General features: G+C 49.8%; 2 protein-coding genes and 1 pseudogene across 2 annotated transcripts; all 3 read left to right on the top strand.

Moving 5' to 3' along the window:
- Positions 1-11,100: 11,100 nt before the first annotated feature.
- Positions 11,101-14,045, top strand: LOC130842279 (paraneoplastic antigen Ma6F-like; annotated as a pseudogene).
- A 7,774-nt stretch (positions 14,046-21,819) lies between these two features.
- LOC130842652 (paraneoplastic antigen Ma6F-like) lies at positions 21,820-24,615 on the top strand. The gene is made up of 3 exons (XM_057719335.1): positions 21,820-22,369; positions 22,730-22,986; positions 23,113-24,615. The coding sequence occupies exons 1-3, from the start codon at positions 21,820-21,822 to the stop codon at positions 24,613-24,615; spliced, it is 2,310 nt and encodes a 769-aa protein (XP_057575318.1).
- A 7,623-nt stretch (positions 24,616-32,238) lies between these two features.
- Positions 32,239-35,034, top strand: LOC130842650 (paraneoplastic antigen Ma6E-like). Its single transcript, XM_057719333.1, has 2 exons — positions 32,239-32,716; positions 32,843-35,034. The coding sequence occupies exons 1-2, from the start codon at positions 32,239-32,241 to the stop codon at positions 35,032-35,034; spliced, it is 2,670 nt and encodes an 889-aa protein (XP_057575316.1).
- The last annotated feature ends 35,823 nt before the right edge of the window (positions 35,035-70,857 follow it).

Raw genomic sequence — 70,857 nt, 5'->3', positions numbered from 1 at the left:
ATTCCAGGAATGTGAGGTTGGTTCAACACATAAGAATCAATCAATGTAATGTACCCTGTTAATAGAATAAAAGGGGGAAAAAAACCTCACATGATCATCATTTTACAAAATCCAATACCATGTCATGATAAAAACAGTAAAATAAATTAATTAATTAACTAATTAATTAATAAAATAAGCTAGAAGTAGACAGGAACTTCCTCAACCTGATATGGAACATCTAGGAAAAACCCATAGCTTACTTCATACTCAATGATGAAAAACTAAAAGTTTTTTCCCTAATATCAGGAACAAGACAAGGACGTTTGCTCTCATCACTTCTAGTCAACATTGCTCTGGGACGGTCTAACCAGGGAAATTTGCAACAAAAATGAAATAAAAGTCACCAAGCATGGAAAGGAAGAAATAAAACTATCTCTACTTGCAGATGACATAATCTTACATATAGAAAACCTTAAAGAATGCACAAAAAAACCTGTTAGAACTGATAAATGAGTTCGGCAAATTTGTAGGCTATGAGATCAATATATAAAAATCAATTGAGAAAAATGGCAGTGAAGTAGAAGGATGTGGAATGCATTCCTCTCCACAGATGCATCAGGAATACACCAAAATACGCAATAATTCCCACAGAGAACCAGCTGAACACAAGCAAATGACCTCAGACACCAGAAAGGACTGCAAAGATCCCAACATAACTGGGTAGGACAGAGGGGAAAAAAAGAAAAAAGGAGAAAGAGGAGGAGAAGAAAGGAAAGGGACGGGTCCCACACCTTGGGGCGGGGGTATCTGAAACAGAGGAAAGATTGCCAAATTTGGGGAAATGTCCCTTATCTGATGGGGAAAGCCCTTCTCCAACAGGGAATTTCCCTGGGTCAGAAGGGAGGCGTTTGGGACTGTTCAAAGAGGATGAAGCGGCTGAGCTGTGGCAGATGGGAAAGAGTGAGAAACACATGGAGGGTCCGCATCACGGCTCAGCATGTCTGGTCTGAGACATTGGTTCACAGCTGAACAGGGTGTCTGGGAGCTGGAACATGGGAACTGGAGAACTGGTTCAGGGTGAGAAACATTGTTAGCAGTGGGGAGACGGACTGAGAGGACAGGAGGGAAGAAATCCGCAGCAGAGAATGCCTACCGCAGAAAGCTGAGCCGCCATGGCGGTGGCTTGATACTGCTGACTCACAAGCGGTGGGGGGGGGGGAGGAGCTGTGGGTGTAGCTTCTCTCTTAGTGCCTGCAACAGACAAAGGAGGGACCCCTCTGGGCCTGGCTAACACACTCAGGGATAACAAAAGCTCCTGGGTGGGGCTGGCCTAGAGTGCCTGCAGCCAAGAGCCAAAAGTCTGCAGAGTGCCCCAGCTCTGGAGACATTCTGTTTACACCTGAGCCACTGGCGCCCCTTTGCAACAGGCACCACCATGGCTGACTGAGCTGCCGTGACCCAGGCAGGGCGCCACTACTCACTCACTCCTGGGGGAAGGAGAGACTATTGTACCCTCTCTCTCCCCACACACCAACACTTACAGATGAACAATAAAGGAAGCTCTGTTGGTCACAGAGTAACAGAAAAAGCCCAAGGTGGATAGAAGGGCACTTACAGCTGAGACCCCAAGGAAACAGAACTATTACTATTAATTCCATTGATCTGGTCCATTCTGGGATCAGTTTCAGTTTTTTTTTTTTTAATAATTAAGATCTTAGTCCTAAGGGATCTACACATTCTATAACATATTTTTTAATTCTATTTTTCATTCTATTTTTATTTTTAGCCTTTTTTTATATTTCTATTTCTAGCTGCTTTTTGTAGTGCTGACTGTATCTCTCCTACCTTCTTTTCTTCTCTATCTTTTATACATTTCTATTTCTTTCTTTTTCTTTTCATATTTCCAGTCACACTACACTCTTCTGTTGCCCTGTCTTCTATCCCTTTTTAGCTTATTTTATCTTAATATACTTATAAGCAATATTATCGGTCTGCTCTGTTTCCTTGCTTTATTCTCCAGATGACACACTGCTTTGTTCTTATTATTAGGTTTTGTCTTTATCTTAGTTCTAAGTACAATTGTCTGATTTTGTCCTGAGAATCTTCAGTCTGTCTGGTGGTACTCTTGCTCTTTATCATATATGATCCTAGCTTTCAAAATCTCCCTGGATTTGTGTTTCTGTGTGTGTGGTTTTGTTGTTGTTGTTGTTGCTCTGTTTTGTTTTGTTTTTTTGGTTTTGAATTTCTGTTGGTTTTCTCTTCGATTGTCTGATGGCATACTGGGGTTCTTCTGTCAGGTCTTTCTAGTGCCTCATGTTCTATTGGATTCAGTATTTGTGTGTCATATACATGTATGTGTTGCCTTGACTTAGTATATTTTTGACTCAACACTGCCATTAGTCTGGGGCTTGGACAGTCTTCTTTAAACCCCTTTATTGCCGGGACAAGCAACCTCTGAAGTCTGGACTACTCCATCAGAAGTCAAGTAGGAGGCTCTGGGGAGGGAGCACTGAATCCAGGATGCTAGACTACTAGGGAGTCCTCAGACACAGGGAAGATTAACTGCAGAGAACTCTCATGGAGCCCTGTATCAGAGTCTAAGACCCGGCTTCATCCAACTGTCTGCAACTGCCAGTGCTGGACCCCTCACACCAAACTACAAACAAGACAGGAACACAAACCCACCCATCAGCACACAGACTACCTAAAGCCATATTAACCTCACAGATACCCTAAAACACACCACCTGACACAGCCCTGCTCATCAGAGAGAAAAGAAACAGAGCCACACACCAGAAAGCAGACACCAGACCCCCCACCAGGAAGCCTACTCAAGACACTGGACAAACTCCACCACAGGGGGCAGAGGGCAGAAACAAGAGGAATTACTATTAGGCAGCATAAGGAAAGGAGACAGCAAAACCTATAAATTAGACAAACTGAGAAAACAAAGAAACACCATGCAGGCAAAGGAGCAGGAAAAAAACCCACAAGACCAAATAAATGAAGAGGAAATAGGAAAATTGCCTGAAAAAGAATTCAGAGTAATGATAGTAAAGATGATCCAAAATCTCGATAACAAAATACAGAAAATACAAGAAACAGTTAATAAGGACTCAGAAGAACTAAAGAGCAAACAAACAGTAGTGGACAACAAAATAACTGAAATTAAAAATACTCTAGATGGTATAAACGGCAGAATAACTGAGGCAGAAGAATGAATAAGTGAGTTGGAAGATAGAATGGGGGAAATAACTTCCAGAGAGCAGGAAAGAGAAAAAAGAATAAAAAGAATGGAAGACAGTCTCAGAGACTTTGGTGACAACATTAAGTGCACCAACATTCGAATCACAGACATCCCAGAAGAAGAAGAAAAAAAGAAAGAGTCTGAGAAAATATTTGAAGAGGTTATAGTGGAAAACTTCTCCAACATGGGAAAGGAAATAATTATCAAGTCCAAGAAGCACAGAGAGTCCCATACAGAATAAACCCAAGGAGAAATACAGCAAGGCACATATTAATCAAACTAACGACAATTAAACACAAAGAAAAAATATTAAAGGCAGCAAGAGAAAAGCAACAAATAACATATAAGGGAAAACCCATAAGGATAACAGCTGACCTTTCTGCAGAAACTGCAGGCCAGAAGGGAATGGCAGGATATACTGAAAGTCCTGAAAAAGAAAAACCTACATGCAAGAATACTCTACCCAGAAAGAGAAATCAAAAGCTTTACAGACAAGCAAAAGTTAAGAGAATTCAGCACCACCAAACCAGGCTTACAACAATTGCTAAAGGAACTTTTCTAAGCAGGAAACACAAGAGAAGGAAAAGACCTACAGAAGCAAACCCAAAACAATTAAGAAAATGGTAATAGGAACACATGTCAATAATCACCTTAAACATAAATGGAGTAAATGCTCCAACCAAAAGACACAGACTGGCTGAATGGATACAAAAACAAGACCCTTCTATATGCTGCCTACAAGAAACCCACTTCACACCAAGGGGCACATATAGACTGAAAATAAAGGGATGGAAAAAGATATTCTGTGGAAATGGAAGTCAAAAGAAAGCTGGAGTAGCAATACTCACATCAGACAAATTAGACTTTAAAGTAAAGACTATTACAAGAGATAAGGAAGGTCACTACATAATGATCAAGGGATCCATCGAAGAAGAACATATAACAATTGTAAATATCTATGCACCCAACATAGGAGCATCTCAATATCTAAGACAAATGTTAACAGCCATAAAAGGGGACATCGACAGTAACACAATAATAGTAGGAGACTTGAACACCCCACTTACATCAATGGACAGATCATCCAAACAGAAAATAAATAAGGACACACAAGCTTTAAATGACACATTAGAGCATCTTGACTTAATTGATATTTATAGGACATTCCATCCAAAAATGACAGAATACACTTCCTTCTCAAGTGCACAGGGAACATTTTCCAGGATAGATCACATCTTGGGTCACAAATCAAGCCTTGGTAAATTCAAGAAAATTGAAATCATATCAAGCATCTTCTCTGACCACAATGCCATGAGACTACATATCAATTATAGGAAAAAAACTGTAAAAAATACAAACACATGGAGGCTAAACAATACAATATTAAACAACCAAGAAATCACTAAAGAAATCAGAGGAAATCAAAAAATATGTAGAAACAAATGACAAGGAAAACACAACAACCCAAAACCTATAGGACACAGCAAAAGCAGTTCTAAGAGGGAAGTTTACAGCAATACAGTCCTACCTCAAGAAACAAGAAAAATCTCGAATAAACAACCTAACCTTACACCTAAAACAATTAGAAAAAGAAGAACAAAGAAACCCCAAAGTGAGCAGGAGGAAAGAAATCATAAAGATCAGATCAGAAATAAACGAAAAAGAAAGGAAGGAAACAATAGCAAAGATCAATGAAACTAAAAGCTGGTTCTTTGAAAAGATAAAATTGATAAACCATTAGCCAGACTCATCAGGAGAAAAAGGGAGAAGACACAAATCAACAGAATTAGAAATGAAAAAGGAGAAGTAACAAAGGACACCACAGAAATACAAAGGATCATGAGAGACTATGACAAACAAATATATGCCAATAAATTGGATAACCCAGAAGATATGGATAAATTCTTAGAAAAGTACAATCTTCCAAGACTGAACCAGGAAGAAATAGAAAATATGAACAGACCAATCACAAGTACAGTTATTGAGACTGTGATTAAAAATCTCCCAACAAACAAAAGCCCACGGACAGATGGATTCACAGGCGAATTCTATCCAACATTTAGAGAAGAGCTAACACCTATCCTTCTCAAACTCTTCCAAAATATAGCAGAAGGCGGAACACTCCCAAACTCATTCTATGAGGCCACCATCACCCTGATACCAAAACCAGGCAAAGATGTCACAAAAAAAGGACATTACAGGCCAATATCACTGATGAATATAGATGCAAAAATCCTCAACAAAATACTAGCTAACAGAATCCAGCAGCACATTAAAAAGATCATACACCATGATCAAGTGAGGTTTATCCCTAGAATGCAAGGATTCTTCAATATACGCAAATCAATGTGATACATCATAACAACAAATTGAAGGATAAAAACCATATGATCATCTCAATAGACGCAGAAAAAGCTTTTGACAAAATTCAACATCTATTTATGATAAGAGCTCTCCAGAAAATGGGCATAGAAGGAAATTACCTCAACATAATAAAAGCCATATATGAGAAACCAAAAGCCAACATCGTTCTCAATGGGGAAAAACTGAAAGAATTCCCTCTAAGAAAAGGAACAAGACAAGGGTGCCCACTCTCACCATTATTATTCAATATAGTTTTGGAAGGTTTAGCCACAGCAATCAGAGAAGAAAAACAAATAAAAGCAATCCAAATTGGAAAGAAAGTAAAATTGTCACTCTTTGCAGATGACATGATATTATACATAGAAAACCCTAAAGACTCTACCAGAAAACTGCTTGCACTAATCGATGAATTTAGTAAAGTAGCAGAATACAAAATTAATGTGCAGAAATCTCTTGCATTCCTATACACTAACAACAGAAGAGCAGAAAGAGAAATTAAGGAAACTCTCCCATTTACCATTGCAACAAAAAGAATAAAATACCTAGGAATAAACCTGCCTAAGGAGGCAAAAGACCTGTATGCAGAAAACTATAAGACACTGATGAAAGAAATCAAAGACGATACAAACAGATGGAGGGACATACCATGTTCTTGGATTGGAAGAATCAACATTGTGAAAATGATTGTACTACCCAAAGCAATTTACAGATTCAGCGCAATCCCGATCAAATTACCAATGGCATTTTTCACAGAACTAGAGCAAGAAATCTTACGATTTGTATGGAAACACAAAAGACCCCGAATAGCCAAAGCAATCTTGAGGAGGAAAGATGGAGTTGGTGGAATCAGGCTTCCTGACTTCAAACTATACTACAAGGCTACAGTGATCAAGACAGTATGGTACTGGCACAAAAATAGAAAGGAAGATCAATGGAACAGAATAGAGAACTCAGAGGTAAACCCAAACACATATGGGCACCTTATCTTTGACAAAGGAGGCACGAGTATACAATGGAAAAAAGACAGCCTCTTCAATAAGTGGTGCTGGGAAAATTGGACAGCTACATGTAAAAGAATGAAATTAGAACACTTCCTAACACCATACACAAAATTAAATTCAAAATGGATTAAAGACCTAAATGTAAGGCCAGACACTATAAAACTCCTAGAAGAAAACATAGGCAGAACACTCTATGACATACATCAAAGCAAGATCCTTTTGGACCCACCTCCTAGAATAATGGAAATAACATCAAGAATAAACAAATGGGACCTAATGAAACTTAAAAGCTTTGGCACAGCAAAAGAAACCAGAAACAAGACAAGAAGGCAACCCTCAGAATGGGAGAAAATACTTGCCAATGATTCAACGGACAAAGGATTAATCTCCAAAATATAGAAGCAGCTCATGCAGCTTCATACCAAAAAAGCAAATAACCCAATCCACAAATGGGCGGAAGACCTAAATAGACATTTCTCCAAAGAAGACATACAGATGGCCAACAAACACATGAAAAGATGCTCAACATCACTCATCATCAGAGAAATGCAAGTCAAAGCCACAGTGAGGGATCACCTCACACTGATCAGAATGGCCATCATCAAAAAAATCTAGAAACAACAAATGTTGGAGAAAAGGGAACCCTCCTGCACTGTTGGTGGGAATGTAAGTTGGTACAGCCACTATGGAAAACAATTTGGAGGTTCCTTAAAAAACTACAAATAGAACTACCATATGATCCACTAATCCCACTACTGGCCATATACCCAGAGAAAACCATAACCCAAAAAGAAACATGTACCGTAATGTTCATTGCAGCACTATTTACAATAACCAGGACATGGAAGCAACCTAAATTCTCATCAACAAATGAATGGATAAAGAAGATGTGGCATATATATACACAATGGAATATTAGCCATAAAAAGGAATGAAATGGAGCTATATGTAATGAGGTGAATAGACCTAGAGTCTGTCATACAGAGTGAAGTAAGCCAGAAAGAAAAAAACAAATACTGTATGCTAACTCATATATATGGAATCTAAAAAAAAAAATGGTACTGATGAACCCAGTGACAGGGCAAGAATAAGGATGCAGATGCAGAGAATGGACTGGAGGACACAGGGTTGGGGGGGTGCAGGGATGAAGGGGAAGCTGGGACAAAGTGAGAGAGTAGCATAGACACATTTTCACTACCAACTGTAAAATAGATAGCTAGTGGGAAGTTGCTGTACAACAAAGGGAGATCAACTCAATGATGGGTGATGCCTTAGAGGGCCAGGACAGGGAGGGTGGGAGGGAGTTGCAGGAGGGAGGGGATATGGGGATACATGTCTAAATAGAGCTGATTTGGGGCTTCCTAGGTGGCGCAGTGGTTAAGAATCCGCCTGCCAATGCAGAGGTCATGGGTTCGATCCCAGCTCCAGGAAGATCCCACATGCCGCGGAGCAACTAAGCCCGTGTGCCAAAAAAAAAAAAAAAAAAAAAATAAATAAATAAATAAATAAATAAATAGAGCTGATTCACTTTGGTGTACCTCAAAAGCTGGTACAAGAGTGTAAAGCAATTATATTCCGATGAAGAGCTTGAAAAAAAAAGATGATTTTAAATTAAAAAAAAAAGCAAAAAATAAATCAATTGTATTTCTGTACACTAGGAATGAATAATATGATAATGAATTTAAGAAAACAATTTCATTACAATAGCATCAAAATGAATAAAGTACTTAGGAATAAATTTAATCAAAGAAGTGCAAGACTGGAACCATGAATGAAATATTTGAAATAATTTCAAATGAAATTATTGAAATAAATTATATGAAGTATTTTGAAATAAAGACCTATATAGATTGAAATACATCTGTGCTCATTGATTAGAAGGCAATATTGCTGAGATGACAATATTTCCCAAGTTGATCTACAGATTCAAAACAGTCTCTTTAAAAATTCCATTGGCCTTTTTTTCTTCCCCAGAACTGGAGAGGCCAAACATAAAGTTTACATGGAATTGCAGTGGGCCTCTAATAGCTCAAATGATCTTGAAAAATAAGAAAAAAGTTAGAGGACTCGACACTTCCTGATTTCTAAACTTAGTACAAATGTACAGTAAGACTGTGTAATCGTGGCATAAAAGTAGACATATATAGATCAATGGAATAGAAGTCCATAAATAAGTCCATACATCTACGGTCAATTGGTTTTTGACAAGAGTGCCAAGATCTTCCATGAGGAAAGAATAATTTTTCAACCAGTGGTGCAGAGACAATTGTATATCCACATGTAAAACAATGAATTTGGAGCCCTATTGCACACCTTATACAAAGATTAACTCAAAATATATCAAACACCTAAATGTAAGAGCTAAAACTATAAAACAGAAGAAAACATAGATATAAATCTTTGTGACCTTGGATTAGGCAATGGTTTCTTAGATATGACACCAAAAGCACAAGCAACCAAGGGAAAAATAAATAAATTGGACTTAAGCATTAAAACTTTCGTGCATCAAATGACACTATCAAGAGAGGAGGAAAGACAAATTCCTCTGTCCTCCAGGCAGGGCACTGGATGTGCTGATGGCAATAGCCAGTGCGGGGCAGTGGAAGATACCTTCTGGGCAGCCTGGGATCTGGAGGAACAGTTCTGCCTTGCTCAGCATGGGGGGGACACACTTTCAAAGCAAGTCACTAGACCAGCCTGGATTCCAGTGGTGGGGAAATAAACTCTACCTGGTGATGGGAGGAGTTCTGAAGTCATGGCAAATAGTGTTGATAAAGGGAGTGCTGGAGAATTGGAGACATTTAAAAACCCAAACTTCTACAAGAGTTCACGACCAATTTCCTTACCTACATTTCACAGTGAACATGAGACGTGTTCTTCCTCTGCTGTTCCTGCCCCCACTGTTCATGTTTGTACCTAGGGAGCCAGGTGAGGGTAGCTCTTCACCCCTGCCATTGTCAGTGGTGCCTGTGCAGCAGTGCTCAAGGGTGCACTAAGGATCCACTCTTGGGAAACCTTTTCCAAAGCTGCTGGCCTGGTGGACAGCCAGTCCTAAACATGGTAGAGATTGGCTGAGCTCCTCAGAGGCCTCTCCTGACTAAAGCCTCCAGAAGCAGGGAGTCACACTCTGCCACATCAGTCAATCCTTGTGTCCCTCGGAAAAAACAATTCCAATATTGCCCTTTATGTCCTTCCTTTCCTCAGGGCTCAGACTTGGTACCACTGAGCTGGCTGCAACAACCAGCCTCCAATACCCCCACCATTGCTGGCTTCACCACATCTTTTTATTCCTTTGCCCTTGTGGCCATTACCAAAGGCTTACAGTGCGCCCAGCAGAAGGTAAAGCTCCATGACTACCCAGCAAGAAGAATGTTCTTATTGCCAATTTATAGATGAGGGATAGTGAGATGTTCAATGATTTGTGCAAGGCCACCCAGCTGCTAGGTGAAACCAGCTCTCCCTGATTTCAATGCAATCTTTCTGATGCGATGAATTCCTAAGTGGGGAGGTCTGGCTTTGCAGAATAAGGAGCTATGATGAAGCTCTTGAGTTGGCAACAGCCAGCCTGTGCATGTTGTCGAGGTTCCTGACATGATGAGGCTGCCCTGTAAGTGCAGAATCACACTAGGTACCCATGTGTCCCATTTGTCCACTGCCCCCCCATCTTCCAGCCTCCACTACCAACTATGAGTTTTCTCTCTGCTTGCATCCTGTCCTTAACTTCCCAAATCACCATTAGGCCATTTTGTTGCTGGAGGGCCAATGAGTGTGCCTGTTGCTTCTGGAGGCTCCGAGCCCTGCCACATCCAGCCCTTACCAAGCAGGCCTGGTTGCGGCAACACGGACACCTCAAATGCTCTCTAGACCAGCCATTTGCCCTGCACAGAGACGCGGAGACCTTTCTACCTCATCCACCTGGGCTTTCCGGGAGCACTGGGAAGCCCACGGTGGCCTCAGCACAAAGGGCCCGGGACACCCCTGGACTGCGCAGCCCTGAGGTGCCTTCTTCTGACTCTCGGGCTCCGTCCAGGGCTTTGACGTGGCCTCTGGAGTTGGCTCCACAGCCCGCAGGCAGCGCCCGCAGAGTCGGAGAAAGTGAGCAGGCGACCAGGGGCTTCGCTCGGGCCGGACCTCAGAACCACCGCGGGCGCCCTGGGCAGGGGTCTGATCGCTGCCCCGACAGACAGTGTGGGCGGGAGGGGCGTTGGGGGTCCTGGAGGGATGCTGGCGAGGAGGGGGTGGGGCTCCTGCCTGTGGGCGGCGGGGGTCTGGGGAGGGGCGGTCGCTCCAGCTGAAAAGGAGCAGGTGCTGGTGGGAGGGGGGTGGGCTCCCGACTCGGGTGGGGGGAAGGGCGCGGGCGGGGGGCATCTCCAGCTTGCCAGGGGTCGGCGTAGGGGGCAGGGGCGCTGGCAAAAAGAGGCTGGGAGGGCCCCTGGCTGGGGGGGTCCCGGAGGGGAGGGCTCCCGGCTCCGGGTTGCAGACGATGGTGAGAGGGGCTCCGGGGCTATGGCCGGATCAGGGGCGTCGGCCAAGGCGAAAGGGGGTCTCCTCGCTGCGGAGGTGCGGGGTGCAGCGGAGGGGGGCTCTGAGCCGCTGCAGTGCTGGGTAAGGTGTGGGAACTGGAGAAAGAGGAGCCCTAGGCCGGCCTTCTCTTTCGGGGGCGGTGGGGTGGGCTATTTGGTGCCAACGTCCCTCTGTCCCCTCTGCATTCACAGGCCGCAGTGCGGAGACTGCGACAGTCTGAGCTCCTCTGCCGGATCGCGCGCCCTCCCCCCAGAGCCAGGCGACGGCTCTGGCGGTGCTGCGGGACTGGTGCGGCTGGATGGGCGGGAAAGCTCAGCGCTGTCTGCTCATCCTGGGCATCCCAGACGACTGCGAGGACCAGGAATTCCGGGAGGCCATGCAGGCGGCCCTGTGGCCCCTGGGCAGGTACCGAGTGCTGGGCAAGGTCTTCACGAAGGAGCTGGGGTCGAGGGTTGCTCTGGTCCAGTGTGCTGACAATTAAACCGAGGTTTGATCCCCCGACAAATACCAGGAAAGGGGGAGGGACCTGGACAGTGACCTTCCTGCCCCAGGCACCTGATGATGAGTCACAGGATAGACCCAATTTCCCTGCACAGCCCCAGACACAAGCAGTGGTTGATGGTGCAGCTGAGGCAGAAACCCCAGGTGAGGAAGAAAGTGCACATGAAGTGCAAGCTGAGGATGAGGAAGGGGCTGCAGGGGAGGAGGGAGCCGCAGGTGAGGCAGGAGCTGCAGATGAGGAAGGGGCTGCAGGTGAGGAAGGGGCTGCAGGGGAGGCAGGAGCCGCAGATGAGGAAGGGGCTGCAGGGGAGGAGGGAGCCTTAGGTGAGGCAGGAGCTGCAGATGAGGAAGGGGCTGCAGGTGAGGCAGGAGCCGCAGATGAGGAAGGGGCTGCAGGTGAGGCAGGAACTGCAGATGAGGAAGGGGCTGCAGGTGAGGAAGGAGCCGCAGGAGAGGCAGGAGCTGCAGATGAGGAAGGGGCTGCAGGTGAGGCAGGAGCTGCAGATGAGGAAGGGGCTGCAGGGGAGGAGGGAGCCGCAGATGAGGCAGGAGCTGAAGATGAGGAATTGGCTGCAGGTGAGGAGGGAGCCTCAGGTGAGGAGGGAGCCGCAGGGGAGGCAGGAGCCGCAGATGAGGAAGGGGCTGCAGGGGAGGGAGGAGCCGCAGATGAGGAAGGGGCTGCAGGTGAGGCAGGAGCTGCAGATGCGGAAGGGGCTGCAGGGGAGGAGGGAGCCGCAGGGGAGGCAGGAGCTGCAGATGAGGAAGGGGCTGCAGGTGAGCCAGGAGCCTCAGGTGAGGCCGGAGCTGCAGATGGGGAAGGGGCTGCAGGGGAGGAGGGAGCCACAGGTGAGGAGGGAGCCGCAGGGGAGGCAGGAGCTGCAGATGAGGAAGAGGCTGCAGGGGAGGCAGGAGCCGCAGATGAGGAAGGGGCTGCAGGGGAGGCAGGAGCCGCAGATGAGGAAGGGGCTGCAGGGGAGCCAGGAGCCTCAGGTGAGGCGGGAGCCGCAGGTATGGAGGGAGCTGCAGGTGAGGTGGGAGCCGCAGGCGAGGCAGGGGCTGCAGATGGAATGTCAGACGAGGAGGGAGCTACAGGTGACACGGGAGTTGCAGGGGTGACAGGATCTCTGAGTCGGGCAGGGGCTGCAGGCGAGGCGGGGGCTCCAGGTGAGGAAGCCGCTGCGGGCGTGGCAGGCGTCCTGGATGAGGCAGGGGCCTGGACCCAGCCGTGGAGGCTGGCCTTGCAGTCCGTGCTAGAGAACATGGGCTACCAGGAGCTGAGAACCTTCTCCGGGATGGAAGAGCCGGGCCACGGGGAAGAGTCCTTCGAGAGCTGGCTGGACAACGCCAATGACATGCTGTACCTGTGGCGCCACGTGTCCGAGAGGGAGAGGAGGCGGAGGCTGCTGGAGAGCTTGGGCGGCCCCGCGCTGGACCTCCTGTGCGGCCTCCTGGAGGAAGATCCCGACCTGGCTGCCCAGGACTGCCTGGCCGCGCTGGTGCATGCGTTTGGGAACCAGGGCACCCCGGGGTCCGCTCGGCTGAAGTTCGAGACGTGTGCCCAGCGGCCCCAGGAGACCCTCTCTGCGTACGTGATGCGCCTGGAGGGCCTGCTGCAGGCAGCCCTGGAGAAGGGGGCCATCCACCCGGCCATGGCGGACCGGGCGCGCACCCGGCAGGTGCTGATGCGGGCCCGGCTGAACCGCACGCTCCAGCACAAGCTGAGGAGGCTGCGGCTGGAGAGGAGGCCTCCTGGCTTCGTGGGGATGCTGTGGCTCATCCGGGAGACCGAGGCCTGGGAGGCCGGCCCAGCTGCGGGTGAGCAGTTCCCGGGGGAAGGAGAGGCCCGGGCAGAGGTTGGAGACCTGGCAGCCGTCCCAGCCGCCCCGGCCCATGAATGGGGTGCCCCGGCCGCCCTGGCCCACGAGGTCATCACCGAGGGCACCACTGCAGATGGAACCGAGGCCTCCCCGGCCGGTGCAGAGACCGCGGCCCAGGCTGCCCTTTCCGAGGAAGGTAGCCCCGAGGCCCCCGCAGCCCGTGAAGAGACCAGTGAGGAAGCTGATGGCAGCGCCGGGGCTGGTGAGGCTGCCCCTGAAGATCGTGGTGCCACCAGGGCAGCCCCTGCCCCTGGGGAGACCAGCAAGGTCTCTGCTGCCAGTCAGGAAGATGGATGTGCCCCCAGCCCTGCGGGCCTAGGTCAGGCAGGACCCTCAGATGACCCCGGGGCCCCCATGCCTGCCCAGATGGGCAGGGCTTCCCCAGTGCCCTCAGGAGGTCCTGGCTGGGAGCCAGAGGGCCTCACCCAGGCAGGAGACCGGGAGGCTGAGGAGCCCCCCGGGGAGGGCTTCAAGCCCACCCCAGAGGAGCTAGGAAGCGAGGACGGGGCTGCAGAGAGGAGCACCCCTGAGTCCTCCTCGGGCCAGTAAGCTCAGCAGGCCCAGGGGTCGCCATGCCCAGAGGCAGGGTAGATCAGGCCAGGCGACCTCCTGGTCCCATGTCAGGGGCCATCTCCAGGTGCCTGGTCCTCCCTCCGGAGAGGGCACCCCTCTTCAGCCTCCCCTGGGGCAGGCTGCTTCCTGTACTGGGAAGCCCAAATGTGATGTGTCCATGTAGGTCTTGTAGTGACCCAGGTGTCAAGGAGCCTCCCACCCCGGCCCCTGTTCCCCTGCCCCCCAACACACACACCCTAGCCATCGTGCCCCTGCAGAGCCCTGAGGTGCGCGTGGACCCGGGCCGGGGGTCCCCGCCTACCCGGGCGGCCACCCCTGGGCCCAGCCACCTGCCGTGGGCTTCAGCACCAGCCAAGGCTCTGCCCACTGTGGGCCAGTGTCGTGAGCACGACGCGTGCTTTCTGGGTGTAGATGCAGGCCCAGCGCTGCTTGTTCTTGTGGAGATGTGCGTGTGTTCTTCTCCGAGCAGTTCCCCCCACCCCGGTCCCAGCGCAGAGACCCGAGCCCAGTCCCAGGAGCGGGTGGGAAGGATGGCAAGGACGAGGCCACGGCTGGCGCCCAGCCTGGGACCTCGGGAAGGAAGACCTCGACCAGGGCCTGTGGTCTGCTGGGTCACCCAGCCCGTTGTTCCTCGAGACTCAGCGGCGTCCTCGGCTGGGTGGCGCGTGCCCTGCTGTGTGAGTGTCCAGTGCCCGCCACAGGGCAGGGCCAGGCCCCGGGCATGTGGGCCCCGGGGGGGAGCGGGCATGGCCGGAGCCCGTCGTCCTGGCGAGAGGCCGCCCGCGGGGCCCTCAGGAAGGGAGACTGTGGGGGGAGGGAGGGCCACCGGGTCGGGGGGGCAGCGGAAGCACCTCGTTGGGGACCCCGGGAGGAGGGGGCCGGGACCCGTGGGCTCCAGTGACCGTTACAAGTCTCTCTCTGTGTTGTCATGCCCTCTCTTCAATGGTTTCAGTCCATGTTTCTCTTCCATAAATTTTCCTGAAAGTTTCATCTGTGTCTGGCCTCTGCTGTGGGCAATCGAGGGGCAGGGCTGCTGGGGGTTGGGGGCAGGGGGGCCAGAGTAGGGTTCCTGCTCAGCACCCGTGGGAGACCTCTCCAGTGAGAGGGTAGGGTAGGCACTCTGCAGAGTGGGACATGCTGAGGGCTTTTCTTCTATTTTATAGGTTAAGTGTGAAGTGTTGGGGTTCAATTTGTTCTCATGCTGGGATGGTTGTGTGTCCTATGTGTTTTGAAAATGGGTGGGGTGATCCTGGCTTTCCCCTTCACTGGGGGCCGGTGCCACAGGCATCCGGTGCCTGGGATCCAGGACCGCTCGATGGGCATGATGCGCGGAGTGGAGCCTCGAAACAAGGAACTGTCCTGCCCGGGTGGTCTCCGGCCTCCTCCATGAGAAAGCCGGTATTAGACTGATAGAGTTGTGGAAAAGCCCAAGTGTATTTTTTTTTACATAATTGTTTTAAGGTTTTTGTTTTGTTTTGTTTTCTTTTGTTTTGTTTTTGTTTTTGTTTTTGTTTTTTTGGGAGTGGACCATGTTTAAAGTCTTTATTGAATTTGCTACAATATTGCTTCTGTGTTTTGTTCTGGATTTTTGGCCATGAGGCATATGAGATCTTAGCTCCCTGACCAGGGATGGAACCCTCACCCCCTGCATTGGGAAGGCGAAGGCTTCACCACTGGATTACCAGGGAAGGCCCCCCAAATATATTTTAACTTGAGAGATCCTAAACTGGAACAACAGCGAGCGCTTACCAAGCAGCTGAAAACCGAGCCTGGACACTTGTGGGGTTTCTGGGAGAGCGGGCACAGACATCCCCACACCAGCTCTACCTGCAAACAGATGTGCTCTCGAGGAGAAGAAAGGACCGGGCTGGTGACATGCACAGGGCGAAGGCCCAGTCGCGTGGGGGGTGGTGGGCAGGGGTGCCCTCTGAAGGGGTAACGTTCAGGGATGTGGGGAACTGGGTTTCATGCTAAGGGCAGTGGACACTTTTCATTCCTTCCGTCCTGGGAATTTGCCACTTTATGCGGCTGAGCTCACCTCCCACAAGAGGAGCAGAAGATACCAGGTGTGCAGTCTCCCAAGTTCCCTTGCAGCCAGATGTGGGCACAGGACCGGGACCCATCAATCAGATGTGCCTGCTGCCAGCTGAGCCTGGGGCCAGAGCTGGGAAGAGCGGGGGCCACACAGATCCCACTCAGGTGGGCAGGTGGCGGCAGGGGCAATCAGACCTGTTTCTCAAGAAGCGGTGGCGGCCATGGTTGTCATGGCAGCACCCGAGTCCCACGTGGGTGGTGCAGACCACAGTGTCTGTGCTCAGTGGTGGGAGGGAGGGAGCTGAAGGCGTGCCTTCGCCAGCCCAGCACCGTGGCGTGCTTCAGAGCCTCGTTCCTCTCTGCAGAGCCTCCGGGCCTGGCTCTGCAGCCCTGCCCGAATGCCGATGGGACACCCGCCGTCCTTCAGCTAATCCCCTTTGTGCTTCCACTGGCCAGTCTGCTTGTCTTGTGTGCTACTAAGCACCACGATGGAATAGGTTTCTGCAGAGGCCATCTGATCTCCCACTGCATTAAGTGCTCCCTAGCCCAGGCTTAGGGGCAGCACTTGCTCTTGGAACTTGACAGCTCTTTACAGGGCCCTTTATTGGTTCCTCCTACTCCATCCTTCTTTTAACGTTAGTGTTTGTTAATAGTTATGAATATTTAGAGGCTTCATGTTACTTGTTGGAAGATAGATCAATAGAGATGATCCATTCTGAGAAAGTGGGAGGGAAAAAGACTTTTCTAAACAAAGGCAAAGCGAACCAAGAAAACCTCAGCGAGCTCTGGAACAGTATATAGAGATCTAACACGTGTAGTTGGGATCCCAGAAAAGAAGAGGGAGAACAGGGAAGAAAAACTACCGGAAGGAATAATGACTGACCTCTCCAAAATTTGCAGATAGACATAATTTACAAATTCAAGAAGTTCAGTGAACCCCAAGTAGAGTAAGTACAAAGAGAAACCGCATATAGACACATCATGGTCAAACTACTGAAAACAAACAATAAAGAGAAAGTCTTGAAAGCAGTCTGAGTTAGATGAAGCACTATATATGGGAGAACATGAATAAGAAAACCTAGAGTTCTCATCAGAAGCAATGAAAACCAGGAGACAGTAGAACATTTTAGAATGCTGAACAACAACAAGAAATAACTTTCAACTCAGGACTCTATCTATATTCAGGGAAAAGATCCTTTAAGAATGAAGGTAGGGACTTCCCTGGTGGCGCAGTGGTTAGGAACCCGCCTGCCAATGCAGGGGAAACGGGTTTGAGCCCTGGTCCAGGAAGATCCCACGTTCTGCGGAGCAACTAAGCCCGTGTGCCGCCACTACGGAGCCTGTGCTCTAGAGTCCACGAGCCACAGCTGCTGAGCCCATGTGCCACAACCACTGAAGCCTGTGTGCCTAGAGCCCATGCTCTGCAACAAGAGAAGCCCGAGCACCCCAACAAGGGGTAGCCCCTGCTCTCCGCAACTAGGGAAAGTCCACTCGCAGCGACAAACACCCAACACAGCCAAGAGCTAAATAAATAAATATATAAAAAAATGAAGGTAAAAGAAGGACCTTTTGAAATAGAGGAAAACTAAGAGAATTCACCAACTGATCTGCACTAAAAGAAATGCTAAAGGAGGTCTTTCCACCTGAAGACACATGCTAGTAGAGGGAAAAGTTGATCTTAGGGTAGAGAGGAAGCACACCAGAAATGGTAAATGTGTGGGTAAACTTTTAAACATTAAACAACACTTAGTTGCTCTTAATTTCTTCATTAGACACGTGACTATTTAAAGTAAAAGTTATAACCGTATATTATAGGTTTTATAATCTATGTAGACATAATACACATGGCCACTACAGCATAAAAGATGGGGTAGAGGGGTGATGGATGAATCTATGTGGTAGAAAGGTTCTTACATGTATGTGAAGTGGTGCAATGTTAACCACAACCAGATGGTGAAAAGGATATACAGTAAGTCCCTTACATATGAACCTTCAAGCTGTGAACTTTCAAAGATGCAAACACACGTTCGCACGTCCAATCATGTAAGTTAGTGCACGTGTCTGGCGTACATTGTCATGTGCATGCATCCTCTACAAGTGGCTGTGCTTTTGTGTACTCTGCTGTACAGTACGGTATAAAGTGCAGTAGCACGGTGTCTTTCTTTCAAGCCCAGGATGTCTGGAAGCAAGCGTAAAAGCAGCGGTGATGTAGCTGGTACTGCTAACAAGTGCCAAGCGACAATGATGGAATTGGAGGCCCAGAGAAAGGATGAAGAGAGACAAGAGGAAGAAGAAGTAACCGAAGAACCGGAGAGATTCACGACACAGGAGATGGCAAGGGGATTTTCTGTATTTGAGGAGGCACTGTTAGTTTTTGAGGCACAAGACCCGAATGTAGGATGGTACATGAAGATTGCAGCCGCCATTCAGAAAGCAGTCCGGTGCTACTGTGTCATGACGAGAAAAAAAGAGCTACTGCCCAGACTTCACTGGGTCGTTTTTTCAAGAGAGTAGATGCAATTGAATCCAGCAAGGAGCCAGAACCTGTGCCATCAGTGTCAGGCATGAGTGGAATGGCAGCTTGTCTTCCGTCTCCTATTGCTGATGGTCCTCCAGCTCTACCATCTCCCACCTCCCCTCCCTCCTCCAGTCAGTAACTCTTCTTGCCTGTTCACGTGATGCCAACCCCTGGATGCCAGCTGTTGTACTGTACTACCGTACTTTTCAAGGTACCGTGCTGTAAGATTAAAAATGTTTATTTTTTGTGTTTGTTTTGTATGTATTATTTGTGTGAAAAGCATTATAAACCTATTACAATATAGTGCTATACAGCCGACTGTGTGAGTTGGGTACCTAGGCTGACTTTGTTGGACTTGTGAACAAATTGGACTTACCAACGCTCTCGGAACAGACAATTTTCATATGTAGGGGACTTGTATATTAGACTGTCTAGAGTAATGCAAAGTGAAAATTGCCTAAAGGGCAGTAGATAAGTTAAAATGTAATTTAGAAAATTATTTCAGGCAGGAAAAGGGGAACATAGGAACAAAAATAGATGGACAGACAATGCTATGGAGTGACTATTCGTACCCGCCCCCCCCCCCCAATTCACCTGTTAAATTCCAACCCCCAAAGTCATGGGATTTGGAGGTAGGGGTCTTTGGGAAGTGATTAGCCCATGAGGGTGGAGCCCTCCTAAACGAGATTAGTGCCCTGTTAAAGAGACCCCTGAGGGCTCGCTCATCGTCTTCTGCCATGTGAGAAGATGGCTAGTGGATACAACTAGACAAGAAATCAGTAAATGTAAAGAATAGCTTTGTGACATGATGAATCACAGTAGCAAACAAACTATAAAGACAAATTGACCAATTTGCCGCAAGGGGTTCTCCATCTCCAAGTTTACTCCTCCAACTCCGCCTCCTCGCAGGGAGGCCTTTTTATTGGTGGACGGCCAATGGGCGTGGCTTTTGCTTCAGGAGGCGCCAGACCTTGGGACATCAAGTCCTTAGTGCTCACCCCCTGTTGCCACAGTAGCAAAGTGCCTCCTCAAGTGCTCTTCTGGTCCAATCATTTTCCTTGTGAAGAGGCACCTAGACCTTTCCCCCCTCATCTTCCTGGGGCTTCTGGGAAACCCACGCGGCATTCGCACAGAGTGCTTGGGACCGTCCGCTGCACAGTTCCTGGCTGCCCTGCTGAGCCGAGCTCCTCACACCCTTTCGAGCGGGACTCCAGAGTCGTCCACAGAGTCGGAGGAAGTAAGCAGACAGGCCGGGGGCTTGGCTGGGGGCTGGAGTCCGCGCTTCCCGGGGCCTTGGGTAGGGATGCCTTCGCTGCCCCGGCGAGGAGTGGAGGCGGGGGGAGGCCTAACGTCTACTCTCTTGGGGGTGGGGGTGCAGCAGCAGAGGGCGGGGGGCTGAAGGGGGGCTGAGGGACGGGGCCCCCACTGGGAGGGTCTGAGGGGAGGATGGCTGGCTGCCGGGGTGGCTGGTGGGGGGCGTTCTGGTGTGGGGGTGCCTAGGGTGGGGCAAATGGCTGAGCGTGTGTGGGGCTCGGAGGGGAGGGCTTCCTGCCGAGAGAGCCGGCTTTGGGAACCTGAGGAGAGGACTGCTGGCTGCCGGGGTGGGGAGGGCGGGAGAGCGGGGCCCCCACGCCGAGACATGAGGGGAGGGCTAACGGCTGCCGCGTGTGGCGCGAGGCAGGGGGAGCTCCTGGCTGCGGGGGGTCGATGGGGAGGACTCCCTGGCGTGGGTGCGGGAGGCGTTAGGGGAGCTACGAGCTACGCGTGAGGGGGCTGGGGGGGGACGCTCGTGGCCGGAAGGGGGCTCCGGCCCCCGGGTGGCGTGAGGCAAGAGGGGTGGCCTGCATCTGGGGTGTGAGAGGCGAAAGCTCCTGGCGCTGAGGCGGCTCGTGGGAGGGCTCCCCCTTGCGCGGAGGTGAGAGGGCACGTCTGCTGTCTAAGCGTGCGGGGGCGCCCTGCTTCCAGGGCGTGGAGCAGAGTGCCAGCAGCTGGTTGGGGGGAGGGGGGAGTGGGGACGTGGAGTGGCGGGTGGGCGGGCGGGCGGGGGGCGGGGCGGCAAGGAGCCGCTTGGCCACGAGGCGTGCGAGTGATTCTGAGAAGGGGAGGCACTGAGGCTGCTGTGATCTGGTGGAGGTTGTTGGCCGTGGCAGGTGGATTTGTGGGGGTTCAGGTAGGGGCTCTGTCCCACAGCAGTAGGACGTGAGAGGCTCCAGGTCGCCTCCTTCCAGGTGGCACAGGAATTGCAGTAGTGGGAAGGTTACGGCCCTGGCCCCCACACAAAATATACAGATGCTTTGCAAGGGTGCTCTGTGCATTCACTTGGAGACACCATACCAGAGCTGTAAAAAAGTCTCCATGCATTTAAAAGTATTGCGATTTTACATAAGTTCTCTCATCACAGGGGAGCTTTCTTTGACGTTAATAATGATAATATATCTTTCAATATTGGGAAACCCACGGATCAAAGAAAAAAATCACAAAGGGACTTAGAAAATACCTCACACTGAATAATAAAAGAACACAGCTTCCTACAATTAGTGGGAGGCAGCGAAAGAAGTGATAGGAGGAACATGTATTGCTCTAAATGCTTGTGTTAGAAAAGAGTCAGGACATAAAATCAGTGACCTAACAGTCCATTTAGAGATGCTAGAAGAAGGAGAGCAAAGGAAACCTGAAATGAGTTGACTGAAGTAAGAGAGGAAATCAGTGCTAGAAAGCAGATTATGGACACAATGAACACAGCCATATGCTCGTTTTCAAAAAGAGCAACAAAACTGAGAATGCCCTAGAAAGACCAATCAGGGGAAAATAGGAAGAACGCTAATCACCGGTGTCAGGAGTGCAAGAGGGCTAACACTACTGATCACACGCACGTGCAAAAGAGACTATAGGGATATTATGGAAATGTGTATGCCAAAGAATCTGCAAACTTGAATAATTCCTTGGGAAAGAGGCAACTTCCTAAAACTCATGCCAGAAATGTAGAAAAGGTGACTAGCCTTCTATCTTGAAGTTATTTAATGGATCAAAAAAGTTTCTTAAAATCAAATAAACAAAACAGGGCAGGGAGGGGCAGTAGGGCGGGCTGTGTGGCACAAACATGATCCTCTCCTCTTTACACTCACAGGCCGATTCCCACACTTCGACAGTCTGTGCACACCTGTTTGATCACGTCCTCCCACTCTCAGGGCCTCGAAGATGGCGACGGCTCTGGCGATGCTGCGGGACTGGTGCGGCTGGGTGGGTGTGAACGCGCAGCACTGTCTGCTCATCCTGGGCATCCCAGACGACTGCGAGGACCAGGAATTCCGGGAGGCCGTGCAGGCTGCCCTGTGCTCCCTGGGCAGGTACCGAGTGCTGGGCAAAGTCTTCAGGAAGGACTTGGGGCCCAAGGTTGCCCTGGTCGAGTTTGCTGAGGATTTGAACCGAAGCTTGATCCCCAGACACATACCAGGCAAGGGGGGGCCCTGGACTGTGGTCTGCCTGCCCCAGGTCCATGATACTGACTCACAGGATCGACCCAATTTCCCTGCACAGCCCCAGAGACAAGCAGTGGTTGGCAGGGCGGTAGAGGTGGGGGCCGCTGGGGAGGAGGGAGCCTCAGGTGAGGCGGGAGCTGGAGGTGAGGCAGGAACTGCAGGTGAGGCAGGAGCTGCAGGTATGGAAGGAGCCACAGGTATGGAGGGAGCTGCAGGTGAGGCAGGAGCTGCAGATGAGGCAGGGGCTGCAGGTGAGGAGGGAGCCTCAGGTGAGGCAGGAGGTGCAGATGAGGAAGGGGCTGCAGGTGAGGAGGGAGCCTCAGGTGAGGCAGGAGCTGCAGATGAGGAAGGGGCTGCAGGTGAGGCAAGAGCTGCAGATGAGGAAGGGGCTGCAGGGGAGGAGGGAGCCGCAGGTGAGGCAGGAGCTGCAAATGAGGAAGGGGCTGCAGGTGAGGCAGGAACTGCAGATGAGGAAGGGGCTCCAGGTGAGGAAGGAGCCGCAGGAGAGGCAGGAGCTGCAGATGAGGAAGGGGCTGCAGGTGAGGCAGGAGCTGCAGATGAGGAAGGGGCTGCAGGGGAGGAGGGAGCCGCAGATGAGGCAGGAGCTGAAGATGAGGAATTGGCTGCAGGTGAGGAGGGAGCCTCAGGTGAGGAGGGAGCCGCAGGGGAGGCAGGAGCCGCAGATGAGGAAGGGGCTGCAGGGGAGGCAGGAGCCGCAGATGAGGAAGGGGCTGCAGGGGAGGCAGGAGCTGCAGATGAGGAAGGGGCTGCAGGTGAGGCAGGAGCTGCAGATGAGGAAGGGGCTGCAGGGGAGGAGGGAGCCGCAGGGGAGGCAGGAGCTGCAGATGAGGAAGGGGCTGCAGGTGAGCCAGGAGCCTCAGGTGAGGCCGGAGCTGCAGATGGGGAAGGGGCTGCAGGGGAGGAGAGAGCCACAGGTGAGGAGGGAGCCGCAGGGGAGGCAGGAGCTGCAGATGAGGAAGAGGCTGCAGGGGAGGCAGGAGCCGCAGATGAGGAAGGGGCTGCAGGGGAGGCAGGAGCCGCAGATGAGGAAGGGGCTGCAGGTGAGCCAGGAGCCTCAGGTGAGGCGGGAGCCGCAGGTATGGAGGGAGCTGCAGGTGAGGTGGGAGCCGCAGGCGAGGCAGGGGCTGCAGATGGAATGTCAGACGAGGAGGGAGCTGCAGGTGACACGGGAGTTGCAGGGGTGACAGGATCTCTGAGTCGGGCAGGGGCTGCAGGCGAGGCGGGGGCTCCAGGTGAGGAAGCCGCTGCGGGCGTGGCAGGCGTCCTGGATGAGGCAGGGGCCTGGACCCAGCCGTGGAGGCTGGCCTTGCAGTCCGTGCTAGAGAACATGGGCTACCAGGAGCTGAGAACCTTCTCCGGGATGGAAGAGCCGGGCCACGGGGAAGAGTCCTTCGAGAGCTGGCTGGACAACGCCAATGACATGCTGTACCTGTGGCGCCACGTGTCCGAGAGGGAGAGGAGGCGGAGGCTGCTGGAGAGCTTGGGCGGCCCCGCGCTGGACCTCCTGTGCGGCCTCCTGGAGGAAGATCCCGACCTGGCTGCCCAGGACTGCCTGGCCGCGCTGGTGCATGCGTTTGGGAACCAGGGCACCCCGGGGACCGCTCGGCTGAAGTTCGAGACGTGTGCCCAGCGGCCCCAGGAGACCCTCTCTGCGTACGTGATGCGCCTGGAGGGCCTGCTGCAGGCAGCCCTGGAGAAGGGGGCCATCCACCCGGCCATGGCGGACCGGGCGCGCACCCGGCAGGTGCTGATGCGGGCCCGGCTGAACCGCACGCTCCAGCACAAGCTGAGGAGGCTGCGGCTGGAGAGGAGGCCTCCTGGCTTCGTGGGGATGCTGTGGCTCATCCGGGAGACCGAGGCCTGGGAGGCCGGCCCAGCTGCGGGTGAGCAGTTCCCGGGGGAAGGAGAGGCCCGGGCAGAGGTTGGAGACCTGGCAGCCGTCCCAGCCGCCCCGGCCCATGAATGGGGTGCCCCGGCCGCCCTGGCCCACGAGGTCATCACCGAGGGCACCACTGCAGATGGAACCGAGGCCTCCCCGGCCGGTGCAGAGACCGCGGCCCAGGCTGCCCTTTCCGAGGAAGGTAGCCCCGAGGCCCCCGCAGCCCGTGAAGAGACCAGTGAGGAAGCTGATGGCAGCGCCGGGGCTGGTGAGGCTGCCCCTGAAGATCGTGGTGCCACCAGGGCAGCCCCTGCCCCTGGGGAGACCAGCAAGGTCTCTGCTGCCAGTCAGGAAGATGGATGTGCCCCCAGCCCTGCGGGCCTAGGTCAGGCAGGACCCTCAGATGACCCCGGGGCCCCCATGCCTGCCCAGATGGGCAGGGCTTCCCCAGTGCCCTCAGGAGGTCCTGGCTGGGAGCCAGAGGGCCTCACCCAGGCAGGAGACCGGGAGGCTGAGGAGCCCCCCGGGGAGGGCTTCAAGCCCACCCCAGAGGAGCTAGGAAGCGAGGACGGGGCTGCAGAGAGGAGCACCCCTGAGTCCTCCTCGGGCCAGTAAGCTCAGCAGGCCCAGGGGTCGCCATGCCCAGAGGCAGGGTAGATCAGGCCAGGCGACCTCCTGGTCCCATGTCAGGGGCCATCTCCAGGTGCCTGGTCCTCCCTCCGGAGAGGGGACCCCTCTTCAGCCTCCCCTGGGGCAGGCTGCTTCCTGTACTGGGAAGCCCAAATGTGATGTGTCCATGTAGGTCTTGTAGTGACCCAGGTGTCAAGGAGCCTCCCACCCCGGCCCCTGTTCCCCTCCCCCCCAACACACACACCCTAGCCATTGTGCCCCTGCAGAGCCCTGAGGTGCGCGTGGACCCGGGCCGGGGGTCCCCGCCTACCCGGGCGGCCACCCCTGGGCCCAGCCACCTGCCGTGGGCTTCAGCACCAGTCAAGGCTCTGCCCACTGTGGGCCAGTGTCGTGAGCACGACGCGTGCTTTCTGGGTGTAGATGCAGGCCCAGCGCTGCTTGTTCTTGTGGAGATGTGCGTGTGTTCTTCTCCGAGCAGTTCCCCCCACCCCGGTCCCAGCGCAGAGACCCGAGCCCAGTCCCAGGAGCGGGTGGGAAGGACGGCAAGGACGAGGCCACGGCTGGCGCCCAGCATGGGACCTCGGGAAGGAAGACCTCGACCAGCGCCTGTGGTCTGCTGAGTCACCCAGCCCGTTGTTCCTCGAGACTCAGCGGCGTCCTCGGCTGGGTGGCGCGTGCCCTGCTGTGTGAGTGTCCAGTGCCCGCCACAGGGCAGGGCCAGGCCCCGGGCATGGGGGCCCCGGGGGGGAGCGGGCATCGCCGGAGCCCGTCGTCCTGGCGAGAGGCCGCCCGCGGGGCCCTCAGGAAGGGAGACTGTGGGGGGAGGGAGGGCCACCGGGTCGGGGGGGCAGCGGAAGCACCTCGTTGGGGACCCCGGGAGGAGGGGGCCGGGACCCGTGGGCTCCAGTGACCGTTACAAGTCTCTCTCTGTGTTGTCATGCCCTCTCTTCAATGGTTTCAGTCCATGTTTCTCGTCCATAAATTTTCCTGAAAGTTTCATCTGTGTCTGGCCTCTGCTGTGGGCAATCGAGGGGCAGGGCTGCTGGGGGTTGGGGGCGGGGGGATCAGAGTAGGGTTCCTGCTCAGCACCCGTGGGAGACCTCTCCAGTGAGAGGGTAGGGTAGGCACTCTGCAGAGCGGGACATGCTGAGGGCTTTTCTTCTATTTTATAGGTTAAGTGTGAAGTGTTGGGGTTCAATTTGTTCTCATGCTGGGATGGTTGTGTGTCCTATGTGTTTTGAAAATGGGTGGGGTGATCCTGGCTTTCCCCTTCACTGGGGGCCGGTGCCACAGGCATCCGGTGCCTGGGATCCAGGACCGCTCGATGGGCATGATGCGCGGAGTGGAGCCTCGAAACAAGGAACTGTCCTGCCCGGGTGGTCTCCGGCCTCCTCCATGAGAAAGCCGGTATTAGACTGATAGAGTTGTGGAAAAGCCCAAGTGTATTTTTTTTTACATAATTGTTTTAAGGTTTTTGTTTTGTTTTGTTTTCTTTTGTTTTGTTTTTGTTTTTGTTTTTGTTTTTTTGGGAGTGGACCATGTTTAAAGTCTTTATTGAATTTGCTACAATATTGCTTCTGTGTTTTGTTCTGGATTTTTGGCCATGAGGCATATGAGATCTTAGCTCCCTGACCAGGGATGGAACCCTCACCCCCTGCATTGGGAAGGCGAAGGCTTCACCACTGGATTACCAGGGAAGGCCCCCCAAATATATTTTAACTTGAGAGATCCTAAACTGGAACAACAGCGAGCGCTTACCAAGCAGCTGAAAACCGAGCCTGGACACTTGTGGGGTTTCTGGGAGAGCGGGCACAGACATCCCCACACCAGCTCTACCTGCAAACAGATGTGCTCTCGAGGAGAAGAAAGGACCGGGCTGGTGACGTGCACAGGGCGAAGGCCCAGTCGCGTGGGGGGTGGTGGGCAGGGGTGCCCTCTGAAGGGGTAACGTTCAGGGATGTGGGGAACTGGGTTTCATGCTAAGGGCAGTGGACACTTTTCATTCCTTCCGTCCCGGGAATTTGCCACTTTATGCGGCTGAGCTCACCTCCCACAAGAGGAGCAGAAGATACCAGGTGTGCAGTCTCCCAAGTTCCCTTGCAGCCAGATGTGGGCACAGGACCGGGACCCATCAATCAGATGTGCCTGCTGCCAGCTGAGCCTGGGGCCAGAGCTGGGAAGAGCGGGGGTCACACAGATCCCACTCAGGTGGGCAGGTGGCGGCAGGGGCAATCAGACCTGTTTCTCAAGAAGCGGTGGCGGCCATGGTTGTCATGGCAGCACCCGAGTCCCACGTGGGTGGTGCAGACCACAGTGTCTGTGCTCAGTGGTGGGAGGGAGGGAGCTGAAGGCGTGCCTTCGCCAGCCCAGCACCGTGGCGTGCTTCAGAGCCTCGTTCCTCTCTGCAGAGCCTCCGGGCCTGGCTCTGCAGCCCTGCCCGAATGCCGATGGGACACCCGCCGTCCTTCAGCTAATCCCCTTTGTGCTTCCACTGGCCAGTCTGCTTGTCTTGTGTGCTACTAAGCACCACGATGGAATAGGTTTCTGCAGAGGCCATCTGATCTCCCACTGCATTAAGTGCTCCCTAGCCCAGGCTTAGGGGCAGCACTTGCTCTTGGAACTTGACAGCTCTTTACAGGGCCCTTTATTGGTTCCTCCTACTCCATCCTTCTTTTAACGTTAGTGTTTGTTAATAGTTATGAATATTTAGAGGCTTCATGTTACTTGTTGGAAGATAGATCAATAGAGATGATCCATTCTGAGAAAGTGGGAGGGAAAAAGACTTTTCTAAACAAAGGCAAAGCGAACCAAGAAAACCTCAGCGAGCTCTGGAACAGTATATAGAGATCTAACACGTGTAGTTGGGATCCCAGAAAAGAAGAGGGAGAACAGGGAAGAAAAACTACCGGAAGGAATAATGACTGACCTCTCCAAAATTTGCAGATAGACATAATTTACAAATTCAAGAAGTTCAGTGAACCCCAAGTAGAGTAAGTACAAAGAGAAACCGCATATAGACACATCATGGTCAAACTACTGAAAACAAACAATAAAGAGAAAGTCTTGAAAGCAGTCTGAGTTAGATGAAGCACTATATATGGGAGAACATGAATAAGAAAACCTAGAGTTCTCATCAGAAGCAATGAAAACCAGGAGACAGTAGAACATTTTAGAATGCTGAACAACAACAAGAAATAACTTTCAACTCAGGACTCTATCTATATTCAGGGAAAAGATCCTTTAAGAATGAAGGTAGGGACTTCCCTGGTGGCGCAGTGGTTAGGAACCCGCCTGCCAATGCAGGGGAAACGGGTTTGAGCCCTGGTCCAGGAAGATCCCACGTTCTGCGGAGCAACTAAGCCCGTGTGCCGCCACTACGGAGCCTGTGCTCTAGAGTCCACGAGCCACAGCTGCTGAGCCCATGTGCCACAACCACTGAAGCCTGTGTGCCTAGAGCCCATGCTCTGCAACAAGAGAAGCCCGAGCACCCCAACAAGGGGTAGCCCCTGCTCTCCGCAACTAGGGAAAGTCCACTCGCAGCGACAAACACCCAACACAGCCAAGAGCTAAATAAATAAATATATAAAAAAATGAAGGTAAAAGAAGGACCTTTTGAAATAGAGGAAAACTAAGAGAATTCACCAACTGATCTGCACTAAAAGAAATGCTAAAGGAGGTCTTTCCACCTGAAGACACATGCTAGTAGAGGGAAAAGTTGATCTTAGGGTAGAGAGGAAGCACACCAGAAATGGTAAATGTGTGGGTAAACTTTTAAACATTAAACAACACTTAGTTGCTCTTAATTTCTTCATTAGACACGTGACTATTTAAAGTAAAAGTTATAACCGTATATTATAGGTTTTATAATCTATGTAGACATAATACACATGGCCACTACAGCATAAAAGATGGGGTAGAGGGGTGATGGATGAATCTATGTGGTAGAAAGGTTCTTACATGTATGTGAAGTGGTGCAATGTTAACCACAACCAGATGGTGAAAAGGATATACAGTAAGTCCCTTACATATGAACCTTCAAGCTGTGAACTTTCAAAGATGCAAACACACGTTCGCACGTCCAATCATGTAAGTTAGTGCACGTGTCTGGCGTACATTGTCATGTGCATGCATCCTCTACAAGTGGCTGTGCTTTTGTGTACTCTGCTGTACAGTACGGTATAAAGTGCAGTAGCACGGTGTCTTTCTTTCAAGCCCAGGATGTCTGGAAGCAAGCGTAAAAGCAGCGGTGATGTAGCTGGTACTGCTAACAAGTGCCAAGCGACAATGATGGAATTGGAGGCCCAGAGAAAGGATGAAGAGAGACAAGAGGAAGAAGAAGTAACCGAAGAACCGGAGAGATTCACGACACAGGAGATGGCAAGGGGATTTTCTGTATTTGAGGAGGCACTGTTAGTTTTTGAGGCACAAGACCCGAATGTAGGATGGTACATGAAGATTGCAGCCGCCATTCAGAAAGCAGTCCGGTGCTACTGTGTCATGACGAGAAAAAAAGAGCTACTGCCCAGACTTCACTGGGTCGTTTTTTCAAGAGAGTAGATGCAATTGAATCCAGCAAGGAGCCAGAACCTGTGCCATCAGTGTCAGGCATGAGTGGAATGGCAGCTTGTCTTCCGTCTCCTATTGCTGATGGTCCTCCAGCTCTACCATCTCCCACCTCCCCTCCCTCCTCCAGTCAGTAACTCTTCTTGCCTGTTCACGTGATGCCAACCCCTGGATGCCAGCTGTTGTACTGTACTACCGTACTTTTCAAGGTACCGTGCTGTAAGATTAAAAATGTTTATTTTTTGTGTTTGTTTTGTATGTATTATTTGTGTGAAAAGCATTATAAACCTATTACAATATAGTGCTATACAGCCGACTGTGTGAGTTGGGTACCTAGGCTGACTTTGTTGGACTTGTGAACAAATTGGACTTACCAACGCTCTCGGAACAGACAATTTTCATATGTAGGGGACTTGTATATTAGACTGTCTAGAGTAATGCAAAGTGAAAATTGCCTAAAGGGCAGTAGATAAGTTAAAATGTAATTTAGAAAATTATTTCAGGCAGGAAAAGGGGAACATAGGAACAAAAATAGATGGACAGACAATGCTATGGAGTGACTATTCGTACCCGCCCCCCCCCCCCAATTCACCTGTTAAATTCCAACCCCCAAAGTCATGGGATTTGGAGGTAGGGGTCTTTGGGAAGTGATTAGCCCATGAGGGTGGAGCCCTCCTAAACGAGATTAGTGCCCTGTTAAAGAGACCCCTGAGGGCTCGCTCATCGTCTTCTGCCATGTGAGAAGATGGCTAGTGGATACAACTAGACAAGAAATCAGTAAATGTAAAGAATAGCTTTGTGACATGATGAATCACAGTAGCAAACAAACTATAAAGACAAATTGACCAATTTGCCGCAAGGGGTTCTCCATCTCCAAGTTTACTCCTCCAACTCCGCCTCCTCGCAGGGAGGCCTTTTTATTGGTGGACGGCCAATGGGCGTGGCTTTTGCTTCAGGAGGCGCCAGACCTTGGGACATCAAGTCCTTAGTGCTCACCCCCTGTTGCCACAGTAGCAAAGTGCCTCCTCAAGTGCTCTTCTGGTCCAATCATTTTCCTTGTGAAGAGGCACCTAGACCTTTCCCCCCTCATCTTCCTGGGGCTTCTGGGAAACCCACGCGGCATTCGCACAGAGTGCTTGGGACCGTCCGCTGCACAGTTCCTGGCTGCCCTGCTGAGCCGAGCTCCTCACACCCTTTCGAGCGGGACTCCAGAGTCGTCCACAGAGTCGGAGGAAGTAAGCAGACAGGCCGGGGGCTTGGCTGGGGGCTGGAGTCCGCGCTTCCCGGGGCCTTGGGTAGGGATGCCTTCGCTGCCCCGGCGAGGAGTGGAGGCGGGGGGAGGCCTAACGTCTACTCTCTTGGGGGTGGGGGTGCAGCAGCAGAGGGCGGGGGGCTGAAGGGGGGCTGAGGGACGGGGCCCCCACTGGGAGGGTCTGAGGGGAGGATGGCTGGCTGCCGGGGTGGCTGGTGGGGGGCGTTCTGGTGTGGGGGTGCCTAGGGTGGGGCAAATGGCTGAGCGTGTGTGGGGCTCGGAGGGGAGGGCTTCCTGCCGAGAGAGCCGGCTTTGGGAACCTGAGGAGAGGACTGCTGGCTGCCGGGGTGGGGAGGGCGGGAGAGCGGGGCCCCCACGCCGAGACATGAGGGGAGGGCTAACGGCTGCCGCGTGTGGCGCGAGGCAGGGGGAGCTCCTGGCTGCGGGGGGTCGATGGGGAGGACTCCCTGGCGTGGGTGCGGGAGGCGTTAGGGGAGCTACGAGCTACGCGTGAGGGGGCTGGGGGGGGACGCTCGTGGCCGGAAGGGGGCTCCGGCCCCCGGGTGGCGTGAGGCAAGAGGGGTGGCCTGCATCTGGGGTGTGAGAGGCGAAAGCTCCTGGCGCTGAGGCGGCTCGTGGGAGGGCTCCCCCTTGCGCGGAGGTGAGAGGGCACGTCTGCTCTCTAAGCGTGCGGGGGCGCCCTGCTTCCAGGGCGTGGAGCAGAGTGCCAGCAGCTGGTTGGGGGGAGGGGGGAGTGGGGACGTGGAGTGGCGGGTGGGCGGGCGGGCGGGGGGCGGGGCGGCAAGGAGCCGCTTGGCCACGAGGCGTGCGAGTGATTCTGAGAAGGGGAGGCACTGAGGCTGCTGTGATCTGGTGGAGGTTGTTGGCCGTGGCAGGTGGATTTGTGGGGGTTCAGGTAGGGGCTCTGTCCCACAGCAGTAGGACGTGAGAGGCTCCAGGTCGCCTCCTTCCAGGTGGCACAGGAATTGCAGTAGTGGGAAGGTTACGGCCCTGGCCCCCACACAAAATATACAGATGCTTTGCAAGGGTGCTCTGTGCATTCACTTGGAGACACCATACCAGAGCTGTAAAAAAGTCTCCATGCATTTAAAAGTATTGCGATTTTACATAAGTTCTCTCATCACAGGGGAGCTTTCTTTGACGTTAATAATGATAATATATCTTTCAATATTGGGAAACCCACGGATCAAAGAAAAAAATCACAAAGGGACTTAGAAAATACCTCACACTGAATAATAAAAGAACACAGCTTCCTACAATTAGTGGGAGGCAGCGAAAGAAGTGATAGGAGGAACATGTATTGCTCTAAATGCTTGTGTTAGAAAAGAGTCAGGACATAAAATCAGTGACCTAACAGTCCATTTAGAGATGCTAGAAGAAGGAGAGCAAAGGAAACCTGAAATGAGTTGACTGAAGTAAGAGAGGAAATCAGTGCTAGAAAGCAGATTATGGACAGAGACTATAGGGATATTATGGAAATGTGTATGCCAAAGAATCTGCAAACTTGAATAATTCCTTGGGAAAGAGGCAACTTCCTAAAACTCATGCCAGAAATGTAGAAAAGGTGACTAGCCTTCTATCTTGAAGTTATTTAATGGATCAAAAAAGTTTCTTAAAATCAAATAAACAAAACAGGGCAGGGAGGGGCAGTAGGGCGGGCTGTGTGGCACAAACATGATCCTCTCCTCTTTACACTCACAGGCCGATTCCCACACTTCGACAGTCTGTGCACACCTGTTTGATCACGTCCTCCCACTCTCAGGGCCTCGAAGATGGCGACGGCTCTGGCGATGCTGCGGGACTGGTGCGGCTGGGTGGGCGTGAACGCGCAGCACTGTCTGCTCATCCTGGGCATCCCAGACGACTGCGAGGACCAGGAATTCCGGGAGGCCGTGCAGGCTGCCCTGTGCTCCCTGGGCAGGTACCGAGTGCTGGGCAAAGTCTTCAGGAAGGACTTGGGGCCCAAGGTTGCCCTGGTCGAGTTTGCTGAGGATTTGAACCGAAGCTTGATCCCCAGACACATACCAGGCAAGGGGGGGCCCTGGACTGTGGTCTGCCTGCCCCAGGTCCATGATACTGACTCACAGGATCGACCCAATTTCCCTGCACAGCCCCAGAGACAAGCAGTGGTTGGCAGGGCGGTAGAGGTGGGGGCCGCTGGGGAGGAGGGAGCCTCAGGTGAGGCGGGAGCTGGAGGTGAGGCAGGAACTGCAGGTGAGGCAGGAGCTGCAGGTATGGAAGGAGCCACAGGTATGGAGGGAGCTGCAGGTGAGGCAAGAGCTGCAGATGAGGCAGGGGCTGCAGGTGAGGAGGGAGCCTCAGGTGAGGCAGGAGCTGCAGATGAGGAAGGGGCTGCAGGTGAGGCAGGAGCTGCAGATGAGGAAGGGGCTGCAGGGGAGGAGGGAGCCTCAGGTGAGGCAGGAGCTGCAGATGAGGAAGGGGCTGCAGGTGAGGCAGGAGCTGCAGATGAGGAAGGGGCTGCAGGGGAGGAGGGAGCCGCAGGTGAGGCAGGAGCTGCAAATGAGGAAGGGGCTGCAGGTGAGGCAGGAACTGCAGATGAGGAAGGGGCTGCAGGTGAGGAAGGAGCCGCAGGAGAGGCAGGAGCTGCAGATGAGGAAGGGGCTGCAGGTGAGGCAGGAGCTGCAGATGAGGAAGGGGCTGCAGGGGAGGAGGGAGCCGCAGATGAGGCAGGAGCTGAAGATGAGGAATTGGCTGCAGGTGAGGAGGGAGCCTCAGGTGAGGAGGGAGCCGCAGGGGAGGCAGGAGCCGCAGATGAGGAAGGGGCTGCAGGGGAGGCAGGAGCCGCAGATGAGGAAGGGGCTGCAGGGGAGGCAGGAGCTGCAGATGAGGAAGGGGCTGCAGGTGAGGCAGGAGCTGCAGATGAGGAAGGGGCTGCAGGGGAGGAGGGAGCCGCAGGGGAGGCAGGAGCTGCAGATGAGGAAGGGGCTGCAGGTGAGCCAGGAGCCTCAGGTGAGGCCGGAGCTGCAGATGAGGAAGGGGCTGCAGGGGAGGCAGGAGCCGCAGATGAGGAAGGGGCTGCAGGTGAGCCAGGAGCCGCAGATGAGGAAGGGGCTGCAGGGGAGGCAGGAGCCGCAGATGAGGAAGGGGCTGCAGGTGAGGCAGGAGCCGCGGATGAGGCGGGAGCCGCAGGTATGGAGGGAGCTGCAGGTGAGGTGGGAGCCGCAGGCGAGGCAGGGGCTGCAGATGGAATGTCAGACGAGGAGGGAGCTGCAGGTGACACGGGAGTTGCAGGGGTGACAGGATCTCTGAGTCGGGCAGGGGCTGCAGGCGAGGTGGGGGCTCCAGGTGAGGAAGCCGCTGCGGCTGTGGCAGGCATCCTGGATGAGGCAGGGGCCTGGACCCAGCCGTGGAGGCTGGCCTTGCAGTCCGTGCTAGAGAACATGGGCTACCAGGAGCTGAGAACCTTCTCCGGGATGGAAGAGCCGGGCCACGGGGAAGAGTCCTTCGAGAGCTGGCTGGACAACGCCAATGACATGCTGTACCTGTGGCGCCACGTGTCCGAGAGGGAGAGGAGGCGGAGGCTGCTGGAGAGCTTGGGCGGCCCCGCGCTGGACCTCCTGTGCGGCCTCCTGGAGGAAGATCCCGACCTGGCTGCCCAGGACTGCCTGGCCGCGCTGGTGCATGCGTTTGGGAACCAGGGCACCCCGGGGACCGCTCGGCTGAAGTTCGAGACGTGTGCCCAGCGGCCCCAGGAGACCCTCTCTGCGTACGTGATGCGCCTGGAGGGCCTGCTGCAGGCAGCCCTGGAGAAGGGGGCCATCCACCCGGCCATGGCGGACCGGGCGCGCACCCGGCAGGTGCTGATGCGGGCCCGGCTGAACCGCACGCTCCAGCACAAGCTGAGGAGGCTGCGGCTGGAGAGGAGGCCTCCTGGCTTCGTGGGGATGCTGTGGCTCATCCGGGAGACCGAGGCCTGGGAGGCCGGCCCAGCTGCGGGTGAGCAGTTCCCGGGGGAAGGAGAGGCCCGGGCAGAGGTTGGAGACCTGGCAGCCGTCCCAGCCGCCCCGGCCCATGAATGGGGTGCCCCGGCCGCCCTGGCCCACGAGGTCATCACCGAGGGCACCACTGCAGATGGAACCGAGGCCTCCCCGGCCGGTGCAGAGACCGCGGCCCAGGCTGCCCTTTCCGAGGAAGGTAGCCCCGAGGCCCCCGCAGCCCGTGAAGAGACCAGTGAGGAAGCTGATGGCAGCGCCGGGGCTGGTGAGGCTGCCCCTGAAGATCGTGGTGCCACCAGGGCAGCCCCTGCCCCTGGGGAGACCAGCAAGGTCTCTGCTGCCAGTCAGGAAGATGGATGTGCCCCCAGCCCTGCGGGCCTAGGTCAGGCAGGACCCTCAGATGACCCCGGGGCCCCCATGCCTGCCCAGATGGGCAGGGCTTCCCCAGTGCCCTCAGGAGGTCCTGGCTGGGAGCCAGAGGGCCTCACCCAGGCAGGAGACCGGGAGGCTGAGGAGCCCCCCGGGGAGGGCTTCAAGCCCACCCCAGAGGAGCTAGGAAGCGAGGACGGGGCTGCAGAGAGGAGCACCCCTGAGTCCTCCTCGGGCCAGTAAGCTCAGCAGGCCCAGGGGTCGCCATGCCCAGAGGCAGGGTAGATCAGGCCAGGCGACCTCCTGGTCCCATGTCAGGGGCCATCTCCAGGTGCCTGGTCCTCCCTCCGGAGAGGGCACCCCTCTTCAGCCTCCCCTGGGGCAGGCTGCTTCCTGTACTGGGAAGCCCAAATGTGATGTGTCCATGTAGGTCTTGTAGTGACCCAGGTGTCAAGGAGCCTCCCACCCCGGCCCCTGTTCCCCTGCCCCCCAACACACACACCCTAGCCATCGTGCCCCTGCAGAGCCCTGAGGTGCGCGTGGACCCGGGCCGGGGGTCCCCGCCTACCCGGGCGGCCACCCCTGGGCCCAGCCACCTGCCGTGGGCTTCAGCACCAGCCAAGGCTCTGCCCACTGTGGGCCAGTGTCGTGAGCACGACGCGTGCTTTCTGGGTGTAGATGCAGGCCCAGCGCTGCTTGTTCTTGTGGAGATGTGCGTGTGTTCTTCTCCGAGCAGTTCCCCCCACCCGGGTCCCAGTGCAGAGACCCGAGCCCAGTCCCAGGAGCGGGTGGGAAGGACGGCACGGACGAGGCCACGGCTGGCGCCCAGCATGGGACCTCGGGAAGGAAGACCTCGACCAGCGCCTGTGGTCTGCTGAGTCACCCAGCCCGTTGTTCCTCGAGACTCAGCAGCGTCCTTGGCTGGGTGGCGCGTGCCCTGCTGTGTGACTGTCCAGTGCCCGCCACAGGGCAGTGACAGGCCCCGGGCATGTGGGCCCTGAGGGCTGAGCGGGCATCGCCGGAACCCGTCGTCCTGGCAAGAGGCCGCCCGCGGGGCCCTCAGGAAGGGAGACTGTGGGGGGAGGGAGGGCCACCGGGTCGGGGGGGCAGCGGAAGCACCTCGTTGGGGACCGCGGGAGGAGGGGCCCAGGACCCGTGGGCTCCAGTGACCGTTACAAGTTTCTCTGTGTGTTGTCATGCCCTCTGTTCAATGGTTTCAGTCCATGTTTCTCTTCAGTAAATTTCCCTGAACGTTTCAGCTGAGTCTGGCCTCTGCTGTGGGCAAGGGAGGGACGGGGCTGCTGGGGGTGGAGGCGGGGGTGGGGGAGCAACCGTGACCTGGTACTCCGAGTGGGCGCTGGGGTACGGTCCCGGCAGGGTCCGAGAGGGTCTGTGTGGTCTCCTGGGCTGGACGGCGCCGGGCGACAGCGCCTTGTGGGCCGGGGCCCTGGCTGGTTGGGTCCCAGGGAACCCGGCGGAGCCCCCGGGAATGAGTGGGCGGGGGAGGGACAGCAGGCAGCACCCGAGGCCCCAGCCTCCCTGGCAGCTGTGTGGGGCTCGGGGCCCCCAGACGGTTCAGGGAGCTCACGTGCGCCATCCCAAGGACCAGCCGGCCACAGAAGGGTCCGGGCGTGAGGTCAGAGGCCCCTTCCAGCAGTGCGGTGCAGGATGCTAGGGTGGGGGGGGGGTGTTTGCCCACCTGCCTGAGATCCGTCCACCCCTGCTGGCCAACAGCGGCCAGCCCCGGTCTAGGCACTGAGGGACATTTGGGGACCTGGGGGTGTGTGAGGGCAGAGGGAAGCAGGGCTGGCCAGCAGGAGCTCCGAAGCCCTGAGGCCCCGGGTGGGGGCGCGGAAGGGCAGGGAGAGCTGTCCTCCACCTTGAGTCCCGCACAGGGCGGCCCCCTGAGGGGCAGGGCAGCCCCTTCCAGTCCCACTCCCCTGCACCAGTCCCGTGTCCTGGGAGCAGGCAGGAGGCGGGAGGGGAGGCTTGTGTGTGGGAGGCTGTAGACGGGGCCTGGGGATGTCCCCTTCCAGCCCAGAGGCTGGCTCTGGACCCCTGGAGCCCTCGGAGCCCTAGGTGCTAGCTGAGGAGGGCATGGGCCAGGGTGGAAGGCACTGCTGCTCCGGGAGACCCCTCCCTGAGCGTGGACCTTGGCCTGTGCGCCTGCGCGTGCGTGCTTCGGGAGGGTGCGCGTTTGTGTCCGGCGCGTGTGCGCCTGCGCGCGCCGCCATTTCCTACAGCCCCGCGTTTGCCTCGCGGTGCTTATTGGGAAATGCGACCGTCCACAGAGCAAAATGGCTACCCTGGGACAGGGCTCTGAGAGGCTTTGGAGGCCCTCCTCCCGCGGGCTTGCCCGCGTCGGCCAGTAGATGGCGCGCGAGGATCACAATTTTGCCGGGCCTCCCGACTCGGGTGCCCTGGGCTGGCGCTGCCCTTCCCCCTATGGGTGGAGGACGCGGGGGGTCCCCAGGTTTGGGTCGGAAGCGGTCCCCGCGACCACGTGTGCACCATCGCCGCAGTGCCGGCGGAGGCGGGAGAGAGGAAGGGCGCTGGGTGCCCGCAAGGAGCCAAAGGGGCCTTTTGGCGGGGTGCTCTGGTGTCGGTGGTCTCTGGACCCTGGGCGCTGGTCTTCAGGGATGGCCGGGGCCGGGAGCAGTGGACACGCGGGGAGAGCGGCTCGACCTTCCAACCGCGAGGGACCCCGGCGGACCTGCCCGCTCTGGGCCCTGGGGCTCCGTGGGGAAGGGGCTTCGTTCCCAAGAGGTGGGGGAGGGGGGGCAGGGACATCCTGCAGAGCAGTAGAGCCTTTTTGTTTAGCTCAGAGTTCGTGGAGCCTTTTCTTGTTCAGTGGTAGAACGTGAGTAGATGAGAACTGTCGGGATTGCCCTGATTGCTGTACTGCAGACCTAGGCTTCTTAAGTTTGGGACCCGTAGTTCTTTCATCACTTCATATACTGTTTTTTGTTTGTGGGTAGTTATGACTGCTAAGGCCTTGGTGAGCTGGTGAACCTGTATTGATAGCTCTGGTAAACGTGAGGGAGGGGTGCCTCTTAAACTGCCCTATGTGTTATCTAACCTCCTGCCTCCCAGATGCTTGTGATAGTGTGCCAATATTTTTATTCTGTTTAGACATCTAACATTGCTATTCATGCCCAGACAGACCCCCCTGTGTCACTTCACTAAAGCTCAGCTGCTACACTCGAGGTGACATTATTGTGACTCTTTTCTCCCTTTCCACAGTCAGGTTCTGCCCTTCAGCCTTATTTGATTTTTATTCCTTCTGGCAAAACCTCTCCCTTAATTAAGACCAGACACAGCACAGGCCATTTTTAGATTTATATTTCAACTCCTAAGAACCTCCATTTCCCAGAGCACCAGCAGTGCAGGGAAGAGTACCACCCACATCCCTTATTTTCATAGAATCTGGCCTTTCCGTTTGAGCTAGATCTCCCTCTTCCCCTTGTGCCTGATATCTGGGCAAACTGATAAGAAAGCCTGAGTGCTCCTTCCTTTGGCACCAGAGGAAGATTAGAACAATGTATGCCCCTGACCACACATGAGACCTCTCACCTTGTCCCCACCTCCTCACCATGGCAAATTCCTAGCCACTGTCTATTCCTTGCTCTCACAAGTCACTTCACAAGTGGTTGAGAGGCTTGTCCTGCTCTCTTAAGAACCCGTTTTTTCAAAAAGTATTTATTTATTTATTTATTTATCTATCTTTCTGGCTGTGTCAGGTGTTAGTTGCAGCACGTGGGATATTCGTTGCGGTATGTGGGATCTTCGCAGCTTGCGGGATCTTTGTTGTGGAGCACGAGCTTCTCTCTAGTTGTTGCACACAGGCTCCAGAGCATGGGGGCTCTCTAGTTGTGGCTCACATGCTCTGTAGTTGCAGCATGTGGGCTTAGTTGCCCCATGGCATGTGGGATCTTAGTTCCCTGACCAAGGATCAAACCCACGAATGGAGTGCAGATTCTTAACCACTGGACCACCAGGGAAGTCCCCAGAACCCTTGATTCTATAAGTAATGAATCATTTATTGACTTCTTGCTGTGTTTGTGTGGTGTCATTGGTCTCCACATCCAAAGCAAATTTTGGGTGTGAGTCTCTCAGATTATACTGGTGCAAGTTATGTGCAAGTCTGTGGAACTGCACACACCTCCCCCCCCGCCCCCCGCCCTGTCTTTGTAGAAATAGACTCTGGTAGAGACAGATGCTTAACTATGGGACACCGAGTGACTCTGTGTCTGGAACTTCCCATCATGAGCTGGGTTCTGTCAAATCAAAGTCAGTTGGCCGATATGCAACTCACTGTAGAATGGAAATGGTATCTGGAATACAGCCTGGGCAGGGACAGAGGTACGAGTAAGCTTTGTAAGTAGCAGCCCAGACCCTCATGTTATCCATCACAGTCACACCAGAGCCCCTCCTTCTGCTCACACTATGGCCACACACATACTGTATGATTCCGTGCAGCCAGATGAAGGAGGAGGAAAAGGCCTAAGCTTGGCTTTTGGATAGATTGTCTTGGTCCTTGGGTGCAATTTGAAAATGAATGGCAATTACATTTCAGCCACACCTAGGAATGTCCTTGAAAGAAAATTGGGAGGGAAGATCTTCCCAATGGGTGGAGATTCAAGGGGTGTTTTTGTTTATTTTTTGTTTTTCTTTTGTCTGTGTCCTGGTTTTGTTGTTTTGCAGCAGAATGCCCAACATTGAACATAATTGCAAATATTTGGCTGTGCCAAAGAGAATAATGCTTAAGTACAAATGGGAGACAGGATTTTTAAAACTAAATACTTAAACAGAAGTCGGTTCTACAAGCACCTGCAGTCTAGGTCTGGTAGGCCCTGCCCTGCTGGACATACAGACCAAGAGAACCATGTAGAATACTTAACTTTTATGGATCATTGACCCTCAAGAAATTTCACTGTCTTCACGGAGAGCTGGAGGTGACTCTGGCAAAAGGCTCGTGATCACAACCATTGGCACCCTGTGGCAGTACAAGACCCATGTGATTCTACTCCCTCCCTAAGCAGTACACGGACACAGGGTGCCAGTGGTTGTTAAGGGTCCCCCTGTACATGATGTTGGCTCCTTGTGCCCTGACTGCATCATCATCTGCCACCGCTTGGTGTCAAAGGGGTAGGAGACCACTGCCGTGGCCTGGGCGATCATCCAGCTCACCATGATATAGGTGTTCTTGGGAGTCAGGGAGCATGCCTTTGGAGGTGTCATACACACTGAAGTAGGCAGCCTGGTAGATGATGATGACCTACACGGAGATGCTGAAGCCCTGGCATAGGCCCCGGATGCCATCAGACTTGGTGATCTTAACTAGACAGTCTCCCAATCCTTTGAACCCCCACTTGGTGCCAGATTTCCCAAAGTCAGCTGCCAGATGGGTTCTGGCATAATCCAGGGGGTAGACAAAGCAAGAGGGCGGTAGCTCTGGCCGTCCGCCAGAGGCCAGATTGCCAGCAAAATACTTACAAAACTGCGTGTGCTTGTCCAAGGCCCACAGGAAGATCTGCTCGTACTTATCCTTGAAGGCAGAGTTGAGGACTTGAGTGGGGAAGTAGTGGATGATCCAGGTTGTCTGTCTAGGAGGACAGCTCACCCTGCTCTTTGGGGGTGCGCACGATGCAGTCCATGATGCCCTTGTACTGCTTGTCGGCCACGATCTGCTTGCTGGAGTGCTGCACCTGTTGCAGCAGCTTGACTCACTCCATTGGGGCTGAGATGGAGATGTCTTGGAGATGGGGAGCGGGGCTGGGGGAATGCCTCCGGCCAGGAAGTCCTTGGCAAAGGAGATGGCCTATTTCATCGTGGTGGCAGAACAGGCAGCTCAGTGAGTGGAGAGCAGAGCGGAGGCATGGAGAGCCAGCGGGTGGGTGCTGCTGGTCAGTGCTGTTGCCACTGGGACCAAAAATGCAGGCCTGGAATCCCAAACAAGATAGTATACTGTCAAGGGATATACTTCAGACTGCAGGATGTGTCTGAGTGGGCACAGAAGCTGCTAGCTGGATAGAAGTCACAATGTCCTGCTGAAGGTGCAGCTGAAGCACACACTTAGAGACAATGCTCTGCAAGGAAGGGATACCAGCCTCCAGGATGCAGTATATGCAGTATATCTGAGGCCTGCATGTGGCACTGTGTCCCCAGTAGGAAGAATATATGGGTCTGGGAGGCAAGGGGTGGAAGCCCGCGTAGCCACACTTTCCATCTTTCATAGTGACCTACTCAGGTGGACATTGTGTTTCCCATCTCCTCAGCTCTGGACTCTGCAGGAGAGGATATAAAGACAGTGCACTCTCACCAGGACACAGAGCCAGAGTCCTATGGTGCTTATAGATATGACTGCTGCTTGGCATTTTTTGTTCCCTATGTCCAGAGACCAGCAGGCAGGAAGAGCTGCCGTTTCAGCAGGGGTAAACAACACTTATCAAGGAAAAGGTAGAACCGCTCTTACAGCTGGGGCAGGGAGGAATATGTACGGAATACAGACGATGTGCTTAGGTGACTCTTGGTACTCATTGTGACTGTGAATGGTCAAGTGCAGCAGTTCTGCCCTGAGAAGGGTATGGATACCAGGGACTCAGACCACAGGGATAAAGGAAAGTTACCAAGACTGCAGAGGTGACAGCAGAGGGTGAGGCAGACCTAGAATGGGCAGTGGAGGAGGGAGGTAATGAGTAGCTGTTGCAGCTGCAAGACCAACTGCATCAATGGCATTGTACTTTTCCCCACCAACTTCTCTCTTCTAAGTGGACACTCAGGAAGAGAGGCCCATGGGAACCACAGATAAACTGCTCCCTGAACATATGTATATGGAATAGTGGATCTGTGTGGCACAAGGGGTGGACTGGGGCAGCTATGGAAGTTCATCACTTAGATGTCACTTTAAGAGAGGAGTGCAGTCAGCTGACTACATCCAGATGCCATGCTCTCAGGATTCGCTGCAGCATTTGCACAGAGGTCATGCTATTCCCAGGCAGCACCCAGTCCACAACTTAGCACAGGAGGGCTACTAGAATCATTTCTGCTCAACATGGGATTCCTCAATGGCCAAGACTTTCTCAAAGCTGCACCATTGTCTGAGGCGCTTCCTTCCACCGTTCTTTCAGCTCCCTCTCCTTCCATAGGTGTCCTACATTCACTGAGGTCTGAAGGCTCTTCCTGCCTTCCCCTCTTTATCTTTCTCAATAAATCTTTTGCACTTTCTAACTCCATCTTGGCTTCCTGGAGGACCTGAACTGACACATTTCATTTGAGAGTAGAGATTACCCCTCCTTCTTCTCTTTCATGGCAAAGGTAGGAGAAAAGCCAAAACACTCTTTCCTCCTAAAAATTTCCTTTAAAAATTACTTTTGAAATAATTTATCTTCTCTTAAATACCCTTGATGGGATGGTGCTTGCTGAACTGGTTTTTCCATCTTGTGGTAAATTCAGCACTGTAGGGGGTTTGTTTGAGGGATTTGGGAGCTGATCACACACAACAAGCTTTATTGGGTTGCATATGCTTCTTAGCATGGGACCATGCAGAGGCTTATGGGTGGGCTAAGTGAATACCACTCATTAGGGAGGAGGGCAAGGTAACTCTTAAAGAAAAGGGAATCAGAGAGAGGGCTTCTATGTCTTAGTGATGGCTCTCAGCGGCATGGCAGGGAGTCTCTAGGTCAGAGAATTTTGAAGGGCAGCAAGGGCTTGGAGTCTTTATCAATGGCTAGCAGATGTATGGTAAGATATCCTGGGATATGCAAAGCAGGCAGGCCCTAATTGGCTAAAAATCTGCTTGTTTGGGCTATTTTTAAAGTAATTTAATGTGTAAAAATTTGAGTTTGGCACCAGTGGGATTTTGAGCTAATGAATCTCAGCCTTCAGTGAAGAAATAGAAAACCCATCTCAGGCTGATTTATATAACCAGCACTGTGTTGTATTTCTATTGAGACTGGAGACTGTACAGGGATGTGCACCTACTGTCCTCAGGTTTGGGCTAAAATCCTGGGGAGACAGACAACATTCCATTTAACATCCTGTTACATATTTAATAAATATGTATTCAATAAATATGTATATAGCTATGTTCTGCCATGCATTGCCCCAGGTGCTAGAGATACAATGGACAACAAAACCACTCGTGGTTCCTGCCATAATGGAGCTTTGAAATGCTGAAGGAATTGCACAGATACATATGTAGTCATTATGTTTAGTGCTTGAGAAAGGCAAGTTCTACAAGACTGCTACAAGAGTGTGTTAGAGAGGAACCTAAGTTAGATGGGGGCAGGAGTGCCAGTTGAGGTGCCCTTGGCGAAAGAACATGAATGCTGAGACCTGGAGGATAAGTAGGAGTTGGCCAGGCAAAGAGTGAGGGAGGTCATGCTCAGGCAGAAAGAACAGAGTATGAAATGGGCGCAAAAGTGACCACTACCTCAGCCATCCACCTCTGCTGTCACTTCCCAGGCTTTGTCATCTCCTACAACTGCCCCCACCTTGATAATCAGTGATTCAAGCATCCCACTCTCTGATTACAGACTCCCTGCTGTGCTCATTTTCCAACCTTTTCAAGGCATTCAGGTATTGACTTTCTGTCTTTCCCTATCTGTCAGCCATCTCCTTTTTCATCTAATCTTTTTATTTAAATGATTTTACTCAGTTATAATTGAAATGCATGTATTTAAAGTGTATGGTTTGGGCTTCCTAGGTGGCACAGTGGTTAAGAATCCGCCTGCCAATGCAGAGGACACGGGTTCGATCCCTGCTCCAGGAAGATCCCACATACCGTGGAGCAACTTAGCCCATGCGCCAAAAAAAAAAAAAAAAAAAAACTAAAGTGTATGGTTTGAGAAATGTTGATATATGTATACATATACATACACATCATCACAATCAAGATAATAAGCATTTCCATCCCTCCCAAGCTCTCTTATACCCCTTTGAAGTCCCTTCCTCCTGTATACAGCAACCTTGTTAAACTCACTTATTACTTCTAGTAGCTTTTTATTAGTAGATTCTGTGAGATTTTTCTACACAGAAACTGTTGTGTTCAGGTAACAGCAGTTTGACTTCTTTTCTAATAATGCATAGCATTTATTTCTTTTTCTTACTATGAGAAAAACTCTTCTTAGAAAGGCTTTCTGCTTAGGCTCCTTAGCTTCTGACTGCAGTGTGACAGAGTCAGTCTTCCACCTCTTCTTTCTCATTACAATCTTGGCTCCTTAAGCCTCCAATTTTGTCTTTCCAGGCCTTTGAGACCACTGAAAGCTGTGTTGGTTTTTTGGTCCCCAGCTATATCCATCTACTTGGATGAAGCCTGGATTCTCAGCCCGGATTCATTTGCCTTAGAATTGGCAAATGTCCCCGGAGGAGAAGAAGCTACAAAATGTCAGTGCACCTTTCCATGGTTCTCCTTTCTCCTGCATGTTGGCCCCTTAAGTCCTGATCACTTCAGTAGGTCTCCAATGGTTTAAACTAATCTTTTTTGGCATATTTTTAAAAATTGTTTTTGCTATTTAGAATGTTATTATTGTTAAATATTGCATATATACAAAAGAAAGATAATGTATTATGTACATTTACAGTCTAAGGAATAGTGGAAAACCAAACGCCCATGAATCTGTAACACGGAAGAACAAACCTGACTTCATATTGGATCTATTCCTTTAGCTCTAATCTTTGTGCTCTGTTGCCTGTGCTTAGTCATGCTGGCTCTGCACCTTTGTGTCTTCAGTTGGTAAAAGAACATTGCCTATAGCCTGAAATGCATAATAGTATTTTCTCAAGGCTCTGCCTCCAAGGCTTAACCTTTAAAGCCATAACACTTTTTATTCATATAGAAATAAAAAGTTGCAGAAGAGAAAATAACATTTGTCTTATTGAAGGTTTACAGGGAATTCGTGGCCTGATCTACCTGCGCATATGCAGGAACAAGGGACTATCACATACCCTCTGGGATCTGGCCGGCACCAAGAGGTCTACAACAACCAATCACACCCTCTCCCCTTTTAGTATGAAAGAAGCATGAATTCTAACTTGGGTAAAATTGTTCTTTGGGATATGAATCCACCATCTTCTCGGTCTGCTGGCTCTCCATTTATTGTCCTATTATGTGCCGAGCAGTGTGAGCTTGGACTCGGTAACAAGTCCACCATGCAGGTAAGCTTTCGGTACAGAGCCCCCTTGACCATCTTCATTTATATTCAGTCCTAGTCCACCCTCATGCCACTATCCTACATTATTGTTATTTTAAAAAATTCATTTAAAATGAGATATAATTGACATATAACGTTGTATAAGTTTAAGGTGTACAATGTGTTGATTTCATACATTTATATGTTGCAATGTGTTACCACCTTAGCGTTAGCTAACACGTCTGTCACATCACATAATTGTCATTTTTTTGTGTGTGGTGGGAACAAGTGTCATGTTTTAATGGGATTTGCTTGTTGTTCTCTATAGTATTTGTCTGCCAAAAACTACCCTGTCAGAAGTCAAAATCAATAAAATCATAACCCCTTAAATGTTTCTCAAATTTTACCACCTGTTCCCATGTCTTCTACCACCATTCTAGTCCAAATTATGACCATATATCCCCTATATTAGTCCAATAGCCTCCTAAATTGATCTTGTATCCACTTTGCCTCCTTCTTATGCATTCCTCATATAGCAGCCAGAATCATTTCTAAAAAACAGGTCATATTATGTTACTTCCATGCCCCAAACCCTTCAATTGCTTCCTACTGCTTTCTTAGCATAAACTGGAAAACATTTTAAATCACAATAAATGTCATCTGCTGAGTTGTGATAATGCTCAATGTACCAGGCACTGTATCATTTGATTATTTCCATTATTTCCCTTGTTTATACCAATAAATAAGTAGAAATCTATAAAGTGTAATTTAATTGGTTAAGGACACAGTTAGAGGTGGTGAATCTGGAATTCCAAGCCAGACCTTTTCAGCTCCAATGCATGTGTTTGAAACAGATATATAGATATATAGATGTCTCAATTCCTCAGGGCAGGCAGGTAGGCTGGAGACCCAGGGAAGAGTTAATGTTACAGCTTGAGTCCAAAGGCCATCTGGAGGCAGAATTTCTTCCTCTTTGTGGGACCTCAGTGTTTTCTCTTAAGGCCTTCAACTGTTTGGATGCAGCCCACTCAGGTTATGGAGAATAATTTGCTTTATTTATATTCCACTGATTTAAATGTTAATCACATCTAAAAATACCTTCACAGCAACATATAGAGACATGTTTAACCAAGCAACTGGACAATATGGCCTAGCCAAGTTGACACATAAAATCAACCACCATACTCACTGACTATATTTTCATCATAAAGAATTCAAACAATGGGAACGGGGCTTCCTAGGTGGCGCAGTGGTTAAGAATCCGCCTGCCAATGCAGAGGTCACGGGTTCGATCCCAGCTCCAGGAAGATCCCACATGCCACGGAGCAACTAAGCCCGTGTGCCAAAAAAAAAAACAAAACAAAATTGTGTATAAAACAATGGGAAGTATGGAGAAGAAATAGTGAAATTCACACTCCCACCTCTGTCCCCTTCCCTCCACAGAGATGAACACTGTCAACCTCTCAGTGAACATAGTTCCAGAACTCTGCCTATTCCTTTAACATTCATACGTATAAACATATACCTATATAATTTGGGTTATTTTATTTAAATGGGATCATTCTATAAGCATTGTTTGTGTCTTGTTTTCCCTCTTGAATGGTAAGTCACATATATGTATCTTTTTTTTACTTAGACAAACAAAATATTTATTCAATGTTTACAATATTAAATTATACAATTGAGCAAAAAGTCCATCTTTGACCCCCTTCCTGAACCTTGCTCTCTTCCTCAAAGGTAAGTACTGTTATTGTTTGGTGTGTACCCATGCAAACTTTGGACATGATATTACACATGGAGCTGAAGATGATAGAGTGAGACTCTGCATCCGCTTCATGTGCTCTCTTCCTCTCCATCCTTACTCCTGCATAATTTATGTCAAGATTGGCATGTTACGACATTGAGACTATGTCATGAGACATAGTCTATATTAATAAGAGAGAAGCTTGTTTGTCTTGCAAGTTTGCCACTATGAAGCATATGAAAAGCTTAAGCCTATTCCTATGGAGGAGTGTCAGTGACTGACAGCTGTAAGAATCACCCTTTCCCTTCAAACCTGGAGCCAGGAGCTATTAGCTTCCAGCTTGGGGCAGTATATAAAGGTTAAGAATAATTTTTCAAAACTTTGTTTTATTGTGTGGATTTATTACACAATTATCTGCAGGAACTTTCCAACAGAAGATATGAGGGGAAGGGAGGGGTAGGTCCAGTGAGTTGGAGCAGAGCAGGAGTGTGAATTGGGACCTATAGTAGGCTGAATAAAGGCCCCCAGAGATAGCAGGTTCTAATCCTTGGAACCTGTAGATATCATCGTATTTGGGAAAAAGGACTTTTCAGACATGATTAAGTTAAGGATTTTGAGATGGGGAGTTTATCCTGGGTTATCTGGGTGGGGCTTAGATCCAATCAGAACTGTCCTCACAAGACAGAAGCAGAGGAGATCTCTTTCACACACACACACACACACACACATATATACACATACAGAGGAGTAGAAGGTGATGTGAAGGAGCAGAAAGAGATTGGAAGATGCTTATCTTGAAGATTGATCTTGAAGTGATGCAGACACAAGCCAAGGGAATGCTGGCAGCCAACAGAAGCTGGAGGAGGCAAAGAAGAATTCTACTCTAGAGCCTCCAGAGGTAGCTCATCCCTGGCAACCTTGGATTCAGCCCAGTGATAATAAGTTTGAACTTCTGGCCTCCAGAACTGTGATAGAACAAATTTCTGTTGTTTTATACCACCCAGTTTGTGGTAATTTGTTAGAGCAGCCATAAAAAACTCATACAGCACCAAGTCTAACTGTTCAAGTGTCAGCCACAACTTCCATACACACCTGTGTGTGTGTACCTTTAGCAATGGGCCAGTGCTAACAGTCAGATGGTCACAGAGGAGGTAGGAGCCTTGGAGAGGCAATTGCCAACATGCTTAGATCCACAGGCTCCAGGGGGAGGAGGCTGGGGAACCATGCATAAAGATTTTGACCTTGGGGATCTCCCTGTGACTGAGGGCTGGAAAGAGAAATTGAAGGGGAACCTGAGGACTTGGATCAATGTTTACTCCTCTATGAGTGGTTTGTGAGGTAGACAAAGGAAGACAACAGTGAATAGTTATAGGGCCCTCATCCTTTTAGGGAGCGCTCTAGGGGAGAGGCTTTCTCAGAGGTGAATGATTTGAGGGACCATATTAATGAATTCTTAATTAATTAGTGGCACTTTAGCAGAATCTTAAAGCTGTAATGAATCTGCCATCACAGTGGTGCACAAGAAATCTAGGGGACATGGGATGGATATGCATGGCAGAATGCTGGGAAAATGGAGACAGAGACTGACTGGAGATCAAGATGCCCTAGATGGCCTAGAGTTGGAGGCCACATATGGCTATGTGTAAGGCTCAGGCGAAAGGGGGAAGGGGTAGAGAGAAATATTCACTGCTATTTGTACTCTGTTTAATGGACTTTAAGTGAATTTTATGAACTCTCATTTTTTTCTTTAGATCTTTATTGGAGTATAATTGTTTTACAATGTCGTGCCAGTTTCCGCTGTACAACAAAGTGAATCAGCTGTATTTATACATTTATCCCCATATCACCTCCCTCTTGAGCCTCCCTCCCACCCTCCCTATCCTACCCCTCTAGGTCATCACCAATCATCGAGTTGATCTCCCTGTGCTGTGCAGCAGCTTCCCACTAGCCAAACCTTATGAACTTTAAAGCAACCAATTAATAATAATAACTTTAGAAAGACAAATGGCCAAGATTCCTCTGAATGAATATTCCCTGTTAGTTATGGATTTAAGAAAGTAACTTTCCCCAAACCTTTAAACATTGGCTTCAAAACTAATCAAACGCTTCTAAGCATTTAATGAAAATTACCTGCCTAATATATCGGACTGTCTTTACTGTTTCAAATACCCTTAAAAGCCAGGAGGAGAGAGGTTTTAACCCTCAGGTTCACAGAGACGGGGGCTAGATTCCAGTAGAGGGCAGTGGTCCAGATAGCGCAGCCTCTGGACTGAGGGAGGGAGGAAGGCTCAGAAGTGATGGGGGTGCCACTAAGCCTTTTGCAGCCCCTCACAAGCCTGTGATGCTGTGAAATCCATCTAGGGTTGCAGATTTGTGATCTCCGGAAGAAAAGAATTTCTCCTGGGATCAATAACAAGCCGCTGCTCAGGTTTAAGTAGCAGAGTAACAGTTTATTAAGGAGAGAAAGTACAATAGTTTCTGGCACAGACACCAGGAGGGGGTGGAGAGACCCACGATGAAGTCGTACCTGTGTCTTATATACCCTAAAATTAGAGGAGTTAATCATAACCCCCACCTAGTTACCTCTAACTATAGGAATTTACAACAGTAGTGGACTGGTTTCTAAAAACAAAGACTTTAGCCCGAGGATTAAGGATTGATCGTCCCCAGGAAGGGTAGTGATATTCATCAGAGTTTAGGAATTTCTTAACTCAGTGATCTGGGACATCCCACATAATCATTGCCCTAGCTTACAATCAAGATTACGAAGGGGCGTTGTAAGAATCAATCTTAAAGAAAGAAGAAGCTTTAAACACATTCTCAGGTTTTTCCGCCCTTTCCCTGGCCAGTCAGGCCCTGAAGCTCTCACCTGGACAGCTCAGGAAGTGCTCCCCCCACAGGATGCTGGGGAACAGAAGGGGCTTCTCCTTGATTCATGCAAGGAATATGTGTGTGCGGTACACACACCGTCCAAACGTGGGCGGATCACAACCAGTCCGGATGTCCCAACCAGAGTTGCTCTGGAGACTTGCTCTGGGCAGCGGTGGATTTAGCCAGGTTATAATGCCCTGGAACAGCTTTTTCCTATTGAAAACACTCAGGGAGGAAGACAAGATCTGATGGAGCAGTGTGGCTTGGGAGGTGTGGAGTGAGGAGGGGAGGAGACACCCAGGACAGGGAGCTCTCCACATCTCAAGGGAAGAAGTTGTCTTCCTTTTTCCTATTTCTCTTTTGGGAAATCCTGTTAGTGCTCTTTTCCTCACGGTTTCCACTTCTTTGTCTTCCTGGGAGAGTTACTCAGTGTTAACTTTTAGCTGTCTAATTTAGTCATCAATGATGTCATTCCTTCTGTCAGAGTACTTTCTTAACTCAGGCAACAGAATTTTAAGATTTCAAGAATTCCCATGACCTCTTTTCAATTTAGCCTCCAGTACTCTCCAGGTTAGTTAGTTAGTTAGATATGTCCCTAGTCTGTTGTTAGTGGTAACAAAGACACTGTTCCCAAAAGGTTTCTGGAGTGAGTATTGGCCTTGACATTAACCTAGCGGAGACTTCCTGATTTGACATTGCAACTCATGCAGGGATAGGGCACTGAAGCTGCCGCTACAGAGAATGGGCAGCTAATGGTGCTGGTGCTTTTAAGATTCTAGTTCTTTGACTAGCCTGTCCAGGGCCTAGAAGCTGTCTGGCCTGGCTGCCTACTAGCTTCAAGGGCCCAAATACCTGTTGCCATAGAAACTCAACACAATTTGCAAAGTGAACAAACATGCTCAAAGTGAATTTTTTTTGAGGCTAACTAGATCTGGCATTTCCAGACTTGGCTAAGGAAATACTGTTTTTGGCAAAGGGCACCCATACCCTGAGGAATTCTCTTTTTTTTTCTAATTTTATTTTTTGGCTGCATTGGGTCTTCGTTGCTGCACGCAGGCCTTCTCTAGTTGTGGCAAGTAGGGGCAACTCTTCATTGTGGTGCACAGGCTTCTCATTGTGGTGGCTTCTCTTGTGGAGCACGGGCTCTAGGTGTGTGGGCTTCAGTAGTTGCAGCACACGGGCTCAGGAGTTGTGTCACGCGGGCTTAGTTGCTCCATGGCATGTGGGATCTTCCCGGCCCAGGGATCAAACCCGTGTCCCCTGCATTGGCAGGCAGATTCTTAACCACTGTGCCACCATGGAAGTCCCTTGAGGAATTCTTGAACCACCATTCAGTCACCCAGGGAAATACCCCCTATGCTTCCAATTGTCCCTTATCTTCTCCTTTCTTCCTCATGTCATTGGGCTGAGGTTTTAGATGTAATTGGTGCATATTTCTTATTAGGGGAAGGACACTTAAGATTCCCTTTTGGGAATCTTGGTTATGAAAGCTATTTTCATTTCCTTTAAGAGATACTGATTTAAGTTTAAGCTGTCACTGAAGTATGGAGTTTAAGATTTGTGAATCATTTCTTTATGGAAATGAGGGAAAGTTTTTGTTTACTGAAAATTGTGTTGTGGCAGTAAAGAGCATGCATGCATACTAGCATGACTAAACTCACTGGGTGTGTTTCCACTTCCATCCCCTTGGTTGCTGAGAACCACTGGTATTGTCAGAAGTGAAAGACTGAAAAGTTTAGAAGAGAAATGCTAAGCCCCTGAATTGACCGTTTGGATAGAGAACTATACTGGTCCGTTAGTTCAATACCCTTTGAGACCTGACCCTCTCAAAATGAGAAACTGACAGGAAAACTTGCATTTCAGGAATTTCCAGGGTTAGTAGACCAGAGAACAAGAAATGAAAAGTCTGGCACCACCTACTGACATGTCACCACTCTCACACATGCATAAGATCATTGCCCAGAGGTGGGACACATGACAGCACAGTAGGCATGGACAGAACCTCATGTCTCCATGAGCTGATCAAGGTTTCCAGTAGAGTGATTAGCTATATGAACTACTGGTGAAGGTAAGACATTCCACTTGTCCAAATCCAAGCTTAAAGACTACTGATTTCAAGTGGGCAACACTGACATTTTGCTTCCACAGACTGATTCTTCTTTGCCATCCCAAAGGCAGACTAGACAACACTCTCTAGCCTACACTGTCCATGTACTGCCTATGTCTTCTCCAGAAGTGTCAAGTTCAACCATATTCATGGGGACCCTTCAGTCATCATGTACTCTAGAGTGACCTCAACTGTCCAAGTCAAGTAAATGTGAAAGCACAGGCTAGCCTGACATAAGCGGAAAACCCATCTTTCCCCAGGGCAAATACCAAGGAGGCCCATAGTCCAAAGCTTACCATATAATAAAGGTAACCCTAAAAAATTGCATAAAATATAATATCAATGGGTATTACCCAAAATTTCTAGTTTGTGTTTTTCATGTGGGGCCAAATGTCTGAATGAACCTGTGTCCTCTTCTTTCATATTTCTCTTCCATGGTACTACTACCTATCTTCCTACCTAGAAACAAGCAGTTCATTGCTTATTCTTATTTTCCACTTATTTTTCTTTGAGATATTATTATATTCTTTTCAACAGGATCTCCATTGAAAGTATCAACCCAGGCCCCAGCGCCCAGCACTGTAACATTACAGATTATGTGCTTCCTGTCTTTAAGCAGAAAAAAATACAAACAAATAATACAAAAGAAATTAGGAAGACTCAATATCGTCAGGATGTCTGTTCTCATCAACTTGATCTACAAATTCAATGCAATCCCAATCAAAATTCTAGCAATTTTGTGTCTGTTGACAGACTGATTCTCAAGTTTATATGAAGAGGTAAAAGACCCAGAATAGCCAACTCAATACTTTTTTTCTTTCAATCTTTATTGGAGTATAATAGCTTTACACTGTTGTGCCAGTTTATGCTGTATAACAAAGCGAATCAGCTGTATTTATACATATATCCCCATATCTCCTCCCTCTTGAACCTCCCTCCCACCATCCCTATCCCACCCCTCTAGATCATCACCAATCATCGGGTTGATCTCCCTGTGTTATGCAGGCCAACTCAATATTGAAGGAGAAGAACAAAGGTGGAGGGCTGACACTTCTCTACCTCAAGACTTACTAAAAAGCTACAGTAATCAAGACAGTGTGGTATTGTCAAAAGAATAAACAAATAGATCAATAGAACAGAATAGAGCCCAGAAATAGATGAGCATAAATATAGTCAACTGATCTTTCACAAAGGCGCAAAGATAGTCTTTTAAACAAATGATGCTTGAACAACTGGACATCCCCATACCAAAAAAAAAAAAAATCTAGACACAGACCTTACAGCCTTCACAAAAATTACCTCAAAATGCACCACAGACTTAAATTTAAAATGCAAAACTATAAAACTCTTAGAAGATAACATAGGAGTAATCCTAGGTGACTTTGGGTATTGCAATGATTCTTTAGATACACCAAGGCACAATCCATGAAAGAAATAGTTAATAAGCTGGACTTCCTTAAAATTAACAACTTCTGTTCTGCAAAAAGCAATGTCGAGAAAATGAGAAGACAAGCTACAGACTGGGAGAAAATATTTGCAAAGACACATCTGATAAATGACTGTTATCCAAAATCTACAAAGAATATTTAAAACTCAACAATAAGAAAACAAACAACCCAATTCAAAAATGGGAAGAAGACCTGAAAAGGCACCTCAACAAAGAAGACATACAGACGGCCAGTAAGAACCTGAAACAATGTTTCACATCATGTATCATCAGGGAAATGCAAATTAAAACAATGATGAGATACCACTACCCATAAATTAGAATGGCCAAAATCTGGAACACTGACAACACAAAATGCTGTGGAGCAACAGGAGATCTGTCATTCATTGCTGGTGGGAATTCAAAATGGTACAGGCACTTTGGAAGACAGTTTGTCAATTTCTTACAAAACTAACTATACTCTTACCATACAATCTAGCAATCATGTTCCTTTATATTTACCTAAAGAAGCTGAAAACTTATGTCCACACAAAAACCTGAACATGGATATTTCTATAGCAGCTTTTGTCATAACTGCCCAAACATGGAAGCAACCAAGATGTCTTTCAGTGGGTGAATGGATAAACTGTGGTAATATTTGGAGCAGCATTTTTTGTGATGGTTAAAAATGGGAAACAAATATCTGTCAATGGGAAAATTGATAAATAAAATTTGGCACACACACATATTCATATTCCATAATGGATACTATAAAGAAGTGAAAATGTAAGAATCAGATTTGCATGTATCAAAACAGTGATTCTCACCAACATAATGATTGGTTAATAAAATGGATGAATATGGAGAATATGATACAATTTAAGTGGAAGTACAAAGAAATGCAAACACAGAACAGTGTTTCCCTCTATGGGGCAGAGAGTGGGAGACAATTGGGAAGGAGTATGCCAGAGGGTTAACCTTCCATGGCAGTGTTTTATTTCTTAGATACTAAGCATAAGAGTATTAGTCGCAATTTTCTTTATATTTTTTGGATGTTAAATATTGAAGAATGTATTTTTACAAATATTTACCAGAAGCTCTTGTGAAAAATTCCCAGGTCTGTCTCAGACCCAGCAGACCAGACTCTTCACAAGTGGGCCTCAGGAATCTGCCCCCTAGGTGACCCTGACACAGCTGGCCTAAGCCAGGAGGCGGCCACCCCAGTGGAGGTGGCCTCCTTCGCGGTCTGTTAAACCTTCCACTTTACAAGTGACATTTATCCATCAGTTCCCCAGTTTTGGTGCCTTTGTGCTAGCTACCATGCAAGGCGATGGGGACATAAAACCAAATAAAACATTTTTACTGGCTTAAATGGTCTTCTATCTGAGTGAAGGAGACAATATGCTTCACTGTCATTCGGGCACAGAGTGGAGGAACCCCTAAACCAGGGCAAAGGCTAACACCAATTACAAAAATTTTCAGACTAAACATATTTAAAAATTTCACCTTGACCCTGGGGTCCCCAGATCCTTCTTTCCTGACATCCAGGACATCCACAAATATGCTTCACTGCACCTGGCTGGGACTTCTACATTCTTCTTGACAGAGATATTATGGATGCCCTCCTCTACCTTAGTTGTATTGGCCTCTCTCCTTGACCTCTCATAGCTGCAATTTACTCACTGTGTAACTTTAGGCCGGTCATGTCCCACTCTGAGCTTCACTTTCTGCTTCTGAGAGTTGAGTAGATGATTGAGCCTTCAGAGTGGCAAAACTGGGAGCAGGGCATGGTCCTCCAGATCAACGTGCTGCTTCATTGCCTTTCTAGATCACAAAATGGTGATTTGGAAATTGGCTACCAATTATTTTACAAGAAAGATGGATTTTGAGCAACCTCTTAGATGTTTTTAAGGAAAAATACACACATGGTAGACTTTCAAAGCATTCCTGACAAGGTCCCGTTCCATACGCCATGGAAAGTGAATCACCATCTTTGAAGGAAGACAATTTTAGATAATTTTCCCATTTTCCTGCACAAATGAGCAGAAGGAAACTTACAAACATGAAGCTGAGCCAATTCCTCTTTGGTAAATGTGAGGATGATTTATCCTTCTTACAGGCACTGTGAGTAGATGGAAATAAGGCGGGTAAATTCTAATGCGGATAAAGCAACCAGGGGAGAAATGGTGCCAAGTCTATTCAAAATGCTATTGGGACCAATTTAGGATCCAATTTCAGCTCTACCTTCAATAAAGTGCATGACCTCATACATGTCCTTCAAGCCTCCTGAGTCAAATAAGGATAATATTAATACCTATCTCCCAGGGTTCTGATGAGGGGTAAATGAAATGACACCTATGAAGACGTTGAAGGAATGATTATCCAGTTTGAACAGGGAAAAGCCCTTAAGGGTCATTACTACTTGGTTTTTGACAACCGACAGGCAGGCTTTTAAGCAGAGTATACCATTGTTGGACAGCAGGGGTGGACAGATCTGAGGCAGGTGGGGGTGACGGGGGGATGTTTGCCCACCTGCCTCAGATCCGTCCACCCCTGCTGTCCAACGATGGACAGCCCCTCTCAGGAGATTCCCCTCTTAGGTGGTACCCAGTTTTCTTCAGGCTATAGAGACCTAGTACCACTCTCTGGGCAAGAACTTTCCAAGTTCTGCTTTCTTTTTTCTTATCAATTTCTTTTTCAATATACCTCTCTCTTGTTGAAGTTTACTATAAGGTAAAGTGACTACTGAAGCCATACCTTGAATACTTTGGTGATAAATTTTCTCTGCTAAATATTCAGTTACATTCCTCAAAAGTTCTCATTCCACAGAATACTGGAACACAATTCAGCTAAGCTCTTTCCCACTTTATCTCAAAGATCACCTTTCTTCTGCTATGCAATTACCTGTTTCTACTTTTAGTATGAGAAATCACCAGAATGACCTTTACCATCCATATTTCTTCTAACATTCTATAATTATTATTTATGTATTCTCAATGAATATGGTCACTTTCTCTCCAGCTCTCCTTTTTCTTTCTGAACCCTCACCAGAATCATCTTTAACATTCATATCTCTATGAACATTCGTAGGTGGGCCTCCATGGTTATGTACTATTTACAGAAGCTTGACTAGTTTCCTACTGTAAATTTCAGAGAAAAATCCCTTTGTGCTTCTGGCAGGTGTCAGGAAAAAGGAACAATTTTGAAATAGCCAAAGCAATATGCTTTTCTTAACAAGGCCAGCCCTAACCTGCTGGTGTATGTTCAGAGACTATTTGACCTGGAGGAAAGGAAATACTCAACTCCTGTCAGCTCTAGCTTTCTACCTGGGAGAAGGGAAATACCCAACTCCAGCACATCCTAGCTACCCAGGGTCACTGAAAGGGAGAAAAAAAAAAACCCCGAGAAGCACTGAAGTTCACAGCATAGATGCACAGGCTCACTAAAAGACTGAGACCTAATCATAGGAATGTATAACACTTCCCTTCCTCTCACACCTTACCACCACATTAATAAAGGCCTATTTAGAACAGTTCTTTTTACCTAGTACATCATGCCTGGGTATCAAGAAATAATTACAAGACATACTGAAAGACAAAAGACATAGTCTGAAGAGACAGAGCAAGTATCAGGACCAGATTCATATATGGCAGGAATGTTGGAATTCCAAGACCAGGAATTTAAAACAACTATGATTAATATGCTAAGGGCTTTAATGGATAAAAGTAGACAGTATGGGAGATCAGATAGACAATGAAAGCAGAGAGATGGAAATTTTAAGAAAGAACCAAAAATAAATGCTAGAGATTAAAAACACCGTAAGAGAAATGAAGACTGTCTTTGATGGAATTACTAGTAGACAGGACACAGCTGAGAAAAGAACCTTTGAGCTTGAGGATATCTCAGTAGAAACTTCAAAAACGGACAACCAACAGAAAAAAGACTGAAAAAACCCCAGAATATTCAGAAACTGTGGGACAACTGCAAAAGGTGTAACATATACATAATGGGAATACCAGAAGGAGAAGAAAAAGGGAAAGGAACAGAAGAAACATTTGAAAAAGTAATGACTCAGAGTTTCCCCAAATTGATGTCAAGACAACAAACCATAGATCCAGGAAACTCAGACAACAGCAACCAGGATAAAGGTAAAACAAACAAACAAAACAACACCACATGAAGGCAAAATTCTGAAAAAAGCCAAGGGAATTGGAACACCTAACTTATAGAGGAGTGACGATAAGAATCACATCTGACTTTACCTCAGAAACCATGCAAACAAAGAAGATAGTGGAGTGAAATTCAAAAATTAAAGTATTAAGATAAAAACAGTCCACCAATCTAGCATTCTTTACCCTGTGAAATTATCCTTCAAAACTGGGGGATAAATAAAGACTTTCTCAGACAAACAAAAATTGAGGGAATTTGTTTCTAGTAGACCCGCCTTGAAGAAATATAAAATAAGTTATTTAGAGAGAAGGAAAATGATATAGTTCAGAAACTTGGAGCTACATTAGAAAGCACTGGAACATAAAGAGAACTGATGAAGAAGTAAGTGAAAGTAAAATTTAAAAACTTTAATTTTTCTTATTCTTAATTTATGTAATGGATGTTTGTTCAAAATAATAATAGCAACAAAGTATTTGAGTGTGTGTGTGTACACATATATGCACTTATGTATAAGTGAAATGATTTTCAGCTATGATACATGATACAGGATGTAGGAAGTAGGATTCTTTTGTTGCTATAAGGTACTCATGCTATCAATGAAGTGGTATAATGTTATTTGAAAGTGGACTTGGATTAGTTGTGAATGTGTATTGCAAACTCCAGGGCTACCACTAAAAAAAAATGTTTTAAAAGATAAGCATAACTGATATTCTAAGAAAGGAGAGAAAACTGAATCATATAAAGTGAACAATTAAAACCACAATAGGGGGAGTTTATTGGTTGCCTAGTGGTTAGGATTCCGGGCTTTCACTGCCATGGCCCAGGTTCAATCCCTAATTGGGGAACTGAGACCTTGCAAGCCTCACAGTGCCTCAGAAAAAAAAAAGAGAAAAGAAAAGAAAAAAGAAAGAAAACACCACAGTAGGCATAAAAAGAAGAAAAAATAGGAACAAAGAACAAGGGCAACAAATAGGAAACAGTAAGAAATATGGTAGATATTAATGAAACTATATTAGTACTCACTTTGAACATCAAAGGCCTAAATCCACCTTTTAAAAGACAGAGATTGTCAGAGCAGATCAAGAAAGAAGATCCGACAATATGCTGTCTACAAGAAAGTCACTTGAAATGTAAAGACATATAGATTAAAGGTAAATGAACAAGGAAAGATATACCATGCTAACATTAATCAAAAGAAAGCAAGACTGGCTATATTAATTTCAGACAGAGGAGACTTCAGACCTAAGAAAGCTATTAAGGATAATAGCATCACATAAAGATAAAGGAATTAATTCTCCAAGAAGGCATAACAATCCTTAATGTGCATGCACCTAACAAGAGTGTCAAACTATGTGAGACAAAAACTGATAGACCTGCAAGGAGAAATAGATGCATCCATTATTATAGTTGGACACTTCAACATCCCTCTATCAGAAATGTACAAATCCAGCAGGCAGAAAATCAGTGAGGACATAGTTGAACTCAACAACACCATCAGTCAACTGGCTATAATGGACATCTATAGGCTAATTCATCCAACATTGGCAGGACACACATTCCTTTCAAGATCACCTTGAACAATCACCAAGATAGACCACATTCTGGGCCATAAAACACACCTTAATGGATCAAAAAGAATAGAAACCATATGACTTTCACTCATGTTAGTTTTTGTGTATGTATGTTGAAAAAACTCTAATAACTAAGTAGTAGAGTTGTAACCAAAAATGGGGTCCAGCTGCTCGCCACTTAAAAGCCAATAAAGAAGCAAGGTTGGGGGAAAGTTTGCTTTATTTTGGATGCTGGCAACCGGGGAGGAGGGCAGACGCCTGTCCAAAGGCTCACTGCCCCCACCAGTCAGTGGGCAAGAGCTTTTATATGCTGAGGGAAGGGGCAACATGCAGAAACAGCAGTCAGCTCTGACAGTCACCTTGAAATTGGTCAGCAGTGGTCTGATCAGTGCCATCTTGATTGTTTTAAGTACAAATTAATCTTAAGTTCCAGGGTCAGTCTGTTCCTATTTCCTTGAGGCCAATTCTCAGAATTGTGGCAACTCATGTCATAGCTACAGTCAGGTCATTACATAGTTAACTTCTTCCACCTGGTGGGGGTTTCAGTATCTATAAGACAGCTCACAGGATATGGCTGAGAATATTATCTATAGCCCTTGAGAAGAAACTAAAGGTCATTAACTATGATTAATGACTAAACTATTATTATTTAGCCTTGTTTCTGCATTTTCTCACTTCTCTGATTAAACCTCTTCTTTCACTAAAGTTTTTCCACAGACAAAAGGTAGGCTGAGGACATGGGGGGCAAGGACCATAGAGTCCTGCTCTGTTTCAGAGTGATATCTTCAACTTATAAAAAACTTAAGCAATACATATAAAGCTATATAACACTACCTGTGTGATACAGCCCAAGTGATACTCAGAAGGAAATATATAGCCGGCAATGTATTAGAAAATAGTAAATATTTAAAGCATCCAAGCAGTTCAAGAAGCTATGGCATGAGCACCATAATAAACCTAAAGAAGTAGAAGGTAAGAAATAATGAATATAAATGTAGAAATAATGAAATAAAAAACAGTAGAGCTAAATAACAAAGGCCAGTTCTTTGAAAATACTTATGAAGTAGACAATTTTTTCAAATATGCTCAATTACTAATGAAAAAAGCACAATCAGGGCTTCCCTGGTGGTGCAGAGGGTAAGAATCCACCTGCCAATGCAGGGGACACAGGTTCGAGCCCTGGTCCAGGAAGATCCCACATGCTGAGGAGCAACTAAGCCCGTGCACCACAACTACCAATCCTGTGCTCTGGAGCCTGTGAGCCACACTACTGAGCCTGCATGCCACAACTACTGAGGCCCGCACACCTAGGGTCTGCACTCCGCAACAAGAGAAGCCACTGCAATGAGAAGCCTGCGCACCGCAATGAAGATCAGCGCCTGCTCGTCACAGCTAGACAAAACCCGCGCACAGCAACGAAGATCCAACACAGCCAATAAATAAATTAATTAATTTAAAAACATTGAAAAAAAGAAAAAAGAAAAAAGCACAACCAATATAAGTTAAACAAATTGTACAAAATGTAGATACAGAGAAGATTTGAATATTATAAACGAACACTACAAATACGCTTTCCCCTCATATATCCAAGTGCTGAATGTGGACAAGGAAAGGTTTCTACATAATTAGAAGTATTTCAGCTAATAAACAAAGAAAGAAAGAGAGAATGAGAAAATTACCATTCAGCAACGCCCTAATGGATTAATGGATAAAGGTGATGATCATCGATGCCTGCCAGCATCAGCACAAAGAGAGACAACCAGACATTATGTACCTCCTAACAGTAGTACACAGCATCACCTATGCAGTGGTCTTACAAAACAACATTTAACAAACAAACACACAAGCAACTTAATCTGATCAAGCTTATACCTCTAACCACTAATTTAAAGAAATAAACAAGAGGCTGAAAAACTCGTTAAAGGGAAACAAAGTGCTACATTAACTAAGATCTACGCTATGAGGAACCGGAGAGAACACAAGACCTGTTTTTTTTTTTTTTTTTTCAATAGAAAAAATTTAAAGAAAAGAGGTGATGCGAGAGGAATTTATAGACCTTTAATTTAAGACTTGAGAAACATAATCAATAACCACAAGGTGTGGACCATATTTGGACACCAATTCAACTTTTTGAAAAAGTATAAGGCCCTCAGGTAAATGCGAAAAATAACTGGACAATTGATGGATGATATTAATGACACAATTTTTTTGAAATGGTCATGGTATTGAGTTTATGGTTTATTAAAAAGAAGTCCTTATCTTTTAGAAATGCATATTGAAATATTTAGACATAAAATGAATGATGTCATGGGTTTGTGTCACATTATTCCAGCAGCTGAGATGTAGAGTAGGTGGGGAAATATCTGGAACCAGATTGGCCATGGATTTGAGGTTTTTCATGCTGAGGGATAGGTATACTGGGTTTATTTTACTATTCTCTCTACTACTGAATATGTTTTAATCTTTCTGTAAGACAACATTGCCTTGTAACTCTCATGTCATTAACTTTGAAATCCTAAGTAAGCACTTTTTAGAAAAAAAAAATGACCAAATTGGCCCATACAGAAATAGAAAACCTCAATCCAACAATACAAAATGAAACTGTATTCAAAGCTCAAGCCACCCTCAAAAATTCCAGACAGGTAGTTTTTGGAGACCAATTTTAACAAACGGTCAGGAAAAACTATCACCATCTTATGCCAGCTCTTCCAAACACATTAAAAATGGGCAGTTGTGCAACTCATTCTCCCAGGTTAGCTATTCACGATTCAAAAAGTAGACGTGGACATACCACAAAAAGAATGCACGCGTCAAGTTCACTCACACAGCAGCAAATATCCTAAAGAAGTTAATAGCAAATTCAAGTGAATTAAATTGAACAAAACAGTCTGTCTGAGAAGTGAAAATATGACTTAACAGTAGAAAATATTTTCAATTGTAATTCCCTACGTTAACAAATTAGAGGAAATTTTTTTTTAAAAAATTTGATCACATCAATGAGTAATGAAAGTCTTTTAGAGGAATTCAAGAGGAGGTCATGGTAAAAAGTTTTAGCAAACTAAGATTAGAAGAACTTCCATTTCCTAAAATAGCCAATAAACACATACTTAAATGTGAAATGCTAGAAGCATTCGCATTAGTCAGGAACTGCACATAGATGTATACTCACACTTCTACAGCTCATAACTGTACTAGAACACAAAGCCAGAGCTGTGGATGTCACATAAATAAGGTGCATAAATATTGAAAATAAAGAGATAGTGTTTGGTGACAATCTGGTCATCTATTTTGAAAATTCAAAGGAATAGGAATTGGATATTTAAGTGAATGAGACTTTAGATAGTCTAAGGAAGATCATTATAGCAAAATAAAGAGCTCTGTCACACAACATCAGTAACCATCAATAATGAGAACACATAATAGAAAATAACACCATTCACAAAGCAACAAAATCCAAAAATTACCTCCGAAGAAGCTTAAGGAAAATGTACAGGATCTGTATAACTATATATAAAATTACATAACTGTGTATAATAATGTATATTACATATATGTATGATGCAGATCATATATATGGTTATGTAGTTTTATATATATATAAATATATTGGCATATAATATACAAGTACACTATACAAGTTTACTGACACATTCAGGTAAAAGGAGTCCCAAATAAAAGGAGCAGTATATCATATTCATTGTTGGGGACCAGGATACCGTAAACAGGTCCATACTGCTTAAATGATTTAGAGATTTAGCACCTTACCTATAGCTGCCAAGATGACAACCAGGCTCAGACTGCTGACTTCTGTTCCCCAGATCAAACCTGGGAAACTGGAAAAAAGCAGGGGGAAAACCAACAGGAAACTCAAATACAACAGAGCACGAGAAAGCCCAGCGGGAGCCTGAAGGCTGGGGTGCGCTGGTTCTTGTGTTTGCAGTGGGGAAGGAGGGAGCAGCAGGGACCTTGGGAGGGGCTGCATAGATGCAGATGAGAGGATGGGAGGGGGAAATGTTTAAACTTCTTTCCTGCTTCATTGCACAAATCCGGGCCAGGCCCTCAGACCAACATGCCAGTGGCCTCAGGGAAATATCAGACAGCAGGAAAGAAGATAGAGATTGAAGAATATGATTCTGGAATCTGTGCTATCTATAGACATCTGAAACCACCTTAGCGGGTGAGGACTGGTCTGTCAAAAAACTATTAGTTTACAAGAGTGGACAAGAAATAGAATAATGAGTGAACCACAGAGAGTAGAGTAGGTATTTTTTCATGAAATCATATATATATATGTCTGTGTGTGTGTATATATTCTAAAAGTACACTTCGTAGAGCTATAAAGTGTATTGTTTACTAGAAAACAGGGTTCAACAAAAAATCATTTCACTTTACAATGTAAAGTTAGACAATCTGAAAACAATAGGACATCCTCCAAATCGTACTACGCAGCCTCTTCTGTGTAGTAAAGAAACCTTATAAAACAAAAGGTTCCCTAAGTCTGGTTGCAGGTGAGGAGCCCCCAGGGGAAGCTGTGCGGGGCTCTGTGCTGCCCCACGGTCATGGGCGGGGCAGCCCCCCATCCAGCATCTGGGCTGGGACTGCAGCCTTTCTCGCGAGGGTTGAGGAGGACCCTCCTGAGTGAGGAGGAAGGGGTGCAGCCGGCCCGGAACAGAGGGTCCCACCGAATGGAACCCCGCCCCCACTGGGACTCCTGGGGGACCCGGGCGGGGCTGACCGGCTGCGCATCCCACCCCGCCCCCACCTCCTCAGTGAATTCGGGGCTCAGAGGCTTGGTCTCAAGGCACAGTCTCAGGTGGGCAGAGGGCGGGGCCCAGGTGCTGCCAGCAGTCGAGGTGAGGACCCCGAGGGAGGACTGAGGGCACCCAGCGGATGCACCTGTGGCCCTCCCGACAGCCCTGGGACCCCACCCCCCGGGCATGGGGTCCGGATGTGACGTGCACTGAACCTGCTGCGAGGGGGAGGGGAGGGCCTGGGTCAGGGAGGCCGGGTTCAGGTCGGAATAGGGAAGGAGCCCAGCCCCTCCAGGAGTCCAGGTAGAACCGTGAGGGGGACTCGGAGGCCGCAGGGCATCCAGGTTGGCCCTGCTCTCAGCCCTGGGAGACCCCAGCAGGGCTGTGGGAATGAGCGCCCTCCTCACCCCGCCACGTCCCTCTCAGGGGTCCTGGCTGGGGAGGGCCTGGGTTTAAGGGGAGCACAGTCGGGTGGGCAGAGGGCGGGGCCCAGACCAGGTGGGAGTCAAGGTGAGGAGCAGCAGGAGGGCTGAGGGACCCCGAGGGACCATCTCAGGAGCTGGGAAACCCTGGGCTTGGTGGCCTGACGTGATGTCGGCAGCCTTCCCAGGGGAGTCTCAGGGCCGTGAGGGCCTTGGTGTGAGGGTCCAGCCTCAGGTCAACACAGGGGGCATCCCAGGGCCTGCCAGGGCTCAAGCTGAGGACCCTGAGGGAGGACCGAGGGGACCCTAGACCCCAAAACAGAGGGGGCCCTGGGAGGCCATAGGGCGGGTTGGCCACGTGTAGCATTTCCTGACATCCGGGTCTCAGACAGACTGGGGACCTGGGATAAGGGGCGGGGCCTCTGGTGGCAGAGGGGAGAGTCCCAGGTCCTGTGAGAACTCAAGGTGAGGACCCTGAGGGAGGACTGTGTGGACCCTGCACCCCAATCCTAGGGGACCCCACAGATTCCCGCCCCTGCAGTCACCCCTGGGAGGCCCGGGGTGGGGGGAGGGGATGAGCACACTAGGCCTGTTCTAACTTCCTGACATCGGAGTCTCAGAGACCCCGGGGAGGTGGTGAAATGGGCGGGGTCTGGGGCAGAGGGGAGAATCCCAGGTCCTGCCCAGAGTCAAGACTACCCGTGAGGAAGGACTGAGGACGTTAGACCCCAACACAGGGACAGATCTTTGCCCTTGTGCGGGGTCTTGGAGTCCCTAGAGCAGGGTGAGCAGATGAGATGTTTCCTGACCTCTGGCTCAAGGGTCTCGGGAGGTGAGGTGTTTGGTCTGAGGGGTGAGGCTTCAGGTCCGCAGAGGGTGGACTCCCAGGACCCTGAGGGAGGACCAAGCAGACCTCACCCTGGGCACAGGGGCCTCAACAGAAACCTGGGCCTGTGGTCAGTACTGGGAGGCCAGGCAGGACGGGAGGAGGAGGAGGGGACCCATAGCTCCCCATCCTAGGAGCCCCGGGAGGCCCAGGGCAGGTGTGGCCACATGCGGGACCCTCACTGCTTTTTGTTCAGTCTAAGGGTTCTTCTGAGTTTCCTGTCAGGCCCCCAAAGGGGAGGGTCCAGGCTCTGCCCCAGGGGAATGTGAGCATGAGGAGTGAGGCCCGAGGGGCCCACCCACCTCAGAACTGGGGGCACCTCACAGAGTCGCGCCCACCCCTGCCAGCAGCACAGAAGGGCTGTGGCACAGGCTACACCCGAGGTGCCCCCTCCAGTCCTCTTACAGGGTCTCCAGGAACCCGGGGGTGAAGGCCCAGTCCTGCAGCACGTGTCCTCAGGTCACTGAAGAGAGGAGGCCCAGGCAGTGCCAGGGGTCAAGGTGAGAAGCTGCTGTGAGTGTGTCCCCAGGGGCTGCCCATCCCCGAACAGAGGGGCCCCCACCACGCCCACATCCCCCCACCCTCTGTCAGCCCCGGAACCTCAGGCTGAGGTGGCTGCCCCCTGACGAGCCCCCTCACTTCCTCCTTCAGCTTGGCAGGGACAGGCCGCCCAGGAGGACTGCCCCTGTGAGGCCCGAGAACACCCCTCAAGAGGAGACCCGGAAGTCAGTGGGCTCTGTCAGAGCTGCCCAGGGTGCCTTTCTCACCCGAGGCCGCTCACACCCCCTCTCTCCCCCAGGCCCGTGGTCCCCATCTGTCACCCCTGCCCACCCTCCTGTTGGGGGTAGGACCCCGGTCATCATGCACCTGGTCCAGGTGAATGAGCTCTGCCAGCCTGAGGCCGACCTTGAGGACCCAATCCAGGCCCCGGGCCTGGGGGAGGCACAGCTGTTTAGGGCTGAGGGGGAGGAGGAGGCTGCATCCCCTTCCTCCTCCTCCTCCTCCCCCTCCTCCTCCTCGTGCTCTTTCCTGTTCCTGGGCGCCCGGGAGGAGGTGTCTGCTGCTGCAGCCCCCAGCCCCCCCCAGAGCCCTCAGGGTGTCCGCCCCTCCTCCCAGGCCATGGCCGCCACTCCCTGGAGCCCGAGGGAAGACAGTGGCCTCAGCAGCCAAGGGGAAGAGGGGCCGAGCACCTGGCACGACCAGGAAGATGCCGAGTCCTTTCTACCAGAGGTACCACGTCTGAAGATGGCTGACCTGGTGGGGTTCCGGCTCCTCAAGTATCGCACCAAGGAGCCCACCACAATGGCAGAAATGCTGACTATGGTCCGCAAAGAGCAATGGGACCACTTCCCCGTGGTCTTCAGCCAAGCCTCCAAGTGCGTGCAGCTGGTCTTTGGCGTGGACGTGAAGGAGGTGGACCCCAGGGAGCACACCTACGTGCTGGTCCCCACCCTGGGCCTCACCCATGATGGGATGCTGAGTGATGGGCAGAGCTTCCCCAAGACTGGCCTCCTGGTGTTGCTCCTGGGCCTGATTGTCTTGGATGGCGACCGCACCCCTGAGGAGGAGGTCTGGGGAGCACTTAGCAACATGGGGGTGTATGCAGGGAAGGCGCATTGCATCTATGGGGAGCCCAGGGAGCTGCTGACCAAAGTGTGGGTGCAGGAGGGCTACCTGGAGTACCGGCAGGTGCCCCACAGTGACCCCGCCTGCTACGAGTTCCTGTGGGGACCCCGGGCCCACACAGAGACCAGCAGGGAGCAAGTCCAGGAGTATCTGCTGAAGGTCAATAGCTTGGACCCCAGGTCCTTCCTATTCCGGTCTGTAGAGGCTGTGAGTGATGAGGAAGAGGAGGCCTGAGCCAGAGCAGCAGCCAGGCTCCTTCCAGCCCCGTGTCCAGCAGCTTCTCCTGCGGGGCAGGAAGGGAGGCTGGTCCTTCACTCCGAGTTTGAAGAGAGAGCCATCAGCCTTCTAAGGAGTGAGGGCCTGGGCGAGTTGGGGAACCCAGTGTGTAGCATCTTTGGGTTCCTGTTGTGTATGATCATATGGAGTTTCATATGAAACTTCATATGAAACAAGAAGCTTCAGTATCTAAGTTTGTGAATGCCATTGATCACACATGTATTTGTACTAATTCAGTTCAAGCACAAGAGTTTAGCTGTTTTGTAAAACAAATTAGAAGGCTCCCATACTCTTTTGAGATCCTGAGGAAGATCACATGGAATGGAATAGGAATTGCTTGGCAATGAGAAAGAACTTTAGAATCAAATTGATGGGGTCAAGAAAAAGAGAAATAAAAGTAAAAGTTAATACTTACTTTTTTTTAAGAATTTTTATAGACATACAGTTAACAGACAATAAACAGCATATATTTAGAGTGTACAATTTGGTATCCTGATCTCCCAATTCATCCCCCCCAACCCTCCCCGCTTTCCCCACTTGGTGTCCATGTGTTTGTTCTCTACACCTGTGTCTCTATTTCTGCCTTGCATTTCCTCTTTCATAGTTGTTAGCATTTGCCTTATGTATTGAGGTGCTCCTATATTGGGTGTATATATATTTATAATTGTTATCTCCTCTGCTTGGATGGATCCCTTGATCTTTATGTAATGTCCTTTCTTGTCTCTTGTAACATTTTTTATTTTAAAGTCTATTTTATCTGATATGAGTATCGCTACTCCAGCTTTCTTTTGATTTCCATTTGCATGGAATATCTTTTTCCATCCCCTCACTTTCAGTCTGTGTGTGTCCCCAGGTCTGAAGTGGGTCTCTTGTAGACGGCATATATATGGGTCTTGTTTTTGTATCCACTCAGCCAGTCTGTGTCTTCTGGTTGGTGCATTTAGTCCATTTACATTCAAGGTAATTATCGATATGTATGTTCCTATTACCATTTTCTTAATTGTTTTGTTGTTGTTTCTGTAGGTCCTTTTCTTCTCTTATGTTTCCCGCTTAGAGAAGTTCCTTTCGCATTTGTTGTAGGGCTGGTTTGGTGGTGCTGAATTCTCTTAGCTGTTGCTTGTCTGTAAAGCTTTTGATTTCTCCATCAAATCTGAATGAGATGCTTGCTGGGTAGAGTATTCTTGGTTGTAGGTTCTTCCCTTTCATCACTGTAAATATATCATGCCACTCCCTTCTGGCTTGCAGAGTTTCTGCTGAGAAATCAGCAGTTAACCTTATGGGAGTTCCCTTGTATGTTATTTGTCCTTTTTCCCTTGTTGCTTTTAATAACATTTCTCTGTCTTTAATTTTTGTCAACTTGACTACTATATCTCTTGGTGTGTTTCTCCTTGGATTTATCCTGCCTGGGACTCTCTGCATTTCCTGGACTGGGGTAGCTATTTCCTTTCCCATGTTAGGGAAATTTTCAACTATCATCTCTTCCAATATTTTCTCAGGTCCTTTCTCTCTCTCATCTCCTTCTGGGACCCCTATAATGTGAATGTTGGTGCGTTTAACATTGTCTGAGAAGTATCTTAGGCTGTCTTCAGTTCTTTTCATTCTTTTTACTTTATTCTTTTCTGCATCAGTGATTATCACCATTCTGTCTTCCAGGTCACTTATTCGCCCTTCTGCCTCAGTTCATCTGCTATTGGTTCCTTCTAATGTATTTTTCATTTCAGTTATTGTGTTGCATATCTCTGTTTGTTTGCTCTTTACTTCTTCTAGGTCTTTGGTAAACTTTTCGATCTTTGCATCCAGTCTTTTTTCAAAGCCCTGGTTCAACTTCACCATCATTATTCTGAATTCTTTTTCTGTAAGGGTGCCTATCTCCTCTTCATTTAGTTGTCTTTCTGGGGTTTTATCCTGTCCCTTCATCTTGTACAAAGTCTTCTGCTTTTTCATTTTCTCTGTCTTTCTGTGGCTGTGGTTTTCAGTTCCACAAGACGAAATGCTGCTGATACTGCTTGATACTGCTGTCTGCTCTCTGGTGGACGAAGCTATCTAGGAGGCTTGTGAGTGCTTCCTGATGGGAGGGACTGATGGTGGGCAGGGCTGGGTGGGCAGAGTTCAGTAAAACTTTAATCTGCTTGTCTCCCAGTGGGTGGGGCTGTGTTCCCACCCTGTTGGTCATTTGGCCTGAGGCCACCTAGCACTGGAGCCCACAGGCTCTTTGGTGGGGCTAATGGTGGATTCTGGGAGGGCTCATGCCAGTGAGCAGTTCCCAGAACCCTTGCCACCAGCACCCCCGTCTCCTCAGTGAGCCACAGCCGCCCCCCACCTCTGCAGGCAAGCCCCCAACACCAGCAGGTAAGTCTGGTTCAGTCTCCTATGGGGTCACTGCTCCTTCCCCCTGGGTCCTGGTGAGCACACTGTTTTGTGTGCCCTCCAAGAGTGGAGCCTGTGTTTCCCCCAGTCCTGTGGAGGTCCTGCAATCAAATCCCGCTGGCTTTCAGGGTCTGATTCTCTGGGGATTCCTCCTCCCATTGCTGGACTCCCAGGTTGGGAAGCCTGATGTGGGGCTCAGAACCCTCACTTTAGTGGGTGGACTTCTGTGGTATAACTGTTCTCCAGTTTGTGAGTCACCCACCTAGCTTTTATGGGATTTGATTTTACGTGATTGCACCCCTCCTACTGTCTCATTGCAGCTTCTCCTTTGTCTCTGTATGTGGGGTGTCTTTTTTGGTGAGTCCCAGTGTCTGTCAATGATTGTTCAGTAGTTAGTTGTAATTCCGGTGCTCTTGCAAGAGAGAGTGAGCGCACATCCTCCTACTCCACCATCTGAATCCTATCTCCTTGTGAGTTGGTTGTTGACATAAATTCTAGGAGCTTTGAGTAGCATCCAGCTGGAGAAGTCTCCTCCACATCCGAATAAAGCAGTAGTTCCTCTAGGAAGGAGAGTGTGCTGAGTTTTATTCACAAAGCAAAGTTTCTGGCTGAATTAGAATTCCCAAGTGTCCCCACAACAAGGACCAAGCTCATTGGGCCCGGGAGGCTGCAGGCATGGCCCTTGGCACCTCCTTTCCAACACCCCCCTGCAGGGAGGGGCCCAACCCCTCCTTCCCGCCCCCGAAGAGTCTGAATCAGTTCAAAGGCACATGGAGGGCAGCCCCCAATTTAGGTGGGCTTGCCCATCTCCTGAAGTGAGAAGGCAGGACCAGGGAGGGTTGAGGAGGATGGTTCCTGGCTCCCCACCCCTGATAACAGCCCCTCCGAGAACCGCGCCTCCAGGCACGGCCCTCAGGGAGGGGTCTCCCGGAGCAGCAGTGCCTTCCACCCTGGCCCATGCCCTCCTCAGCTAGCACCTAGGGCTCCGAGGGCTCCAGGGGTCCAGAGCCAGCCTCTGGGCAGGAAGGGGACATCCCCAGGCCCCCTCTACAGCCTCCCACACACAAGCCTCCCCTCCCGCCTCCTGCCTGCTCCCAGGACACGGGACTGGTGCAGGGGAGTGGGACTGGAAGGGGCTGCCCTGCCCCTCAGGGGGCCGCCCTGTGCGGGACTCAAGGTGGAGGACAGCTCTCCCTGCCCTTCCGCGCCCCCACCCGGGGCCTCAGGGCTTCGGAGCTCCTGCTGGCCAGCCCTGCTTCCCTCTGCCCTCACACACCCCCAGGTCCCCAAATGTCCCTCAGTGCCTAGACCGGGGCTGGCCGCTGTTGGCCAGCAGGGGTGGACGGATCTCAGGCAGGTGGGCAAACACCCCCCCCCACCCTAGCATCCTGCAGCGCACTGCTGGAAGGGGCCTCTGACCTCACGCCCGGACCCTTCTGTGGCCGGCTGGTCCTTGGGATGGCGCACGTGAGCTCCCTGAACCGTCTGGGGGCCCCGAGCCCCACACAGCTGCCAGGGAGGCTGGGGCCTCGGGTGCTGCCTGCTGTCCCTCCCCCGCCCACTCATTCCCGGGGGCTCCGCCGGGTTCCCTGGGACCCAACCAGCCAGGGCCCCGGCCCACAAGGCGCTGTCGCCCAGCGCCGTCCAGCCCAGGAGAGCACACAGACCCTCTCGGACCCTGCCGGGACCGTACCCAAGCGCCCACTCGGAGTACCA

This window comes from Hippopotamus amphibius, chromosome X, assembly GCF_030028045.1.
Source record: "Hippopotamus amphibius kiboko isolate mHipAmp2 chromosome X, mHipAmp2.hap2, whole genome shotgun sequence".
NCBI classification, from domain to species: Eukaryota; Metazoa; Chordata; class Mammalia; order Artiodactyla; family Hippopotamidae; genus Hippopotamus; species Hippopotamus amphibius.
This window is presented reverse-complemented; position numbering and strand designations above follow the sequence as displayed.

Excerpts from the sequence above, each read along its gene's own strand:
- LOC130842650 (XM_057719333.1), top strand. The coding sequence starts at position 32,239 with ATGGCGACGGCTCTGGCGATGCTGCGGGACTGGTGCGGCTGGGTGGGC. Across the intron at positions 32,717-32,842 it reads AGGTATGGAAGGAGCCACAG|ATGAGGAAGGGGCTGCAGGG; the intron begins GTATGGAGGGAG and ends CAGGAGCTGCAG.
- LOC130842652 (XM_057719335.1), top strand. The coding sequence starts at position 21,820 with ATGGCGACGGCTCTGGCGATGCTGCGGGACTGGTGCGGCTGGGTGGGT. Across the intron at positions 22,370-22,729 it reads AGGTGAGGAGGGAGCCTCAG|GTGAGGAGGGAGCCTCAGGT; the intron begins GTGAGGCAGGAG and ends AATTGGCTGCAG. Across the intron at positions 22,987-23,112 it reads AGCCAGGAGCCTCAGGTGAG|GAAGGGGCTGCAGGGGAGGC; the intron begins GCCGGAGCTGCA and ends GCCGCAGATGAG.